The 72,089-nt window shown below is 37.7% G+C and overlaps 1 long non-coding RNA gene and 2 pseudogenes across 1 annotated transcript; 1 reads left to right on the top strand and 2 right to left on the bottom strand.

Moving 5' to 3' along the window:
• Nucleotides 1–39,209: 39,209 nt before the first annotated feature.
• Nucleotides 39,210–44,105, bottom strand: LOC148937164 (uncharacterized). The gene is made up of 3 exons (XR_016138612.1): nt 43,282–44,105; nt 43,156–43,207; nt 39,210–43,057 (listed from the first exon to the last, which is right to left on the bottom strand). It is a non-coding gene; the product is annotated as an uncharacterized LOC148937164 (long non-coding RNA).
• A 123-nt stretch (nt 44,106–44,228) lies between these two features.
• LOC148937163 (uncharacterized) lies at nt 44,229–45,874 on the top strand (annotated as a pseudogene).
• A 24,771-nt stretch (nt 45,875–70,645) lies between these two features.
• The window catches only part of LOC148937162 (uncharacterized), a 2,614-nt pseudogene continuing 1,170 nt past the window's right edge, over nt 70,646–72,089 (bottom strand).

Below are 72,089 nucleotides of genomic sequence, written 5' to 3'. Positions count from 1 at the left end.
TTACGTCCGGGGGACTTCACGAATTCTTCTCTCTCGGGAAGGAAAAATTTAACGGCTGCTAATCCATAAACGGAGCACTTCGAACGATCAAACAAAAATCAACCCGATCAATCAAAAAAAAAAACTCTAAATAAACAAACTTTCTCTCGAGATATGTCTCACTATCAAAAAAAAAACACTTGGTAAACCGGCTTGTCGGCGCCGACAGGTTTATGACTCACCAATAAAAATTAATATTTACAAAAGCAAATCCCTAACGGATAGGAAACGCGTTGGATCGTTCGGGGATGACACTCCCCACATTGGTGGGGAAACACAAAAAGCACCAGTCAAGAAGAACTGATTAGTGGCCGTTGGCGGGCACACCAATGAGCGATTGAGAGTGTGAACTAGCGGAAGAATTTTTATTAATAATTCTATCTATCTATATTAAAACTAATTCTATCATTCGCTGGGAAATCTGGAAATGTAAACACAACCACAATTCACAGAACACCGCTCCCCTCCTTCCTCTATATTCACAGTTTTCCTAAACTATCATTTGACAAGCCAACACGGAAATCCATCACGCCCTCAGATATTCCCACCCCTCCGAAACCCTTTAAAAACCGCGACTTGGAGCGGATCGCTCTCTTCTTCCTGGTTCATCGCTACATTCACAGTCAGCACCATCCGAAATTATTACAGTTAGAATCTGTGCGCAATTTTATTATTTTCGAGTAATTCAACGATCCAGCCTAGCAATTGCATTCCTCGACCCTCACCAGCGGCCGCTACAACAAAAGTAAGTCCAAGTTTATCATTTTTTCCCCGCGGTAACTGGCAGTTTGGTTCGCGACCTCTACTTATTTTTCTCTACTTATTTATCTTAAAACACTCCAACATTCCAAATTGGCAAGCCGCCGATTAACTCGGTGAAGCTGCCTTCCCCGATTTCTTCACACTCCGACTTGGCAAGCCGCCGATTAACTCGGTGAAGCTGCCTCCCCCGATTTCACAACATTCCAACCGGGCAAGCCGCCGATTGATTCGGTGAAGCTGCCTTATCTCGATTCCTCAATTTCTCTCTTATCTGACTCTCATTTATATAGTGAACCAAACAAATGCCATTCGGAACGGACGAACGAAACGGGCATTGCGACACCGTCGAGAGAAAGCGAATAAGCGGATTCGTCGCGAAACCTGTCACGCCGAAGAACTCGCGGAGCGATTAATAGAAGTAGAGCCGGGACTAGCCAACATCTCGCTGCATCAGTACGCCTCCGCCCTCCGCTCCGCGGCCGAATTCGAGAACCAATGTACTCCGGAGAACTTCGACGTGGAGAAGTTTTTTAACCTCGTCCGTCAATTTCCTCGCTCTCCCGCCCATCCACCTCTTGGCACCTTCTTCATCCCAAGAAAATTTAAACCCGACAAGCAATTTTGGGACCAAATCTCCAAACACGAAATAACCGATACTGTCCCTATGTATATTTCCCGTGATCCTCTTCCCTACCTCGTCCCAATCAAGGCTTTCCGCACTGCGCACCCTAATCCCCCTCCACACCTGCAACCCGATCCCATAGACATGCTCGCGATCATCAACTTTTTACCCCAACTAGAGCAATTGGGTATATAAATATAATAATCCAGATTTTCCTTGTCCGCGGTTATTTTTTATATTTTTTATGTATAAGACTTTTCTTTGTAACAAATACCTCAACTCTTTTTTTTTTTATGTACACGAACAGAAAATTGTAACTCTTTTTTTTATTATTTATTATTAAATTAGTTGATCAAAATTCGGTCTTAAATTTTTTTTCTCTCTCCTAAACTTGACCCCACGCCGTTCCCGGCTCCCTGAGGATCGCACTAGGTCCATCCCTGGTCAAAGAGATTCGGTTCTCTGACCTAAATCGGACCACCGATAGCGCGGGCGCAGGCAAGGGTAATAACGTCGCCGACGCTGACCCGATCCCTGCCCCCTTAACGCGCTTTCGACTCGCGGATCGGCATCACGACGTCGTTCCGCGAGAACAGGAGAGGTTCCGTGCGTCCACCCGAGTTCTCCTCCTCCTGACGAGAGATATTATCTTTCGTCCAGAACACGGACGTAACAATATATATATATATATATATATATATATATATATATATATATGTATATATAATATATATGTATATAAATGTGTATATGGAAAGTTATACCTTTTAATCTCGAATATATTCTTCAATATTAAAAAGTCAAGATGTATAGGATACGATACACGATGTAATCGAAAGACGGTACACGAAGTCACCGAAAGACAAATAAAATCGTCGCGCATCGTGAGATAAACAATGGAAAATCGAGATCGTTATTTCTTTCTTATTCGGCGACACAGCGAGCAGCATACTCGATGACGCAATGACAGGTTAGTTACAATTTATTATTATTTAAGAAATATAAATCACATTTTCAATCTAATTTAATATGCTTCATTATCGTATGAGTGTGCGTGTGCCTGCATGTCGTGTGCCTGCGTGTGCCTGTGTGTACGTGTGCCTGCGTGTGCGTGTGCCTGCGTGCGTACGCGTGTACGTGTGTACGCGTGTATTAAAATTTTATCATTATCTGATATCAGTAGTATAATCAGTAGTATAATAATGTTACTATTATATAGTTTATGTATTTTACAGAGCAAAAGAAAAAGTTTGCTGATATGCTGCAACAGCAGCAGAAACAGCATGAGCTGCAAATGCAGCAATTAAGAGATCAGCATGAACTGCAATTGCAACAGCTGCGGGAGCAAATAAACTTGCTGATAAGAAAAAGAACGCTTTTGCTAACAAATATAAAAATTTGAACAGATATTGATATGTAAATAATTTTATTGGATCTTTAAAATGATTATCTGTGAAATCTGTTATATTCAAATCGGTTGCTAGATCAGAAATTTGTGAACATTATTATTATATTTAAGTGTCCTATATAATAATATTGATGGTCCAATAAAATTATTTCCAGATCTGTATCTGGTTAATTTGTAATTTTTAGATTTTTCAACAAAAGTTTTTTTTATACAGAAACAACAACCGCAGCAGCAAGATAGTGTTTTATTTATTGAAATAATTATATGTATATAAATACACACATATATGTCATGTATAATACATATATATGTAAATATATTAATATTTTGACATTTAATTATTTTCAGTGCCTTATAGACGAAATGGTGGTGAGCACTCCCGTGCAAGATGGACCTTGCAACGAGAGGGATTTATGAGGTATAGTTGGAGGGGGGATCGGAGAGGAGAAAGAGGCCCGGAAGGAAATGGAGGAGGAAGAAGCCGGGGAAGAAATATTGAAAAAAATATAATTATAAAAAATGTTGAAAAAAATATAATTATAAAAAAATATTATTTTAAATAAAAAATATAAAAATACAAACATTTTATTATTTAAAATAATTTACAGTTCATTAAACAGTTCATTAAAATCATAAAAACTTAATAAAATAAATTAATTAAAATTTATTTTATTCCACAATACAATTAAAATTTATTGTCCCATATTTATACAATCAAATAAAAATTAAATTTATTCAAAAAGAATTAGATATCTTTAAAATTGATTAAAATCTCTTCTCTAAAAAGTTATTAATAATAATTATTTTACATTAATTATTATATCCTTCCTAACCATTCTAAATTCGAGAATATTTTTATAAATAAAAACATAATTTATTAATCCCTGATACAAAAGATAAAATAAATAAAATTATCTTCCTTACATTAAAACTTTTTCATTTACATTATTTAACTTTATAATTACAAAAAATTATTTCTTCTATTTATTACTATAACTAATTCCCAAATAAATATAATTTTATTTATCAATAAATAATTTACATTTTCCTCAAAATAATTAATTTTTACATTTAGAATTAAAACTAAGTTTTTCTTAAATTTAACAGTATTATTCCAATAAATTCCTTAAATGAAATTTTATTTAAATACATTTTCCAATATATTTACTATGTTACGACTTCTTTCATTCATGTATTAATGAGAATGACGGGCAATTTGTACACATTATAAATCTATTATCAATTAATAAAATTATACTAAATTTAATTAAATTCTTCCTCAATTAATTATTAAAAATTAATATTCGAATAATCTATTAAACTGTAACTCATTTTAAACCCTCTCCAAACTACATTTTGATTTGAATTCAAATTTAATATAAAAAATTTTTTAATTATTAATCTAATAATATAATTTTAAAACAACAATATATAAATTTATAAACAGGTTCATTCTATATTGCTTATCCTATCGTGGGTTATCAATTTACACAACAAGTTCCTCTAATTAATTATATTTAATATATAATATTTAATTTTATATTTTTTTATTGTGAATATATATATATTGTTGCTACAACGATAATATTAGAGATAGTCGGGTTCGTTAAGCCTAAAGAGTTGGGACTCCGAGCAGGATCAAAAGAATGGAAGGAAATCTTCTTGAATTCACTAACACACTTTCTTTATTTTTACTGGTTTATTTAATAAATGCACAATTTCTTGAGTTTAGTATTTCTTATTTTATTTCTTGACACACGATTAAACGTCGGCGGCGTGTATCGCGTTACTCTGGCGGCCGACGACCGAGTATGTCACCTGAGATGCTGATAATGAACTTCGCCGCGCTCTTGTAATATCTTGCGCGATGTTTATTATAATGATTCCGAACGACACGTTATTCTTTATTTTTGACCCTTGATTCTCCCGATTCCGCCTTGTGTAACCGGTTATATAGTCTGATCGATGCCCGATCAGCATTCTGATCGATTGCGTCGATCGATTGCGTGATATTGATTAATCAATATTACGCTCGGTTTGATCATCAAATTTAGAAATTTGCTGATAGGCTTTTTCGCAATGTTCTCGCGTGATGCATTTCTGCGGTCTTTCGAAAGACTGATCGCAATTTCGGCGGTCACACATTTGTGTCGTCTTTCGAAAGACTTTTCGAGATTCATGCGACCTAATTTTGTTGCCATGCGGACTACTTTTATTATTGGTTATTATTTTATTATTGATTGTAGATCTGGCTACAACAATATATATATATATATATTCAAAATTATAAAGAATATATTAATATTATTAAATTTATTTAATAAATATAATTGATAATAGTAAAACTAACAATTGATATGAAAAAGAATATATCAATCGCAAAAATAAATTTAAGTGGACTATGTCAGCACTCTTACCTTTTCATTATTGTTATTTATTGTTAAATGTTTAATGCTTCTTTGATAAATTATTACTAAAAAGAATAATTAATACTTCTTTTAATAAAAATTTATCAAAGAACTATTAAACATTTAAAAACTAATAACAATAATGAAAAGATAAGAGTGTTAACATAATTTGAATTTCTTTTTTGCGATTGATATCAGTTATTAGTTTTATTATTATCTATTTATTAATATCATAAAAGCTATATAGCCTTTTTATATTCAGCAACTCCCTTTTATATAATAATATTTCTATTAGGTGTACTAAAAAGTTCTGAGCTTTTTTTGTAAAATTCAATCTTTATTCAAAAACAAACAAAAAAATATTAATCAACGAAAATTCCCCGTTTGCATCAACGACCTTTTGCCATTTTTCAGATAGCTTGCGAATTCCTTGACGATAGAAGCTCACCGGCTTCGAAGCGATAAAGTCATCAATGCATTTTCGTATCTCTTCAAATCTCACAAAATGTGTATCAGCCAAATGATGCTGCAGCGACCGGAAGTAATCGGAAGGCGCCTGGGGTATACGCCGCGTGCGGGAGAAGTTCCCAGCCTAACACAAAGATATGGTCCTGAGTCGCTTTCTGAGTTCGCAACATGTGATCGAGCATTGTCATGAAGCAAGATCACTTTACGACGTCCTTGGCCAGTAAATGGCTTCTTTTCTTCTAATGCATCGCTCAAATTGGTCAATTGATGTTGGTAGCGGTCTGCCGTGATTGTTTCACCCGGTTGTAACAACTCGTAATACAACACACCTTTCCAATCCCACCAGATACAAAGCAAAACCTTCTTGGCGTGGATATTGGGTTTTGGCGTCGATGTCGAAGATTGACCAGGGTTAACCCATGATTTTCTATGTTTAGGGTTATCATAAAGAATCCACTTTTCATCGCCTGTAATGATTTTGTGCAGAAAATCTTTTTTCCGGAACTTTGAAAGCAAAGTGAGTGCAGTGTCACGCCGATTTTTGTTGTCTTCGGACAATTCATGTGGAACCCATCTGCCTTCCTTCTGAACCTTTCCCATCGTATGTAAATGTACAGAAATGGTTTGCTGCGTAACGTCAAGCTGTTCTGCAAGCTTCTTTTCAGTTTGCGCAGAGTTTATATCCAGCAGTGCTTGCAATTCGTCCGTTTCAACCTTTTGAGGGCATTCAGCATGCGGTTTATCTTCAAGATTGAAATCTCCTTGGCGATATTTTTGATACCATCTTTTACATGTAGTATGACTTACAACGTTCTCTCCATATGCAGCACAAATCATTACAGTGGCTTCAGCAGCATTTTTCTTCAGATGAAACGCGAAGTGGATGGAAAATCGAATATGCTCTTTTGTTATTGCCATCGTGAACACTACTGATTTTTGAGGTTATGTGCATTAAACGCCAAACCGTATGGCATTTTAGAAGGCCAAATGTCAATACTTTAAAACTGCAAAAAGGCGGGAAGATATATAAAATTTAAATTATTATTTCGATTGTATGAAATCTAAAGCTCAGAACTTTTTTGTACACCTAATATATTCTCCCATAATTCCGGAAAAGGGATGAAGAACAAGAAGAAGAAGAAGAGCAGGAAGAAGAAGAAGAGGAGGAAAAGGAGGAGGAGAAGGAGGAACGCGAGGAAGAACGAGAAGCCGAAGTAGAAGAGAAATTAGAGAAACATTTCCTGCTGATATATAATCTTTTTTCTTAATTTCTCAATTTATGTTCGTATTTAATTTTAATTTTAAATTATCGAATTTTTTTAATAAAAACTCCTCTCAGTCCTATTTTTCATGTGAGAAAGAGACGGCGGTTTTAAAAGGCGAGTTATCTCAACGAAAAATATCATGTATGCATGTTTATTAAATTAAATGCGAACATAATATTCGAAGCAATATCGAAGTATTTTCTATAAAGTAAAATTCTAATTTTTGTAACTTTTGTGCAGAAGCGGACATCGAAGAACCGCAATGTGAAGGAGACTGAATATTTCCTGCTCAGGAGAATTCGGAAGAGGAAGAGGAGGAGGATGAGCACGAAACAACTAATGAAGAAAGAGAGGAGGAGGGACAGGAACAAGTGGAAGAGGAGGAGGAGGAGGAGGAAAGGGAATAAGCACGAGATATCTCTGAGAACGAGATCAGAAATTTTAACCATTTATTATTAATCGGGGAAAATTCGCGCCAATTTAGAAATTTCGAGATATTAGAAAGGGAGGCGATATTCCGTTTACGTCCGCTACCTGAAGGAGTTGAACTTTATAATTGGCTTGAAAACGCATTCGCTGAAATTCATGCCTATGCGTTGCATACCTCCGAACCGCATGATTATGTGGGATTTTCATTCCATTCGGAGGATTTAACGCACGGTCCGGCGAGATTATCATTTCGACCGGTACGTGACTTAACTCATGAGGATATTTGGCGTCTTGTGAGTTCAGTAGCGCAAAGCGCCGGTGGTCTCGATATCACGCAGAATTTTAACGCGTTTTCAATGTCACGGCATCCAGAGGTTGCGAGCACGTTTCGAATAAACTTACGTGGGAAGACGTTGCGAAACATTCGATCTTAACAATCTCAAATTCAGATAATTTGTATTTTCCCTTCTCGTAGCCGCGCAAATTTGTCATGAACGCAGAACGTTGCGAGTGGAGAAACTTCACGAGCGATGGAATGCAGTAAGATGTCAGAATTCCTCGCTACAACGCATCTCACACTGGATTTGACGAAGAGAGCTGGCGTTATCATTCCGGAGGGTTGCGGGATTCGGGAAATAGAATGTTTCCAACGCTTTCTCGCCGCATTCGATATCGCGATTGTTGTTTATAATTTTACTACTTTCGGACGCGGAGAGAAACCTTTATTCGCCGGAATCGCGGTACTCGCTTCTCTAACATGAGCCTTTATTCGATTAAATATTATATATTACGAACATTACTATAGTCCTATTTTAAATTTAAAAGCGGCCGTGGGAAGTAGAGGAGGTTATTGCATATCGTGCAATATCGGATATCGAAAGAAAAAGGGTCACCGCTATTCAAATAAATGTTCTCGATGTAACAACGTATCACCGTGTGATCAGCGCGAAATCGTAGAACTTGTTAGGTGTGAGATTTGCAAACGTTCGTTCTTTGGAAACGCATGCTTCGAGCATCATCTTGCGACAAAGTCGTACGGCGGAAAAACTCCGGCGAGTGTCTGTAATACCATTCGATTTTGCGAAGGTTGCGGACGGATTAAAAGCGACAAAAAGACACGAATGTGGCATTTCTTTTTGTAAAATTTGCAGTTCGCAAAAACCGCTAAATCTTTGCTACATGCAAGCTCTCTCTCGTGAAAACAGATCTTCCACTGTTGAGTCCGATGGGGATTCTTTTGTAATTACGAGAGAGAGCGAGCAGAATAACGCAGGTGAATGGGAACTCAAAAAGGGACGAATGGCATTCGTGTTTTATGAATGCCGTTCGTGTTTTGAGATGCGTCAAGATCAATCGCTTGAGGGAACCGATATAAAAATTCATGTCCCGACTCTCTGCGTCGCGCAACAGATTTGCGATTCGTGCACGGAGATAAATAATTTGTCGGTGCGCTGCGACTGGTGTGGAGTACGCGAATTTGTTTTTCGGTAGGATCCTGTAAAACAATTTGTCGAATTTGCAACACGCCCTACGAAACATTTTACTCGGAACATTTGTATAGCGCATAACGCGAAATCGTTCGACGCACAGTTTATCCTCCGGTACATTGTTAAAAATTATTCTTCGGATTAGAACCTCGTATAATTTTGAACGGTACAAAAATTATGGTCTTATCAGCAAATTATACGAAATTTATCAACAGTATTAATTATATGGCGATGCGTTTGTCAGAATTACCAAAGGGGTACCGGATTCTTGTGACAAAGGTATCTTTCTTCACTTATTTAATACTGCCGATAAACATATGTCGGTCCACTACTGGATGTTCGTTATTACGCACCCGAAACAATGCAAACAGAGGAACGCGAACGTTTTCTTGCGACAACTATCGCTTCAACGTGCATGAGAGTTTTTCGGAAAAACTTTTTGCACGAAGGAGAAATAGGAATCATTCCATCGGATGGATACAGATTTAAAGATAACCAATCGCGCAAAGTCGTGCAATGGCTAATTTTGAAGGAACGCGAGATCGTCATCGAATAATTCACGCGGGACGTGGATGCGAATATTGATTAGTGGAAGGCATGCTTGTCAACGGATATTACGAATGCGAGAATGGAGATGAGACGCAACATCATGTCTTACAATTTCACAGATGCTTTTTTCACAGATGTCTTGTTATCCAATAAATCACAATAAAACGCTTGAAAATTTTATGTTTGACGCGCATTATGAACGGTTGTAACGTCTTGGTGATTATGTCAGCAGAAATATATCCTAACGGAAAAATGAGTGCGTTTTTGACGAAGAAATGCACGAGAATCGAGTGACACGAGAATTTCTTGAAAATCACCCTATGATGCAAATCTCACTTCTCGATCCTCGTGACGCACCGGTAATATCGCGACTCGATATGAGGTTTCGGGTACCGAGAAGATACGTTACGTAGACGTATGTTCTCTGTACCTGTACGTACTCAAGACTGAGTTTTTCCAATCAATCATCCAGATATTTATCGGGGCGAGGAATGCAATAGTTTAATTGGAATTGCGCCAAATTTTAATTCCAGTCGAGGGTCTCGTACGTTGCCGAATACTTTTCCCACGTGATCTTTTTCATTCGATACCGTCGTATCGCATACGCGAATATAAATTATTATTTGCTCTTTGCGGCACATGCTGAAATATTTTCTCGCGATGCGTGCACTCACGACGATCATGCGGAGCGTGAGTTCGAGGGCACATGGATGTTCTGTGAATTACGCAAAGCAATCGAAAAAGGATATCTCGTGACGCGGGTAGACAAGATTTAGCAATACAAATCCACGCGATATAATCCCGAAATACGACAGGGAGGGTTGTTTGCCGGATATATCAATACTTTTTTACAACTAAAATAAGAGGCGAGTGGGTGGTCGAGCAAGTGCGAGGACGACGATGTTGCTAAAGAACGTTACCTGAGGGAATATGAAGGTATCATTCTTGATAAAAACAACATTGTACATAATTCCGGCTTACGCTCCGTCGCCAAACTCTGTCTCAATTCGTTTTGGGGGAAATTCGGCCAGCGAAGTAACTTACCGAATACGGAAATAATAAGAATCCCTCAACGTTTCGCCGAATTGTTTTCAAGTCCGGAACATTAGATAGTCGGCATATTGCCCGTCAACGAGAAGGCAATATATGTTTTATGGCGGTTAAAAAGCGAAACGATGATACCTTCATCAATAACTAATGTGGTGACAGCAGCATACACACGATACAGGCGCGTTTAAAGTTATACTAATATTTGGAAAAATTAAACTGTCGCGTATTATATTATGTATTATGATACAGATTCTTGTATATATACGAGTAGCGGTGAGTACGAACCGAGTACAGGTAATTTTTTGGGTGATATGACTAACGAACTCGAGAGTTACGGATGTAATAGCTTCATCGAAGCGTTTGTATCTGGCGAAATTTTGCGTGGTACATACACCAGACGGACGCAAATAATGAAACATGTACGATAAAGGAGATCAAATTTTAAAAACTCGCGGCTATTTAATTTTAACAGTATTTATAATTTATTATTAAATAGAGAAAGAGAGGAGAGAGAAAAAATAAATCTGCGATTTAAAGTAATTCGTCGCATCGCGTTTCACAAGAAATAACGCGAAACGAAACATGTGCTTCAGTTTTATTAAAACGCAGATTTATTGACAATTGCCTTTCTTATCCGTATGGTTTTACGTGATATAATATTTTAAAATTAAGTTAGGCTCAAATTTTCCCCGTCCTCAAATGTAAATATGCCAAATAAATATGTTTATAAAAATTAAGTTTATTTTACTTTTATTAATTATTAAATTTAAGAGAAAAATATAATTCGAAAAATGTTTTATTATTCTTTGAAGTTTCGGTTAGAAAATGATTGTAAAATTATAAATATAAATTTATAATAAATTTTTAATTATTAAGAGAAAATGTAATAAAAATGTTTATTTTTCTAATTGTAAGAAAAAGTATAATAAATTTTTTATTTATAATTTATAATTTAAAATTAAATTTTTAACTTTAACTCCCAATTTTTCCGCACATTGCTATAACTTTCTTTCAAAATTAATTTTTTATACAAAAAAATTTTCGATAGAGAATCGCATTAAAATATTTTGTAAAAGAAAAAGTACAAATTTTTACGTCCGCGAGTAAGTATTCAATTACTTTTTTCTGCAAGCAAGTTTCTTCGGCTTGAATTAACTTTCGAGGAGCATCGTGTACAAGCTCGTTAGCGTCGGTGTTCTTGCAATGGATGCTCGCACGAACATACAACCGAAGCTTGTCGTGATCAAGTATGAGTTCGCTACTCAAAGATGCTGGCGCGAGCACATCCCTGCCGAGGACGGGCCCTTCCATGAATAATCTCGCTCTGAGAAAAAAATCAAGAATCTCAAATGTCCCATCTCATTGTTTATTAAACTAAGTACGATATTCATTGCGCAAGACATTCATTTCGCGAAATGGATATGCGCTGGAAACATCCGTGAACGTCGATCATGTGCGGACCGACGGGATGTGGGAAAACAATCTTTGTAAAGAGATTTCTTCGTCATTTACCCGTTATGTCAGATGTCCCTTTTGACAGAATTTTGTTTTATTACGCCGAGTGACAGGATGCTTGTCAGCAGCTTCAATACTTGAGATTCCGCAATCGAATTTCACGAGGGATTACCACGTCCGGAAGATTATTCTACCGATTCATCCCGTCTGAAATTGATAATAATTGACGATCTTATGAGGGAATCGTCCTCGAGCGAAGATATCGTAGATCTGTTTACTAAGGGAAGTCATAAGAATCTCAACGTAATTCTCATCACAAAATCTCTTTCATCAGGAGGACAACGCAATATATCTCTCAACGTGAATTACTTGTGTGAATGACTTTGTGGTTTTCAAAAATCCACGAGATCGCGCGCAAATTCGTCATCTCGCTCGTCAAGTCTATCCGAATGTTCCTTCAAAGTTCCTCGAGGAAGTATATCATGATTCCATGTCTCAACCTCATGGATATTTATTGCTCGATCTGAAACAATTGACTCCCGAAGAGTATCGTTTTCGCACGTACGTATTTTCCGGTGATACGGCGAATTACGTTTACGTACCGCGCAGATCCTTTTCCGAAAGTTTCATATAAAAATATCGTACTCGCATTCTCTCACGACAGTCGCGCAACTTCCTCGCAGTGAAGAAGAGAACGTCTTCGGTTAATGCGAAAAAAATCGCAGAACATTCGATTGGTAAGAAAAATATGTCTTCTCAAAGCACCGTGTTATTTGAACAAAAATCAGCGCGTCTCTTCCTTACGCCAAGCGGACGAAAAATTCATTCGTTGTATCTGCGAGTGCGTTTTCAATACTCTCAAGGGTAACGTTTCGCTCAAACGCGCTGAAAAAAAAATCACTTAAGCAAATATAAAACAACTTTGCGTAGCGAGAAAAGTCGATAATTGGAAAAGTAAGAAGAGGCTATTATTACAGCGAGGCGAATTTTTACCGTATCTCATCGGACCTATACTATCGTTCCTATTTTTGAAAATTATCGGTGAGTAGTCAAAGAGAGAGAGAGAGAGAGAGAGAGAGAGAGAGAGAGAGAGAGAGAGGAGAGAGAGAGAGAGAGAGAGAGAGAGAGAGAGAGAGAGAGAGAGAGAGAGAGAAAACAGGTAAACCAAGTTATGGAAAGGGCAAAGAAAATAATCTTGATTTCCACGAAAAATCTCGAAAGAATGCAGCACTGCTCCAACAACATTAGCAATGGGTAATAGACACGAGGGAAAATTTCACGCAGCAGAATTCGGAGACGATACATGGAGAAAATTTAAATTCCGTACAAACATCCGGAATGACTTTGTTACAACTCGATTCCGATATGAACAGAATTCTTAATTCATCCACCCTGCGCGATGTAAGTGAGAAATGGAAATTGTATAAAGAAGTACTTTGGCGATATCTCTATTTTGATAAATCACAAAAGGAAAATTTGACGCATAACGCCGGCGATGAGAACAATTCAGATGCGCGGGAGGAAGACGTAACGGAACCAGCGCGCGAATCACAAACGCTAAGCAAACCCTCTCAGCTTGACGAGTATGTAAGTAATACTACGAGTCGACTCTTTGCGTAGGCGCAAACATCGAAGCGTCGAAAAAATATTAGAAAATGTGCCGAAAAGTTTTCGTACCAAGGCGCGTTTACTTTTGAAATATTTAATTGATAAAGCAGTATCCGCAAGAATTACTTGGGACGAAGGAATCGTGACTATCGACGGTAACGTTATAAAAGATTCTAATATCACGGATAAACGATGCGCGAGAGAAAAATTATGAAAGCAATAGGAAGAGATCAGTTTGCGCGATTACTGCGTACGACAAACACCCCGGCTGTACTCATAGGAAATAAGGAATTGTTAGTAATCACATTTGTCAAAATATTATCATCATCACGAGCGAGTTCCACTCCGAAAGTATCGAGAAAACTTTCAACAACAAACGACAATGAGGAGGAGAGTATGACGCACGAGAAAGAGACAAAAACGCAACACCGGTGAAGAAGAGCGAGCAAACTGCACATTATTTCTTTTGCCTCGTTTTCGTAAAGCCGATAACCCTATAACCTTCATGAAAGATTCTCCGCAGGCGAGATAGAGACGCCTACTCGCTTGGAGTAAATTGAAATGATCGGACTTGAAAATTTGTACGATCCTACGCATTATGCGGGGTATTTGGCAACGGATAACTGTCGCGTGCCGCTAAACCGAATTCGTTGGCTCGAATCGCAAGACGTGTACACGCTGCACCATCCGTCGAGACGAAAATTTCCACAATTACGTTACAACATGACGAATATCGATGATCTGTGAGAGATCGATTTGATCAAACTCCGTAATCTCAAAAGTTACAACGATGGATTTTCTTATCTATTCGTGATTATCGACGTACTTAGTAAATTTGTCTGGGAATCATTGCGGAATAGAACGAGTAATTGCGTGACAAAGACCTTCCAAAACATTCTCTCGAGAAGTATCGAGTACCCATGTACTTACAAATCGACAAGAGTAAAGAATTTATCACGCGTCCATTGCAAGATTTTTTGAAAGAAAGAGGCATACGTTATCGAATAGTTCGCGGCCAGATGTTTATAAAAATAAAAAGGATCTTATTTACGTAATTAATAGAGAGTATAGATACGTCGATTCGCATTTTATTTTTGAACTACAAAAAGGCTCTGATGGTAATGTCCTTATAAGCATCGAATGTGATCAAAACTGTACTCTCGTTCATTATATTGTGACAGTCATCTCGCTCGACGCTCGGATCGGCTCGTCGGTGTCCGGGTTCGAGAGGAGGGGAGACTCAAGCTTACGAGAACACAGATTGACGTGAAAAAGATAGTTTATTTAGCGAAAGATAGATACAGTGTGCGGGGCCAAGAGATGTCGCAATATAGTTGGCAGCAGCAGGCGGTGAGATGCAAAGCGGAGACGCAAAGCGGTTGACACAAAGCGGTTGACGCAAAGCGATTGACGCAAAGCGCTAGACAGGTGCGGCGTGCGATCGATGACGGCTTAATCACTACTGCGGTTACAACTAAAGATCGTCGAATTATCGACTTATAACTAGCGGCCTTACTCGCATGCACTTACGAGCTAATGTCAGGCGGGACGTCTAGGTATTGTGGGCAGGGCTGAGTGCCACGTCGAGCCCTGCTTTCGCAACGGAAACCGACAAAACCCGGTGGAGCTGAGCGAAACCTCAGCCCGAGGAGCGGTGACAGGAGTCGGCGAAACCCGACAGAGCCGAGTGAAACCTCAGCCCGAGGAGCGATGACAGGAGTCGACGAAACCCGACAGAGCTGAGTGAAACCTCAGCCCGAAGGTAGAGAAAGCCAGTGAAACCCGGCAGAGCCAAGCGAAACCTTGGCTCCGAGAGGTAGTAGGTACTGGTCAGGTCGGTGTCAGGAGTCGAATCGTAGGATGGGATTTGGTCCCAATGTCTCGGCCGGCCGGACTTATATACCCGACGTGCATGATATCCCTGATAAAACATTTACGTTTGGGATATTTGCGAGCCTTACATAACCAGCGATACGCGAAGTCCTCTTCTTCAAATCATTCCAGTCGAAATATCCGGCTGTAATACACGTACGGGACAAATCTGGTAAAATATTTCCCCACTCTGTAATATACTTCATTGCGTCAAATAAAATTCCGTAAAATTGAAATAGATATAAAAGATCATCATGGAGAAAAAATACCATTCGTATCCGGAACGCTGATAGTGACATTATACTTTAGATGTGTCCGTTAATTAGCATTTGCGGTGAAAAGTCTACGAAGCTTTGAGAAAAAACTAATCTCCCATGGAATACGACGAGTGTTACGAAATATAGAATGGTGGAGGTAGAGGAGGAGGAATTCCTTTCGTCAGTTCAGCTTATTAGCGTAGTCATGGGATCGAAAGTTTCCTCGGATTATTTAGAAGAGTACTTCCTTGTCTAAGCAGAGAATGCGCGCAGTTGAAAAAAAAACTTTACGTGCCGGAATTGACGTTATAGAGGAAACAACATTCCGTTCAAGGAAGCAGTCAAAACGCGGCTCAAGGAATTGGGCGGAAATCTCAAGAGAAAAGCCAAAGAAAATATAAATAACTTGATGAAGGAGTCGAGATATAAAACATCCGTGAAAATACGAGTGGCTTAGTTTCCCTTCGGAAGGCATAACGCATGCACCGGTAAATCCGGGACAAGCTCGGTTCGTAAACACAGACAAATCGAAAAAAAAATCATCGAAAATCGGCGTGAAAAAAATGATTAAAAGAAAAATCATCGAGGAGAAAAGCGGGAAAAAATAAAAACGCAACGAAACATCGACGAAAAAGCGGGAAAAAGCGTATTGTATCCGATATATTCGCTTAACCGACGTGAGTGCGATTCGTAAATTTGAGAGATATGTCTTTTCTTCATACTCACTCGAGCGAGTGTTTAAAGAGCGAGCTCGATCTTTCAGTTTACCTCAGTCTATCTCAAATCAATATCGAGAGTTCACAATGGATTTATTACAAACCGGTAACCTCGCTCGCGGACGACGCACCTATAGAATTCGTCGTACCCAGATACGGAGAAGATTATCTATGTCTCACGCATACCATGTTAAGCCTTCGAACAAGTGGAAAGTTTACCCGGTCCTGGAATATCAGCAGAAGGGGAAATAAAGTAGGCCTTGTAAATTACCTATTACATTCGATGTTCAACCAGATCGACGTGTACTTCAATCAAAAACTCGTATCACTCCCAAATAATGCCTACGCGTACTGCGCATACATTGAAGCATTGTTAAATTATTCTTCACCGGCAAAAATTTCCCATCTGACTTCTTATCTATGGGACACGGACGAACTCGGTTATATGGACGCTAGTAGAATTGGACAACCCAAATCAAGTTCTCGTGAGACGCGTCCGATACATCCAAGGAGAATGTTCGCTAGATCTAATAAGTTATCTTCATTGTGACGTCTTTAATCAGGATAAATTTTTAATTACCTGAATGGAGATTAGAATGAGACTCGTTCGCTCGAGAGATGCGTTTTGTCTCATGGAAGGCAACTCAACGTCGAAAATACTTCGCAAATATTCTAGTTTGCTCATAAAAAGAACAAAAATAAGTCTTGCAGTTTTACTTGTGTTGAGTAAAACAACCGCCAAGTATCCTCTGACGCGAGTCGAAGTTAAAACATTCACGATTCATGCCGGAATGATAGGAGAATCGATCGATAACGCGATACTCGGGCAACTTCCGAAGCGTAATAATCGGATTCGTTGATAACAAAGCGTTTAACGGTGACAGAAAGCTAAATTCATTTCAAAATTATGGTATAAATTTCTTTTCGTTATATGCCGATGGCGTGCAAATTCCGAGCAGACTACTGCAACCAAATTTCTCAAAAGACCAGCCGCTCTACATCGAAGCTTAAAACATCCTTTTTTCGGGAACTGGCATCCATTTTCTAAAGGAGAATTCTATAAGCTATATTATATAAGAGAAGATTATGCCAAAGGTTTCAGGCTCTTCGCTTTCGATCTCACTCCCGATCTATCGGTAAATTGCGCGGGACATTGGAATTTTGTCAGACATGGAAGTTTACGATTAGAGGTGCGATTTGAAAAAGCTATTACCACAACGATTAATTGTATCGTTTACGCAGAGTTCGATAACGTGTTAGAGATCGATTCCTTGTGTCAAATTATCATTGATTTTAGTGGATAAGGTACTCGAATTTCTCCTCTTCTCTCCGTTATATACTTTTCATTTTTATTTCTCCAAAAGCATAACGAATAGTAGCAGTTTTGCTTTAGACGCGAATGTCGTCACTTCGTGCAAAATAGATTGAAAGTGCATTCTACGCATCATAAATACAGTTATCGATATTTCCGCGAGGGGAAGTTTATATCGAAGGAAATGGTGGTTGTCGCCGTTAACGAAACATTCATAAGCTACTGCATTATAATGCCTCCATATCCATTTGTCGAATTACCCGAAAAATACAGACGAGAAAACAACTGGCTCTCTCGAAATTTCCACGGAATCGAGTGATTTGACGGAACAACCAATTCCAAACATTTCATGGCGGAACTACGTGAAATTGCACGGCAAGCGCGTTACATATACATTATTTGCAAAACACTTGCAAGAATCGTATATAATCTAGAAGGAATCACTCCACATTCAAAAACCTGTCGGAAGGCGAGGAGCATGAATTACGCTGCGGTCATCATGGGTTTCATCGAAATTCCGTCAAATTTCATTGCGCGTTACGCAATGCAAATTGAGATACTGGATGTAATCGCAAGAAGGGAACTGCGACATAAGCAGCGATTCTTTTATCGATGAAAGCTCCAATAACAGCGATACGGAAAGCGAGGTTTTTACGACAAAACGAAATTTCCCGAATCTCGTTACGTAGAGAAATAAGAGATTAGAAACAGAACAAGCGAATAAATAAAAGCGGAGAAAGAAGATCTGTCGAAACTCACGCATAAAAAAAAGCTCCTATCATACAATCCTCATAAGAGGATAAAAATATAACGACACTGACGAGCCAGGAAACAACTCAAACATCATTCCTCTCTGCGAAAGATGAATTCGCTCGAAATCTTACAAGCGTTGCATCATCTCAATGTCGGACATGCGGATGTGTATCTTGCCGAATTCCGAGGATGTGGACGAAGTCGATGGCCATCGTTGCGAATACCGATAATCACGATCGTTCTGGACAACACTGGGTTGCTTTCTACATAGACAAGCATGGAGAAGGCACGTATTTCGATAGCTACTGACTATCCTTGGATTCCAGATTCAATGTATGACTCTGACAAAACTCTACTACTCATACATGGAACATCATGAGATTACAAGGCACATTTTCTCAGCCTTGCGAACAATATTGCTGCATATTTCTTTATTATTTGTCTCGCGATTATAAGCTTAAACAATTTCTCAAAATATTCAGCGAAAATTACGAAGATAATGATAGGCTAATCATACAATTATTTCGTAAAATCTTTCTTCATGGAAAAAGGAAATGCGAAAAATCTCATGTAACGTGTTGTCATATACAAATGTGTACTTTTAAAAATAATTAAATATTAAAGAAACACTATTATGAATTGATATAATATATATTATGATATAACAATAACAATAAACATATAATAAAATAAACTTTACAATAAACTTAATTTTTTTGTAACATAAATTCCAGTCTGTTTATCTTTCCCGCCGATCTAAAATCTTAGCTACATAACTAGAAATATTTAATCATTTTTCATTTGTTTGCCATAGAATTAAGAAAAATAACCTCGGTAGTGTATAACTCCAAATGTTAGAAAAATCTAGAGTTTTATCTAGAAAAGCTGTCCATTCATATCCTCCATTTCATTAAATGTCATCGCGAAAATTTAATTCAATAAATCGACTTTTTGCGAACAATATATATTTTCTTCTCATTCCCTCTCCTTACTCTAACGTAAAATATAACTTCATAAAATAATCACACTTTCACAAATTAATTACAGATACGTAATTACTTCAAGCTAGAAATGTCTAGAAAATTTTTTCAGCCCACGTGTTTGTCATAAAATAAAAGCCTCGTATAACTCTAAGTTCGTCATCAAAAACTTCTAGTGCGAACCTGTCCGTTCCTGTTTTCCTCCCCCAAGTATCATATGACTCGGTAAATAACTCTAACGATTATTACATTCCGACAAACCTCTCGTCTTCAAAAAACGTTTATACATTTCCTCCATACAAAAAATGTCAAACGATTAGAGAAATTTATTTAATTTCGCTAAGTATGAGGCGCCGAGAAACCTTTCATCCTAAGAAAACGTGATTTATTAGGTGTACAAAAAAGTTCTGAGCTTTTTTTTGTAAAATTCAATCTTTATTCAAAAACAAACAAAAAAATATTAATCAGCGAAATATTCCTCGTTTGCATCAATGATCTTTTGCCATCTTTCGGGTAGCTTGCAAATTCCTTGACGATAGAAGCTCACCGGCTTCGAAGCGATAAAGTCATCAATGCATTTTCGTATCTCTTCAAATCTCACGAAATGTGTATCAGCCAAATGATGCTGCAGCGACCGGAATAGGTACTAATCGGAAGGCGCTATGTCTGGGCTATACGTCGCGTGCGGGAGAAGTTCCCAGCCTAATGCAAAGATATGGTCCTGAGTCGCTTTCGCAACATGTGGTCGAGCATTGTCATGAAGCAAGATCACTTAACAACGTCCTTGGCCAGTAAATGGCTTCTTTTCTTCTAATGCATCGCTCAAATTAATCAATTGATGTTGGTAGCGGTCTGCCGTGATTGTTTTACCCGATTGTAACTGAGCTTCTATCGTCAAGGAATTTGCAAGCTACCCGAAAGATGGCAAAAGATCATTGATGCAACCATCTTTTACATGTAGTATAATTTACAGCGTTCTCTCCATATGCAGCACAAATCATTGCAGTGGCTTCAGCAGCATTTTTCTTCAGATGAAACGCGAAGTGGATGGAAAATCGAATATGCTCTTTTGTTATTGCCATTGTGAACACTACTGATTTTTGAGATTATGTGCATCAAACGCCAAACCGTATAGCATTTTAGAAGGCCAAATGTCAACGCTTTAAAACCGCAAAAGGGCGGGAAGATATATAAAATTTAAATTGTTATTTTGATTGTATCAAATCTAAAGCTCAGGACTTTTTTGTACACTCAATATCATATCCCATATATATGTAATAAAAACCTGCAAAAAATCAATTTTCTTCTCCTCATTCTATCCCTTATGTCATAAAAATCGCATTCCATTCCCATCAAATATATATTCCTTTCACACACTCGCCATCTTTCTTTTTTGTAGACGCCATTTTGTTTTCGGTCTCGAGCGGTTCCTTTCTCCTCCTTTCCTTACTTCTTCGCATTTTCTTTAGCATTTGGATAATCAATCACACACATGGGGCACTATGGGCAGAGCCAATCACGCGCCGGCTATGGCTTCAGCCAATCACAACGCTCCAATTAATTACCTAATTATCACCTGCCACGCCCACCAATCAGAATGCTCCATTTCTACGTGACTGTCAGTTTTTGACAGCGGGAGGCCGTACTTGGCGCCAGTGGGAAAATGGTGGGGATTTGCTTTGACGGGCTATGGCTATCCACTTACTACTTACATATACATCACTGCGGAAGCTGCAGAATCTTGGACTCAATAGAGATCTTTTATTAATAATCAGCTAATCAGAATTGCGATAAAGAGCAGAGACTGTAATTAAAGATACATATTATAATCTGCCCGCAAATGATTCGCTGAGTCCTACAATAATTTATCGGTTTGATGATCCGCGATAAGATTAATAATTATAAATACGCGCTTATCGAAAGGGACATATTACCAGTAATCTAGAAACATTTAAAAGTGCATGAATTATAATCGCAAATAATTGTAACGAGAAGAATACTCGATCAATTACTCAGCATAATTTATAATTCGAAGCACAACATGTTACGAAATATATGTTTATATAGATATAAAAATCGGTACGAATGAATAATATAATGATGAAGATATAATTTATGCATTTCTTTTTAAATTAGAGAAAGAGAGAAGAAAGATGAAACAAATAAAAAGAATTAGTGTGTTTATTATATTGATATTGCTATATATTGCTATGTGTCCGTTTTAATATGCGCGCATAATTATTACATTATCTTATCGATCCTGCGGATAAATCAGGTCGATAAGTAATCAGGGTCACTGCAGAACTCAGCGAATTATTGAAGGACAGTATATATTGGATCTAACTTGAGTTCAGTAGCCTCTTGTGTCAGAAATTACAACCGCACAAAGGCAACGACGATAAAAATGATGATAATGATGATAATGACGTTTCTTAAAGTAAAAATTTTCAAATCAGACTTTGCGTAGCAATATCTTCGCTCGTAGAGCACGTAGCAGAAAAATAAAAATGCTTTTATTATGCAAATCAAACTCAAGCCTTAAAACTTGATTGGTTCAATCGTTATTGAGATCCGATAATCTCGGGTGCTTGCATATCGTCGGCTCGCGTAAAGTCACACAGTAGTGTTCTCGATTGACTTGACACCCGAGATAATATAGTATCTCCTGATTCTCTTAATAATTATTCTTTTCATATTTTCTTATACACAGTATTTTATTTCTATACATTTTTCACACATCTGATAAATGCAATTTCAATAATAATTCTCTTAATTTATCGTAAAATATCTCTCTAATTTTTTTAATTTTTATCAAATGACTGAATTAATTCCGGCCCAGCTGCTACAGACGTCAAGTTTAATTATATACTAAATATGTTTATACATGTCCATACATATTTTTTTTCCACATATAATTTTTGTACATATGCAGCGTGTTCCTATTTAATTGCCTGGGTAAATATCTCAGGTGAAAAATATGCAAAATACTTACGAAAAAATGTTTCAAACAAAAGTTTTATGACTTCAAAGGGGGAAAAATGATATCAGTTTTATTATAAATGGTGTCATCTTCGATATTTCCTCATGGTGGTCATTTAAATAGCAATAGATTTTTTCTTGAATAAAAGTTGCAGCTGACAATAAATACAACGGTTTTTCATTTTTTTTTAATTGGATCATTTTTTTGAGTTAGGTTACAGCATAGCAAAATATTACAGCAAATTTTTAAAATATAAATATGGCGCGGAGTTATAGAAAAGATCTATTTCCGAAATTATATTTTTTCAGGGTGACTTGGTCGGTTTTTAAATTACTGCGCCAATTCGTTCGCTGTCTTAATATTCTAAAATAGTGAAAGAGTGAAAAAACGAGTGCTCTGTGAAAAATTAAAATTTTTTATCGTGTGAGCGAATATCAACCCGACGATAAACGCATGTGCTTATATTTCATTATTAACAAATAAAGAAGAAACAAATTATATCAAAATTCGTACCGGAGTACTCGAAAATCCTATTGAGCATTATGTTCAGATTAGAGTATTTCGAGAACAAAAGACTTTTGAATATTGTAAAAGAATATATAACCGGTGCGATGGCGGGTGTGGGGGAGGATGATGTTGGCGGACATACCGCTTATTTTACAACGCGTACCGAAAGAGATAACTATTTATTTTTAATGTAATTGAAATTAGAATATACTATAGTATAGTATAATAAGTATAAAAAATTCTAATTTAAATAATTTAAATAAGTAAATAATAGAAGGCGCTTATTAAATTATAAATAAAAGATCAAAAGCATAAAAGTGAAAATCAGTATGTATCAAACCATTCGTATATAATTAGTGAAAATAAATACATAAATTAATATAAGAATCTAATAAACAATATTAATAAATGAATTTAATAAACAAACGTCGTTTCGACCTTATATTAGATCATCCTCAGTGTGATAAAAATTGAAATTGGTCAAAAAATAAGACTTAAAATCATAATAATCCTAACATTACGCGTCAAAAACGAAAAAAAGCTTCGCACATTAATTATCTAACTAGATATATTCCATAGGTGAAAATTATATAAAGCGATATTAAGAAACATGAGTAGTATGGGCTGCTATGGAGCGTCAAAACAAATCCCCACCATCACCTTTTCCATTGGCGCCAGGGGCGTGGCCTCCAGCTGTCAAAATAGGGCCTTCACGTGAAAATAGAGCGTTCTGATTGGCTGAGGAGCGTGGCCGGAGATAATTAGGTAATTAGTTGGACGTTCTGATTGGATTCTCATAGTTGTCTCCGTGCGTGATTGAATGCTCCTAAAGTTGCCCGGAGTGATGGTTGTCATGTGATTGGTTGTCGAAATGCTGGACGAAAAGATAGAAGGAGGGGGTGAAAGTGTCTGGGGCCGTTCGGGGTCCGACAAAATGGCGTATGCAAAGATGGCGGACACCTGAGGAGAATTTGTTCCAGAGTCTGATCGGGGGTGCGATAAAATGGCGATAAGAAGGATGACCGAGGGGGAGGTGTTAAAGGGGGATACCTGACCAGCCAAGAATGAAATGCGATGGGAAAACAGGAACGGACAAGTTCGTTTTAAATGTTTTAACGACCTCGGAGTTATACGAAGCTCTTATCCTATGTCAAACGCATTGTCTGAAAAATGTTTTAGATATTTCTAGCTTGAAGTAATGTAGCTAGGATTAATTTTAGGTTGGAGGGAAAATAAGAGGATTGAAATTTAAGTTACAAAACCATTAAGTTTATTATTATTATGTAATATATCATTGTACATATCATTTCATAATAGTGTTTTTTGATATTTATTTATTCTTAAAAGTACAAGTTTGTATATGACAGCACGTATGAGATTTATCGCATTTACTTTTTCCATGAAGAAAGATTTTACGAAATAATTGTACAATTAATCTATCTTCGTACTCCTCGCTAAATGTTTCGAAAAATTGTTTAAGATTATAACCACGGGACAAATAATAAAGAAATACGCAGCAATATTGTCCACAAATCTGAGAAAATGTGCGCTGTAGACGCATGATGTTCCATTTATGGGTAGTAGAGTTTCGTTGAAATCGTAGATTGAATCTGGAATCCAAGGAAGGTAGTCCATAGCTATCGAAATAAGTGCCTTCTCCATGTTTGTCTATGTAAAAGTCTATGTAAAAGGCTACTCAGTGTTGTCCAGGGCGATCGTGATTATCGGTGTTCACGACGATGGCCGTCGACTTCGTCCACACCATCGATTCTGTCGGCAGGATATAAACCCGCATGTCCGACATTGAGATAATGCAGCGCTCGTAAGAGCGAATTCATCTCTCGCAAAAATGGGAGACGATTCAGTTATTTCCCCCTTCTCTGGTGTCGCTATATTTTTATCTTCTTGCTTAAATTTTACGGTAGAAATCTTCTTTTTTTCATGTGCGAGTTTCGATAGCTCTTCTTTCCCCGCTTTCATTTATTCGCACTCCGCTTGTTCTGTTTCCAATCTCTTACTTCTGCACCTAAGGAGATTTGGAAAATTTCGTTTTATCGTAAAAACTCCGCTTTCTGTATCGGAGTCATTGAAGTTTTCATCGGTAAAAGAATCATCGTTGCTCACAACTGCCTTCTTGTGATTGCATCCAGCACCTCAGTTTGCATGCATTGCGTAACGTGCAACAAAATTTGTTAGAATTTCGATGACACCCATGATAACCGCAGCGTAATTCATATTCCTCCTCTTCCGCTAGGTTTTTAAATACGGGAGAGATTCCTTCTAGATTATATACGTTTCTGCCGAGCGTCTTTTACAAATAACTTCTCACGGCCTCTGCTATATATGTGACGTACCCGTCGTACAATTTCACATAGTTCCACCATGAAATGTTCGGAATCGGCTGTTCCGTCAATCCATTCGATATCGTGGAAGTTTTGCGAGAGCCAGTTGTTTTTTTTTCGATTTTTCGGGTAATTCGGTAAACGGATACGGTGGCATCACAATCCAATGATCTACAAAAATTTCGTTAACCCCGATGAGCGCAACTTCCTTCGGTATAAAGTTTCCCTCGATGTCACTTTGATCCCTCGATGAAACTTTGTATATCTACGATTATATCCATGATGTAAAATATACTTTTTTTCCGAAGCGGTAGTTCATGTGTCGAGTAAAACTGAAGCTGTTTTCTGTTGTAGTTCGAGTAAATATAAGGAGTGACCACAGTGGAGGGAAGGTTTCCCACTATATTGTCTTCATCCGCTAAAATCTACAATGGCTTGACGCGAAGAGTCGATTTCCATCACGTTTTCGAATTCTGCGTAAAGAATACAATTAATCGTTACTGTAATCGTTACTGTATCGCCTTTTCGAATCGTACCTCTAATCGTAACTTCCATGTCTGACAAGATTCCAATGTCCTGCGCAATTTGCCGATAGATCGGGAGTGAGAGCGAAAGTGAAAAGCGTGAATCCATCGGCATAATCTTCTCTGCTTATGGAATTCCTTCGTTTAGAAAATGGATGCCAGTTCCCGAGAAGAGGATGTTATAAGTCTTGATGTAGAGCGGCTCGTTTTTTGAAAAATTTGGTTGCAGCGGTCTGTTCGAAATTTGCACGCCATCGGCATATAACGAGAAGAAATTTATACCGCAATTTTTTAAATTAAATGGATTTAGCTTTCTGTCGTCGTTAAACGTTTTGTTATCGACGAATCCGACTATTACGCGTTTTGGAAGTTGGCCGAGTATCGCGTTATCAATTCGATTCTCCTACCACTCTTGCGTGAATCGTGAACGTTTTAACTTCGACTCGTGTCAGAGGATACTTGGCGATTGTTTTACTCAACATTCTCGCATGATCGAGTAACACTCCAGGGCTTATTTTTGCTCTTCTTATGAGCAAACCAGCATCTAGAATACGTATTTTCGACGTTGAGTTGGCTTCCATGAGACAAAACGCATCTCTCAAGCGAACGAGTCTCATTCTAACCTCTACCCCATTAATTAAAAATTTATCCTGATTAAAGACGTCGCAGTGAAGATGGCCTATTAGATCCAGCGAACGTCCTCCTTGGACGTATCGGGCGCGTCTTACGAGAACTTGATTTGGGGTTCCCGATTCTAATAGCGCGTAACATAGTAAGTCAATTTAAATAAAATGGTTATACTATTATTTTGAGTAAATTGGTTTAGTTTTGTTAAATAAAGGTAGTATGTGAGTAGTATATATATTTAATTGATTAATTTACTTTTAATTTTAATTTTATTTGGTGAAATAATTAATTTAAGTTAATGAAATAAATTTGTTTTAGATATAATTTATTTAATGGAAAATTTGTTGAAAAACTAGGATTAGATACCCTATTATTTAAACTAAAGATTATGGAACTGGTGATTAAATGTATAATCATTAAAATTAATAAATTTGGCGGTATTATAATTAATTAGAGGAACTTGTTGTATAAATTGATAATCCACGATAGGATGAACCTATTTATAAATTTATATATTGTTGTTTTAAAATTATATTAGATTAATAATTAAAAAATTTTGATATAAGATTTTAATTCAAATCAAAATGTAGTTTGGATAGAGCTTAAAATGAGTTACAGTATAGTGTATTTTGCGAATATTAGTTTTTAATAATTAATTGAAGAGGAATTTAATTGTAAATTAATATAATTTTATTAATTGATAAGTGATTTATAATGTGTACAAATTGCCCGTCATTCTCATGAATATATGAGTGAGAGAAGTCGTAACATAGTAAATATATTGGAAAATGTATTTAGATAAAATTTTATTGGAAGAAAGTTATTTGAATGTTGAAAAATTTCAAGAGATTAAATTTTTTATTCTAAATTTAAAAATTAATTATTTTGAGGTTGTGTTTACGAATTGTAAGTAAATAAAATTATATTTTTTGAAGTAAGTTGTAGTAGAAGATGAAGAAGTAATTTTTTTAATTATAAAATTAAGTAATGTAAATAAAAATATTTTAATGTTAATAAAGATAATTTTATTTATTTTACCTTTTGTATCAGGGATTAATAATTTATATTTTTATTATTTATAAAAATATTCTCGAATTTAAAAAAGCTAGAAAAGATATGATAGTTAATGTGAAATAATTATTATTAATAACTTTTTAGAGAAGAGATTTTAGTCAATTTTAAAGTAAGATTTGGGGTTCCCGATTCTATATGATCGGGCTCGTTCGTGTCCTAGAGAGAAAAAGTCAGATGGGAAGTTTTTGCCGGTGAAAAATAATTTAACAATGCTTCGATGTACGCGCGATACGTGTAGGCGTTGTTCGGGGGTGATACGAGTTTTTGATTGAAGTACACATCGATGTGATTGAACATCGAATGTAGTAGATGATTTACAGGACCTACTTTGAGCCTACTTTGTTTCCTCCTGTCGCTGTTCTAGGGCCGGGTAAATTTTTCACTCGTACGCGAAGGCTTAGCATGGTATGCGTGAGATCTAGATAATCTTCTCCGTGTCCGGGACGACGAATTCGTGGTCCCGGACACGGAGAATAGGTGCGTCGTCCGCGAGCGAAGTTATCGGTTTGTAATAAATCCATTGTGAACTCTCGATACTCGTTTAAGTAGGCGATAAACTGAAAAGATCCAGCTTACTCTTTAAACACTCGCTCGAGTGAGAGAAAAGACATATTTCTCAAACTTACGATTCACACTCGCGTCAGTTAAGCGAATATATCGGATACGGTGCGCTTTTTCCCACTATTTCGTCGATGTTTCGCCGGCTTTTTAGTTTTTTTCGCTGCTGCTTTCCTTTTCGATGATTTTTTTATTCATTTTTTTCACGCCGATTTTCGATGATTTCTTTTTTTTACCGACTCGTCTACGTTTACGAACAGAGCTTCTCCCGGATTTACCGGCGCGCGCGTCGTGCCCTCCAAAAGGAAACTGAGCCACGCGCATTTTTGCGGATGTTTTATATCCCGATCCCTTCATTAATTTGCTTATATTTTCTCTGGTTTTTCTCTTGAGATTTCTACCTGATTCCTTGAGTCATGTTTTGAGAGCTTCCTTGAACGGAATATTGTTTTCAACATCCTCTATCACACCAATTCCGGCGCGTAAAGCTTCTTTCTCGAGTGCACGTATTTCCCTGCTTAGATAAGGAAGTGCCTTTCTAAATAATCCGAGGAAACTCCCGATCCCGTTTGATCACGTTGATAGGCTGAACCGACGAAAATTTGAGAAATTCCTCCTCCCGTACCTCCACTGTTTTGCCTTTTGTAATACTCGTCATATTTCCATGGGGTTAGTTTCTCAAAGCTCCGAGACTTTCCACCGCAAATGGTAATTAACGGACACTAAAGTGTAATGTCGCTATCAGCGTTCCGGATTCGAATGGTATTTTTTCTCCACGATTATCTTTTATATCTATTTCAATTTTACGGAATTTCGTTTGACGCAATGGAGTATATTGCAGAGTGGTGTCACGTCCCAGCGAAAGTACCTCTAATCATGTTCAGTGTAAATTTTTCAAAATTTTTAATTATTTATGACTAACTGTGTTAGGAGATAGCACCGTCAAACCTTTCCTATACATTTAATAAAAGAATATACCGCTTAAAATTATTTAAAGATTTATACAAAATGGCCGCTCCTTACCATAACTTTATAGCGCTACTACAGCCTTAATGTTCCTAGTAAATTTTCCCTAGAACTTCACTAACAAAACACAGAACATACCAAAATCACTTCTCCAGACTGTTCAGTAAAATAACAAAGAAAATAGAGCTTAATATCGCATTCTTATCTAAGCATTTCAACATTAACAACAAAATCTTAACAAATTAATATAAAATAGTAATTAATGAATAAAAAACAAATGTAGGAAATATAACCTCGCCCACGTAATGCACGAAAACTATAACAAAACAATTATCGGTACATTGTAATGTAAGGAAGTCACTAAGAAGTCCCTAGGACAACTGATGGATGGCGCCATGAGTACTGTTCAGTAACCAAAAGAGCGCCTCTCGATCGAACACGACACGAGTGAGTGACACTAGGAAAGGACCAATCAGACAAGGGCTGATGCAATCTTTGTTAACTTTGAAATCACGAACGTGCTCCGATGCGCGGAGCAGCGAGCGACGGGGACTCTCTCCTTAGTCGGCGAATGAGACGGACGTGTCATCCGCGAGAGTTCAAGTCGAATAGTCGAAAGTAGTTGTACTGAATATAGTCAAGATATCGTTACAGGCGATATCTATTAAATCGTTGTATTACGTTGTAGACTCAGTGAAAATATAGATAAACCGCATTCTATAAAAGTTGTGGAAAAGTTATTAAGCCTGCTCCATTATTCAATACGTGCCGGTGACCTCTCTCAGTGCGTGTATTAAATCATAGACAATAAATAGAAAACGGACATTAATACCTGACAAAACGGTTACTTTATTTAAATTTAAAAAGTACAAGAATCTTACAGTAATATCTTTATTAACAATTAATAAACAAAATCATATAATTATATAAATAACAAAATACCAACCAATTTCTTTATATCGTCAAATATAACTTCAAAAACTAAGAAACCTTTGTATATCAAACCTTTCACTTTTGTTCCATTTTAATAATAAATATAACAGTTAATAACAAAATTGATAACAATAGAAAAGATATGAATAAGGAATAAAAGTCATAATGACAATATAACAAAATCCATGACAAAACATTTATTCAATAGTTCACCTGAATATCCTTATTTCAAGAATAAATTTTGTTGATGTTCTTATATGGATATATTTTCTCTGTATAAATACATTCTCCATCCAAAATCCTTTCGAAAACATAAATATAGTTTGTGGTTACGATTCTTAATTCTCAAGATATAAACAAAATTAAGGGTATATGAAAGCACACACACACACATACACAGACACATATATATATATATATATATATATATATACGTATATTTCCTTATAAGATAGTTTTCTTTATGAAATTATATAAACAATCCCGATAGAAACATAGTTTATCTCAGAAAAGAAATTCTACGATTTAAATTTCGTTTAATAAAATTTATAAATAAATAAATTATTATATTAACAAATAATTATTTTGAAAGATTTGGACAACACACAGGAAATCCTGCAACTTACCTCATTACACATACCTACCTAACTCGCACCGTTTAGAAGATATTTAAACAATTATAAACTTGCTTACATACACTTACCTCAAAAACTCAAATCAATACAGCAGGCAAATCTCCGTATATAAACCAGTTCAACTTCTAGAAACCTTCATCCTAGACTTATATTTATAATTGTTACTTCCCATTTTTCATTAACACTAATCCTATGGCTATGACAAAAATCTTGAATATTAATATGCATGGAAAACTAACGATTCAACCAATCACAATCAGAGCCATTTTGTACCTGAAAACATTTAATAAATAATGTATTACAAATGTAAAAAGAGTTATACTGATATATTTTAGATATACTAATTATACGATGTAATCATTATTATTATAAAAATTGTAAAGTATATTTAAAACGATATTGCGATGATTAATATTTATTATAAAAGCTTAAATTCAAGCAAACTATATGTTTGTTAATTATAAGAAAGGAATTATTATAACGAAGTATAACTCTTTGAAAACAAAAATAGGTCGACCGAATAGTCATAAGTATGACTCATGGTCAGGTTGTAAGCAAAAATAAGCCAACGTTAAATGTCAAGGGCGCCATAATATTTTAGTACCACGAGTCATCGCTGACTCATAGCAAATGTAGGCTAAGTCGACCAATAGAAAACTATGTCAAGAACAACTAGGAGGTCTTAAACCCGTGAATCATAGCTGACTCATAATGAAAGTAGACTAACATAGGCTTTATTCAGACCTGTAGAATCATAACATTGGAATTTAGGTCACCCCTACTTCCATGTTTTGGCAACATATAAAAACCTCAAGCGACGATACCTTTGCGCATTTCCCATTTCGCACTTACGATTCACACTTACGATTCGCACTCACGTTTCCACGGACACTTACATTTTTGCACTTGTACTTCCAGTCGTACTCGCTAAATAAATATATATATATATATATATATATATATATATATTTATATATATATATTGTGACGGCCACCGCCACTCCGGCCCTGCACCGAGCGCGTCGGCGCGCGCCGCCGCGCTGCCACGCGCTGACATCGTGGGCTCGCGCACGGGAGTGATACACGCTCGCCACGAGATGGCCAGACGTCCGACCGACTACTCGTGCGTGAAAAGCCGAAAGGCCCGCCCGCGCACGAGAGCGATCCGCGCGCTCGCCGCGAGATGGCTACACGGACAATCACCAACTCGTGCGCAGAAGACCATACGGCCGCTATATAAGAGCGGCCGGCACGAGCAACCGACACTATCCCTCAGTGCGCTCTGGGGCCCGTACACGGCTAAGGAGACACTGAGGTCCGACCGCTTGCGGTCAGCTATACGGCTCTTTTTTGCTGGCGTTACCGACCCTACACAGGTCGTACTCTCCCCTCGGTGGCCGTTCACGCCATAGAGGGGCTCCTCACCCTTCGACGCGGCCGTTCACGCCGTGCCTCCTCTCGCCGACCTCTTCTCAGCGGCCGTTCACGCCGTTGAGTGGACTCTAGGCGCTCCTGCCGAGAGGCACCTGAACGAGCCACCACCGCAGACATCGGAGGAGGAGGACCACGCCGCAGAGACGACTCCGGATTCCGCCACCACGTCGCAGCCATCACTACGCAGCCGCCGACCTCGCAGCCGCATCCGCCCGTGCCCCAGCGGCCTGCTGGCCGCCATCTCAGCGGGGAGGACTACCCCCGCCGCCAGCGCAGAGCGGACCACGCGGCTGGGAGGACGACGAGTCGACCAGGCATCGACACCGAGGACACCACACCGACCGGAGCCCGCACCGTCAGCGCAGAGGAACGAACATCGCCAGACGGCCTCCGAGAGAGCCAGCCTAGTCGAGCTCTTCGGCGCCCTCTCGACTTCTTCATCGTCGGCCGACAGTCACACATCCGGCCCAACGTCGAGGACGCCACCGCGGCCACACGCAGCAGCTCCGCGGACTTGTCCGCCCACACCGGGCCGTAGCATCCATCTTCTGGCCCGCAGGGACGCACGCGGTGAACCAGTCACCCCGCAACAGGCGAGGTTTTCACCGCAGATCGCGGCACATCGCCGCCCGTCCGTTCCGAGCTTCTCCGGACTGCAACCAGAACCCACCGTCACTCCGTGGCGCCTTCTGCCCGTCGACTTAGGGAGCATCACGCGGGGAACGCCCCGCCGAGATCACCGGCAGTCTACGTTCCACGCCGCCTCGCAAACCGAGGCCTCAACGCCTATCGACGCCGCTTTGGCCACACGAGCCCGGACACCTCATCACGGCGGAGCCGGTGCCCGTGAGCGACGCACGCGACGCTTCCTAGAGGAGCCTCGCTCCCCGACCAACACCGGCGACTCCTCATATACGCGGGGCACTCAAACGCCCGCACTGCGCCGCTAATGTATACGACGTTTTCTTGCCTTTATTAAATACAAACAAAATGTACGCTTGAGGTTCTTATTTCTGGGAACCAGCACGACAACCTTCCATTCCCCGTCGCCCATTCCGCCTCGTACTCCAACAGCGGACGGCCATTAACGGAGACTCAACGAAGACAACACACATTTTGGGTGGTGGCCAATGACACACTACATTGGTGCACGACCACGCCATAATATATATATATACATACACCTATCATTTATAACAGTGAATAAATTCCTATTCAAATACCATAAGTGTGATATTATATTATTCCTTATTCCCAAAATCGAAAACTCTTTTCTGAAAATAAAAGTCATTTCGACATTCCTGTTACCTACTTCCTTCGCAGTATCTAATCCTGAGGTTTTACCCTTTTAACCGCATGGAAAAGAATCTCATAAATAACGTGTGAGTGTAACTGTCGAGGATCTGTTGATTTCGGCTCCGTCCAATCTACCAGGACCTCCCAGGACGTCACAGTGGGGAAATATTTTACCAGATTCGTCCCGTACGTGTAATTACAGCCGGGTATATCGATTGGAACGATTCGAAGAAGCGGACTTCGATCATAATAAATGTACATTTTATCAGAGATACCGAGTCATAGGCTACAGGATTTTACAGTCCAGGAAGATATAACATGACCTCCACCACCGATAAAACCGAGTTTGAAAAACGGAATTAATTCGTTGGAATTAGGTAACTTGTGATGATAAAAAAGAGTGGCATCATCGATGTCGATTCTCCCCAATATTTGAAAAATATTAGCTGGTAGATTTATATAATGAAGAAACTATAGTTTTCGTCTCATTCGACGCTTATAAGGACATTACTGCCAGAGTTTTTTTGTAAGTCGAAAGTAAAATGCGAATCCACGTATCTACATTCTCTATTAATGCGTGGATAAGCTCCTCTTTAGTTTCATAAACCTGCCCGTAAATGTGCTTCTTTCACCGTAAATTTATCAATTTTTTCTCATCCTTTACGCTCTTCAAATCGGCAAATCTAATCTTATTATCTCTTTAATGTACGTGGAAAAGACTGGAGGGAAATTGAATCTCGCTAAGCGCGACTTCCCATTCTCCGAATAAATGTACACCATGTGAGGTAATTGTGTGGTGAAAGAAAAGGTTGTATTTCCCGGAAAATACTTCTTACTGCTATCGCTCGGAAGAACCGCATGAAAAATTGCTCCTCCTCCATCTTGGAGAAAAGTTAAACTCGAAGCGGGGATCCAACTGTCAAATTTGTTGGGATATCCTCACCAGCTAACTAACAGCTGTTTATTAGCACCACGTCTTCTGCTCTTTATCACACGTCGACGATAAACTCTTCTTTCGCCAAGTTTTTATTGACCCGTGCTAATTCTTGTTCATAAAAAATCCCATCGATGTGTTCACCCGATAAATCGCACAATTCGTACACGAGAGGTTTTCGCCAATGGAGAACTCCTGTGACAAACTCGAAATATCTCCTCGCTCCACCGCGCTTCGTATTCTTTCTCGAAAGTGATTTTCGCTCTACTGACACGTACGAGATTCGTTAACATCGAATTTAGCTTTCGCTCTACTACCGCCGCATTCTTCTCTCCCCTCCTACGTCGTTCCATATTTTCGCGTGCGATGTGGGCATTTTCTCTCGTAACGGCCGCCGGTTGCATCCTGATGGACGAATGACGGGTGTGATTGTAAGCGCGTATGATATCTTGCAACACATCGATGTAACGCCGCGTATTTTTATGCGTAAAATAGCGCCACATTCGCTCCTTCAACGTTTGAAGCGTTCAATGACAGCGGTTTTGATGTCTGGATTGCGAGTTACGTTACGTATGTCTCTTTCTTTCAGAAAATCTTGCAACGGGCGGGCGGTAAATTCTTTGTCGGTTTGTAAATACACGGGCACTCGTCCTCGGGCATCGCTTCTCGAGAGAATGTTTTGGAAGCCCCTTGTCACGCAATTACTCGTTTTATCCCGCAGCTGTTCCACCCAGACGAATTTGCTAAGTACGTCGGTAATCACGAGCAGATAAGAAAATCCGTCGTTATAACTCTTGAGACTACGGAGTTCGATCAAATCGGCCTCCCACAGATTGTCGATATTCGTTGTAACGTAATCGTGGAAATTTTCGCCTCGAGAGGCGGTGCAGTGTGTACGCGTCTGGCGATTCGAGCCAGCGAGCTACTTCTTTACGTGAGATATTCGGTTTAGCTGCACGCGTTAGGTTATTCGTTGTCGAATACCCCGCATAATGTGCAGGATCATAGTACAAATTTTCAAGCTTGGTTATTTCAATTCATTCCAATCGAGTAAGCGTCTCTTTCTCGCTTGTGGAGAATCTTTCGTGAAGGTTATAGGGATATCGGTTTTACGAAAACGCGATGAATAAAACAATGCACAATTCGATCGCTCTTCCTCGCTCTTGTGTTTTGTCCCTTTTCTCATGCGTCGTATCCTCCTCGTCCCCGTCGTCGTCGTCGTCGTTGAAAGTTTTCTTGGTATTTTCGGAGTGGAACTTATTCGTGGTGGAGATAATATCTCGACAAATGTGGTTGCTAATAATTCCTTATTTCCTACGAGTACAGCCGGGGTGCTCGTCGTACGCAGTAATCGTACAAACTTACCTCTTCCTATTGCTTCCTATTGCAGTTTTTCTTTCGCGCATAGCATCATTTATCAGTTCCGTGATTCGAATCTTTTATAACATTACCATCAATAGTCACGATTCCTTCTTCGTTCCAAGTAATTCTCGCGGGTACTGCTTTATCAATCAAATGTTTCAAAAGTAAATGTGCTTTGACACGAAAACTTTTCGGTACATTTTCTAATATTTTTTCGATGCTTTACCGCTCGTGCCTACGCAAAAACTCGGACGTAGTGTATTACTTACATACTCTTCGAGATGAGGAAGTTTGGTGTTTGTTATTCGCACGCCGGTTCCACTACGTCTCCCTCCCGCGCATCTGAATTGTTCTCATCGGCGACGTCACACGTCGAATCTTCCTTTTGCATTTTATCAAAATGAAGATATCGCCAAAGTACTTCCTCATACAATTTCCATTTCTCGCTTACATCGCGCGGAGTGAATTAAGAATCCTGCTCATATCTGAATCGAATCATGATAAAGGCGTACCGGTTGTTTAAATTTTCTCCTTGTATCATCTCCGAATTCTGTCGTATGGCATTTTCCGTCGTGCCTATTACCGGATGTTGTTGGAACTGATGCTGCATTCTTTCGAGATTATCCATAGAAATCAAGACCATCTTCTTTGCCCTTTCCATAACTCGACTTCTTTTCTCTCTACCCTCCGATAATTTTTGAAAATGGGAAGGATAGTATAGGCCCGATAAGATACGGTAAAAATCCGCCTCGTTGTAGTAATAGTTTTTTCTTACTTTTCCAATTACAACGTTTTCTCGCTGTGACGCAAAGTTTTATATCTGCTTAGACGATTTTTTTCACTGCGTTCGAGCGGAACGTTATCCTTGAGAGTATTGAAAACGCACTCACAGATACAGCGAATGAATTTTTCGTCCGCCCGGCGTAAGAAAGAGGCGCGATTTTTGTTCAAATAACACACTTCGAGAAAACAGATATTTTTCTTACCGATCGAACATTCCGCGATTTTTCTCGCATTAATCGATGACGTTCTCTTCCTCATCGAGGAATTTGCGCGACTGCCGCGAGAGAATGCGTGGACGATACTTTTATAGGAAACTTCCGGAAAAGGATCTGCGCGCTACATAAACGTAATTCGCTGTATCATCAGGAAATATGCTCGTGCGAAAACGATACTCGTCCGGAGTCGATTGTTTTAGATCGAGCAATAAATATCCGTGATGTTGGGATGTGGCGTCGTGATACGCTTCCTCGAGAAACTTTAAATCGTTTGGATAAACTTGACGAGCAAGATGACGAATTTGCGCGCGATCCCAGGGATTTTTGAAAACCGTAAAGTAATTCGCGTTCAGAGATATATCGCGTTGTCCACACCCCTGATGAAAGAGATTTTGTGTGATGAGAATTACGCTGAGATTTTTATGATGACTTCCTTTGGTAAACAGATCTACGATCGCTTTACTCGAAGACGATTCCCTCATAAGATCATCAATTATTATTAATTTCGGACGAGTTGGATCGCTAAAATAATCTTCCGGACGCGGTAATCCCTCATGAAATTCGATCGCCGCAACGAAATCTCGAGTTTCGTATTGAAGCTGTTGATAAGCATCCTGCCACTTCGCGTAATAAAGCAAAATTTTTTCGAAACATCGGCCATTTCGGATAAATGACGAAGAAATCTCTTCATAAAGATCGTTTTCCTACATCCTGTGGGACTGATCACACACGATCGACGTCCACGGATGTTTCCACCGTACATCCATTTTACGAAATGCCAGATTCGCGTCTGTGCGCGATTTCATAAAGGCTGATGGTTATGAGAGGGCTGTAAGTTTATCTCTGCGACCGGGGGGGCCCACCGCGGTGAAAATAAGTTCGCGCCAGCGTTCCCCCGCGGGGGCTAGTGAAAAATACCGCGGGGCAGAGGCGAGCTGATTCACCCCCACGGTGTGAGCAAGCTTATCCTCGAAAATGCTCGCGCCAGCAAAACAGCGTTATAAGCTAGCCATAGTTTGCGTTAAAGATAAAATCATTTTTTTTAAATATAAAATATTTTTATATGAAATGAAAAATCTTTTTTAAAACTTGTTCTATATATATATATATATATATATATTCTTACCTTTTCTATAAAAGGTATCGTTTTTATAAAAAATACAGTACGCAAGAGAAGGAAATTAAAGAGATCAAATTTTTCTGTGCATGTGAATACTTTATTTTTTTAAAATAAAGAAGGAAGACGAAAAGGAGTTACGGGAAAAAACATGTTTTAAGAAATATAATTTTTATAAATTTATTTAAAATAAGTCGAAAATCAATTTTATAAAAATAAAACTTTTTAATTTTAAAATTACAATATTTACTTAAGATATAAATTAATATTAGCACATGTACACATTTACATTATTTTTACATCTCGTTCTCTGAAAAATATATTTTACAAAAATTTCTTACAATCTTTGACTAGGGACGGAAAATTCGATTATTTAAGAAAGATTAGAACGAGAAAATTTATTCCGGTGCATAACCATATGGGACCGAATAACGGTTATTAATAAATCTACGTTTCAGCAATACCGGTGCGCATATCTTTGTTTCATCTCGCGTAACAATGTCGTGAAACGCTGTGCGTCGAATTGCACTGAAATGTAGATTTATCGATGGACCGGCTTCGTCTCGTCTTGTTTTTTTCTTTTCTATTAACATATTCTTAATATTGTTAAAACTTATTAATCTGCTATTCGATGAATTTAAAGTAATACCCTTAATTTTACATGTTTCGTGTGTGCACCCTGACGGAGTACGAACAATGTACGCGTAGAATTTCGGACTACCGGAAACGAACGATTCGATAGCTACCGCGGCCGTAGCTCTCGAGCTCGTCTGTCATCGCCCAGGAAATTCCCCATACGCGGTTCATACTCACTTCGGATCGCCGATACTAACATATATACACGAATCCGTGTCGTAATATAAAACCCGTTTATCCAATAATTCTAAGTAACTGTACAATTTTTATCGTACTTGCGCCATTGTGTATGCCGCGATCACAACGTTCGTAAGCGGAGAATGTACAACCGCCTCTTTTCGGAGTCGCCACGAAACATATATTATCTCGTCGTTTACGGGTAATATATCGGTTATCTCGTGTTTAGGACTAAGCAAAGTCATAAATTGGTGATGAGATTTTATAATTTCGGTATTCGGCAAATTGGATCGTTGGCCGAATTTTCCCCAAAATGAATTTTCCCCAAAATAAATCAAGCTTAGCGACCAAACGTAAACCGGGATTGCGTGCGATGTTTCGCTTGTCGAGTGTGATATCCTCGATTTCCTCATATTCCTTAAGGTAACGCTCCTTAGCATCATCGTCAGCATCTTCCCTGCATTCGCTCGGCCAGCCGCTCGCTTCTTGTTTTAATTGCAAAAAGGTATTAATATATTCGGCAAACAGTCCGCCTTGACAAGTATCGCTATCGTATCGCACGACTTTATATTCCCAAATCTCGCTCACATGCGCCCTTCTCGATGGTTTTGCATAATTCACAAGATACCCAGATATCTCCTGATATCCTCGAATTCTCGATCCGCCGGACTCTCGTGAGTACACTCGACTTGTGAGAACGTTTCGCAGCAACTCCGACATAACGCAAACAATAATTTACCTACGCGATACGGTAGTATCGGATGAAAAAGATCACGTGGTGGGAATACTTTACATCGCACGAGATCTTCGACCGAGTTGAAATTATAATTTGGCGATTCGATTAACGAAGAACACTCTTGCCCTACGTAAATTTTAGGATGCCTGATCGGGAAAACACCGTTTTCAATACGAAAGGATACAGAGAACATACGTCGACGTAACGTATTTTTTCCGTACTTGAAACTTTGTATCGCGTGACGATATTTCCCGTGCGTCCACTATAAAATGCTTCGCGAGGATCGAGAGAAGTGTTCTTTATCAACGAATGATCCTTAAGAAAATTCTGCATTTCTCTATTATTCGAAATTTCTCGGTCGAAGGAGCACTCCCATTTCTCCATCACGTAGTAACCGCGTTTACGAAGGTGCCATGACATCGCGAGCGTCCGTTCGTAGCATGCGTCGATCGTATCCCCGCGATTCGCAGACGAAAGTGTACTGTCGCGATTTACTTTAAAACACGAAGGACACCCATGTCAAAAACAACCGTGAAATTGTAGCACCCAGCATCGTGACTCATTTTCCGTAATCGTTTCGTAATATTCATCAATGGGCGTGCCATCAACTTTATATTCGCGGCCTCGCCCCGCATGGAAAATGGGATGTTCGAATTCGCGTTCCACACCAACCACTGCAGAGCTTTGTGCGATTGCCTGTCAACGTTTTTGTAACCGCCTGACGGAATGACTCCTATTTTCTCCTCACGCAAAAAGTTTTTATGAAAAACTCTCATGCATGTGGAAGCGATAGTTGTACATTCCTCAAACAGACACACATTTCCACGTTCTAAAAATATTTTTCTAAAATGCACGCTCGTCGAAGGATATCTATCGTCGTTTCGACAATATCTGATTTCGCGATAATTGAAAGTCAAAAATATAATTTTCACGAACCATTTCCGCGTGCCATGCGTGGAACTTTTCGCGTTCTTTCGACGACATGTGATCGGGAGAATAATATCTAGCATCGGGAATTGATCCTATATACGATTGGTTATCGATAGTATTAAATAAGTGCGGGAAACCTTTATTCGACATATCGCTCAGACCAAAGGCCTTAGGTAAATCGGATAAACGCATCGGCATATAATTAATGCTATCGATAAACTTCGTATGTCCGACCGTCATTACGACGATTTTTGTTCTGTTCAAAATAACGCGCGGTTCATGGGTGCTCTTCGGATTGTTGTACCCCGGATGGGCTACAATGATAATATTAGAGATAGTCGGGTTCGTTAAGTCTAAGGAGTTGGGACTCCGAGCAGGATCAAAAGAATGGAAGGAAATCTTCTTGAATTCACTAACACACTTTCTTTATTTTAATTAGTTTATTTAATACTGCACAAATTCTTGAGTTTAGTATTTCTTATTTTATTACTTTACACACGGTTAAACGTCGACGGGCGGCTCGGCGCGTATCGCGTTACTCTGGCGGCCGACGACCGAATATGTCACCTGAGACGCTGATAATACGGCTCGCGTGAACTTCGTCGCGCTCTTGTAATATCTTGCGCGACAATTATAATAATGATTCCGAACGACACGTTATGCTTGATTCTTGACTCTTGACTCTCCAGCGACTCCGCCTTGTGTAACCGGTTATATAGTCTGATCGATGCCCGATCAGCATTCTGATCGATTGCGTCGATCGGTTGCGTGATATTGATTAATCAATATCACGCTCGGTTTGATTATCAAATTTAAGAATTTGCTGATAGGCTTTTTCGCAATGTTCTCGCGTGGTGCATTTCTGTGGTCTTTCGAAAGACTGGTCGCAATTTCGGCGGTCACACATTTGTGTCGTCTTTCGAAAGACTTCGAGATTCATGCGACCTAATTTTGTTGCCATGCGGACTACTTTTATTATTGGTTGTTATTTTATTATTGGTTGTAGATCTGGCTACAACAGGATTTTCTACTAAATATTTTAAGATAAATTGCGCGTCGAACGCGTTCGCATTATGCGCGATACAAATAATTTGTTTGAAACATTTTGTCATTCGCGTTGCGAAATCGACAAATTGTTTCACGGGGTCGAGACGGAATACGAACTCGCGCATTCCGCACCATCGGCAGCGCACCGTCATGTCGTCTTCTTTGCACATGCTACGCAAATTTGTTGCGCTACGCAAAGAGTCGGTACATGGATTCTCACGTTTTCGGTACCTACGAGCGTCTCGTCTTGCTGCATTTCAAAATCGTAAAATATAAACGCGACACGACTGTTTGTTTGTTCGTTCATCAACGTTATTGTTTTCATACACTTTTTCATACACCTTTTCATACACCTTTTTTTCTGCTCGCATTATCATGGTACTTGTATCCTCGCCGGGGTCACTAGCTTTACGAGCAAGAGGTCGCATGAAATATAAACGATTCGACGGCTGTAACGAACGACATGTTTTACAAAAGACCGTATTTATGTACCATGTTTGCACGTATAAATCGCCCGCAATCGCTACAAATTTTAACGGAATTACATATGCTCGCGCAAGATTTCCCGTTATATGATTTTTCCGCTCGATGACGCTCGATACAAGAATTACCGAAAAACGTACGATTACACGCTTCGCACCTAATTATTTCTCTATCATGATTTACGCACGGGGATGAGGCGCGACAATGAGGGCATTTTTTTGCGCAATGTCCCTTATCGTTTCGAAAGCCCTTGTTGCACGTTTCACAGTAATCGCCACGCGAACCGACTGCAGCTCTTAAATTTAATATAGGGTTATAATGACGCGAATCCTCGTAATACATTATATTTAATGTATACGAAGGTTCACGTCCGAGGGAGGCGAGTAATGCGCGATCATCATATCTCGGTTTTTCTACTTCGGCCAAAACTACTAAAATTATAAATTATTATAGCGATATTTTCCGCGGCGAGAAACCGTTGAAAACGCTCGATTTCATTATATCCGCAACTTTCCTCGGGAATCGCGATACCCACGCTCCTCGTTAACTCAATCGCCAACTCACGCTGTAACGAAGAACTCGCGTATCTTACGTTTTTTCCACCGCTCGTACAACTCTCCCGTGCGCAGAGTATTACGTTCGCAGTAATACGTTCGCCGCTACGAGGGAGCGAGGAAGGCACAGATTGTCGGAATTTTTTATTTGTAAAATCGAGCGTTTCGTGACGCTTTCTCGCGTTAATTTATTTGATCTCCCTCGCCCCAAAGGTACCGCTACGTTAAAAACACGTATGGTGAAATCCATCGCAATATCGAAACCCCTGGCGCTTTGCGTTACCAAACTCACGAGTTTCCATATGTCCTCGTGAGTCAAGTTTCGCGCCGGACGAAACGAAAGACCTGCCAGGCTATGCGATAAATTTGTCGAATCGAAGGATAATCACGTAATCGCCCGGTCCGCTCAAACGTCTCGCATACATGTGGATTTCGCGAAACGCGTTTTCTAAATAATTCACGATATCGCTAGCACCTTCCACGAGAGGACGTATCGCGAATGTCGCTTCCCTACCTAAATTTTTGACATTTTCAAATTTTTGACATTTCAAATTTTTGACATTTTCGAGAGTTTTTCGCCCGTAATTCAAAATATCAAGTGAAATTTTCACTGACCGTGTCGTCGACCGCGGCATCCTTGTCGGTTAACCGGTGCTGCTGCTGCTGCTGCTACTGCTGCTGTTAAAGATCCATCGAATGGTTCTGAAGCCTGTGTGAATAATGATCTTCTTGTTCTTCTTCGTGTGAAACGTCTCCTCTTGTTTGTACTGAAAATAGAAACAAAAAATATTAATGATAAATATTTTAATTATACTCGATTTTTATGTTATCGAATAGATTCCAGCATACCGAAGATATCTCTTACCTTGAGCAGCTTTCCTCTTCGCTTTTACAGAGCTTTTATAGAGCGTATTAATCTAGCAAAAAATATTTAATTATAAATTTATCGGAAAGAATAAATTATCTTAAAATTTAAAAACATTAAAGTTACCTTCATTATTTTCCGGAGAATAGCCCGTCCATGTTTCGCACTGATGGAAAACCTCGATCTCTTCTTTTAAAAGCTCATCGCACATTTGCTCAAAGGCTCTTCTCCTGTTTTCATTTTGTTCAGCTTCGTCATCGACTTCTTTTTCGTCATCGTCATCGTCATCTTCTTCTTCTCCTTCTCTATCTTCTTGTTTTTTTTTTGTCAACTTCTTCTCCTTGTTCATCTACATCTTCTTCTTGTTCTTCTTCGTTTTCCCTCTCATTTTCTTCTTCCCTATATTCGAATTTATCCAGGTCGTTTGCTTGTACTAAAAAAGAAACGTTGTTATTATTATTATTATCTTTTTTTCAAGAATTAGCTGATACGAGTTTTATAACTTTTATTATTTTAAATAATTACTCACGCAGTGTAAATGTCGATGTCGGCTTCGCTCACAATCGGCTTTTCATCGATATTTTCTTGCATCTGAAACAAAATTAAGCTTTTATTAACTGAATTCGATTCAGTGAGCTAATTTTCAAAGCAATATTTGCTATTTTCTTATCTGAAACTAGATCAACCGTTAGGATACTCTCCTCCTCAGGCTGCATGTCTATCCGCATTCGCACTTGTCCTAAAAATTCGATATTTTAATTTAAAAATCTGAAAATTTAGAAATCTAGATTTTTAATTATATCAATTTTCTATTATTTTATTCACGTTTTATTCCTTCCGTCTCGTCTTCGGCGGGGCGTCTCAATCCTCGTAGTTGGTACGGATGTACAACCGCGATGTTATCTTTCGCTTAAAAAATATTTAAATTACAATTTTTTATACCTACATATTCTAATTTCAATTACTTTAAAAATAAATATTTACCTTCTCCAGTGCACATTGTAAAATAAGCGATATGTCCGCCAGCATCATCCTTCCCCACACCAGCCATCGCACCGGTTATATATTCTTTTACAATATTCAAAAGTCTTTTGTCCACGAAATACCCTAATCTGAACATAATGCTCAATACGGTTTTCGAGCACTCCGGTATGAATTTTGCGAATGTGATGTAATTTGTTTCTTCTTCATTTGTTAATAATGAAATATAAGCACTCGCGTTTATCGTCGGGTTGATATTCGCGCACACGATAAAAAATCTTCTTAATTTTTCACAGAGTGCCATTTTTTCACTCTTTCACTATTTTAGAATTAAGACAGCGAACGAATCGGCGCAGTAATGTAAAAATCGGCCAAGTCACCCCGAGAAAGTATAATCTCGAAAATAGACTTTTCTATAACCGCGCGGTATTTATACTTTGAAAATCTTACCTGCACACTCTGAAAAGAGGGTGGCACGCAAAAAATGCAGCGCCATTGGACAGGCCAAAATTTTCCTTAATACAGGTTACACCTTTTCTATTCTCTCATAGACTCTCTAAAACAGTTAAAAGAAAACGAGCTCACCACTCAAGAAACATCTCTAATTCCCTTCTTTTTTATTTTGTAGTTTCTAGGTTTATTAAAAAATATTTTGCGAAGAAGTTTTAAAAGTCTAGAAAATCTCAAGTTTAAAAGATTTTATAATTTTACAATTAAAAATTTTTAAATTTTAAAATCTTTTAAAATTTTTTATTTAAAAAAATTTTTTTAATTTTATAATTTTTCATTTGTCCATCTGCGCGTGCAGTTCTTTTTTCTTAGTAGATAAGTCAATGAGCTCGATGAATTCGTCAGCTCTCGGTTCATTCGAGTATCATCCTTCGAGGTTTCAACTTCGTAAATCCGAAGTAGTCTCTCATTTCGACGCTTGTGATTATTAGTTACATTTGAGAAGAAAACAGGAACAATGGCGAAGCAAAAAGCTGTTCCCGATATCGAGAAGCGTACTCCGAAACCGAGCAATGCCCCCGATTCCTAGAGGCGCAAGTACATCTACGATATTCCGAAGAGAAATTGTAACGAGGAACGAAACGACAAGTTCCATATGATGCTCTCGACAACATATGGACTCAACATCTCTCACACGAAAAGGATACACGTTGGATTGCAAACGATAAACGAAGGAATTTTTGTGCCAATGGTTAAATTAACCGGTAATTATGCAGAAGGAATTTATTTCGACGCCTGGCAACAATTCCTAAACAACATGGGGCTTATCGACGAGTATTTAAACGTTAACAATAAATCGAGACCGGATCCTATCATTGTCAAAAATGTTGTGATCAACTTTACCTCCTCTTATGGATCACGGTCCCTATTACTGGCGTATAAAGAAAATGAAGAGGCCATTATGGAAAATATCAAAATTCAACATTGAGGAACGTCTACGGATTCGCAGCCACCGACGAAAAGGCGTAAAACCTATGCTGTCACAATTGTGATGCAGAAGAGTACTTTTCACGATTTGAAAAATATTGTGAAATGTGTCGACGCGCACTTAAAACATTTACAAAACGTGACTGATAATGTTAACAAATGGGCGCAAAATCTTATAAAAGAAATAGAATTAAACCTTCCAAAAAGTTACATAGATAGCGATATTGTAAAATTTAGTTTGAAAGGAAATTATCACGAAATGTACGTACGCAATGTATGCGCAATGTACGTATGCAAATAAACAATTTAACATTTCTATATTTCGATATAATATTTGTATATATGTATTTCGATATAATATTTGTGGAATTAACTTCTCTGAGATTTAATGAAATTCTTCGTATTATTTTCTCAAATCATAATTTGTAACTTTTATTTATGAATTGATATAATGTACAACAATATTATTTATGAATTGATATAATGTACAACAAAATAACAATAAACTTAATGATTTTGTAACTTAAATTCCTGTCTTTTCCCCTCTTATTTTCTTTTCACTCCAACCTAAAAATTAATGCGCTACGTTGCTTCGAACTAGAAATATCTAAAAAATTTTTCAGACATTGCGTTTGTTATAGAATAAGAGCTTCATATAGCTCCTAGTTCGTTAGAAAAACATTGAGTGCGAACTTGTTCGTTCCTGTTTTCCTATCGCTTTCCATTCTCGTCAGGTCAAGTATATTCTCTTCAGACTTCCCTCATCTTTCTTGTCGCAGATATCGCCTTATTGAATCCTGAGCGGTCTCGAAACAAATTTTTAAGTTTCACTAGCTATTAGGCGTCAAGAAACATTTCGTCTTAAGAAAAACTCGATTTACATCCCATATATACAAAGTAACAAATTCCCATATATACAAAGTAAATTCCTACTTTCGGGACGTTCTGCGTATCGTACCGCAAAAAATCTTTTTCCATTAGCGCCGGGATCAAGCATATTCCATTCAGACGTTCGTCATCCTTTTTATCGTTGGCGCCATTTTGTCGGACCTCACGAGCGACCCCGGAAAAAAAACCTTCTGGCTTAAGAAAAAACATGATTTGTATCTCATATGAGAGTAGTCTGAAAAGTTTTGAGCCTAACATAGAAACAAGTATTTTTTCGGTCAAATATAGTTTTATTTTTCAACATAATCTCCTTTTAAGTCGATACACTTTTTCCATCGATACTCTAATCTCTTTAACCCCTCCAAATAGTAATTGGCGTTCTCCGCAAAATAGGAGACGTTTACGTATACGATGATCTCCTCGTTCGATGAAAATCTGTCCTCCAAGCGAAACTTCAAGCTTAGAAAACGTCGCTGGGGTCACCAGATCTGGTGAATACGGTGGGTAGTCAACCAATTCGAAGTGCAATTCGTGAATTTTGGCCATGGTGACCGCCGAAGTGTGAGCAGGTGCGTTGTCTTGATGGAACAGCATTTTCTTCTTCTTCAAATGCGATCATTTTTTTGCAATTTCTGCCTTTAGCTTATCAAGTAATGATGCGTAATACGCATATATACGCATATATACGCTATTATTGTTTTACTTTTTTCAAGATAGTCGATACACACAATTCCGTGACTATCCCAAAAAACAGTCGCCATTACCTTCCCAGCTGATGAAACCGTCTTCATCTTTTTCGAAGCAGGTTCACTCTTTGCAGTCCACTGTTTTGACTGTTCTTTTGTCTCTGGAGTGTAGTGGTGGATCCAAGTTTCATCTACAGTTATAAATCGACGCAAAAAATCTGACTCGTTTCGCTTGAACTGTTCCAACAGGGCCTTGGAAATGTTCATTCGAATTCGTTTTTGGTCCAAAGTGAATAGAATAGAGAATGTTGAAAACAATACTCCATTCAAGGAAGCTCTCTAAACGCTCTCAAACGACTCAAGGAATCGAGTAAAAATCTCAAGAAAAATATAAGCGAATTAATGAAGGAGTCGGGATATAAAACATACGCAAAAATGCGCGTGACTCAGTTTCTCTTTAGAGAGCACGATGCATGCACCGGTAAATCCGGGAGAAACTCTGTTCGTAAACATAAACAAGTCGGTAAAAAAAAGAAATCGAAAATCGGCGTGAAAAAAACGAATAAAAAAATCATCGAAAAAAAAGCAGCGGCGAAAAAAACTAAAAAGCCGGCGAAACATCGACAAAATAAAGGGAAAAAGTGCACCGTATCTGATATATTCACTTAACTGACGCGAATGTGAATAGTAAATTTGAGAAATATGTTCTTTCTACTCACTCGAGCAAATGTTTAAAAAGCAAGCTCGATCTTTTCAGTTTACCGCCTATTCAAGGTATCGAGAGTTCACAATGGATTTATTACAAACCGGTAACCTCGCTCGTGGATGACGCACCTATAGAATTCGTCGTCCCCGGACGGAAAAGATTATCTAGATCTCACGCATACCATGCTAAGCCTTCGCGTACGAGTGAAAAGTTCCGGTCCTGGAACAGCGGCCAGAGGAAACAAAGTAGGCCCTGTAAATCATCTACTACATTCGATGTTCAACCAGATCGATGTGTACTTCAATCAAAAACTCATATCACCCCCGAACAATGCCTGTGCATACCACGCGTACATCGAAGCATTGTTAAATTACTCTTCACCGGCAAAAACTTCCCATCTGAACTGAAACTTCTTCTCTCTGGGACATGGACGAGCCCGGTCATATGGACGCGGTATTATCGGGAACCCCAAATCAAGCTCTCGTAAGACGCGCCCGATATGTTCAAGGAGAACGTTCGCTGGATCTTCATTGCGACGTCTTTAATTAGGATAAATTTTTAATTAACGGGGTAGAGGTTAGAATGAAACTCGTTCACTCGAGAGATGCGTTTTGTCTCTGGAAACCAACTCAACGTCAAAAATATGTATTCTAGATGTTAGTTTGCTCGTAAGAAGAACAAAAATAAGCTCCGGAATGTTACTCGATCATGTGAGAATGTTGAGTAAAACAACCGCCAAGTATTCTCTGACATGAGTCGAATTTAAAACATTCAGATTCACGCAGGAGTGGTAGGAGAATCGATTGATAACGCGATACTCGGCCAACTTCCGAAACGCGTAATAGTCGGATTCGTCGATAACAAAGCGTTTAACGGCGAAAGCTAAATCCATTTAATTTCAAAAATTACGGTATAAATTTCTTCTCGTTATATGTCAATGGCGTGCAAATTCCGAGCAGATCGCTGCAATCAAATTTTTCAACAGATGAGCCGCTCTACATCGAGGCTTACAACCCTCTTCTCGAGAACCGGCATCCATTTTCTAAACGAGGAGAATTCCATAAGCAGAGAAGATTATACTGATGGATTCACGCTTTTCGCTTTCGATCTCATTCCCGATCTATCGGCAAATTGCGCAGGACATTGGAATCTTGTCAGACATAGAAGTTACGATTAGAGGTACGATTCGAAAAGGCGATTACAGCAACGATTAATTGTATTCTTTATGCAGAGTTCGAAAACGTGATGGAAATCGACTCTTCGCGTCAAGTCATTGTAGATTTTAGCGAATGAAGACAATGGTGGAAAACCTTCCCCTCACTATGATCACTCCTTTTATTTACTCGAACTACAACGGAAAACAGCTTCAGTTTTACTCGACACACGAACTACGCCGCTTCGGAAAAAATCTTCGGAAATATTCTACATTCATTTCACTATTCATGGATATAATCGTCGATATACAAGATTTCCGTGACATCGAGGGAAAGTTTATACCGAAGGAAGTTGTGCTCGTCGGGATTAACGAGGTTTTCGTAGATCATTGGATTGTGATGCCGTATCCGTTCACCGAATTATCCGAAAAATTGAAAAAAGAAAACAATTGACTCTCGCAAAACTTCCACGGAATCGAATGGATTGACGGAACAGCCGATTCCGAACATTTCATGGTGGAATTACGTAAAATTGTACGACGGGTGCGTTACATATATAGCAGAGGCCGCGAGAAAGTACTTTATTTGCAAAAGGCGCTTGGCAGAAACATATATAATCTAAAAGGAATCTCTCTCGCATTCAAAAACTTAGTGGAAGGCGAGGAGCATGAATTACGCTGCGGTCATCATGGGTTTCATCGAAATTCTAACAAATTTCGTTGCACGTTACGCAATGCGTGCTGAGATACTGGATGCAATCGCAAGAAGGCAGCTGTGACTCGAGCAACGATTATTCTTTTACCGATGAAAGCTTCAATGATTCCGATACAGAAAGCGAAGTTTTTACGATAAAACGAAATTTTCCGAATCTCTTTGGAGAAGTAAGAAATTGGAAACAGAACAAGCGGAGTGCGAACAAATGAAAGCGGAAAAAGAAGAGCTATCGAAACTCGCACATGAAAAAAAGGAGGCTTCTATCATAAAATCCAAGCAAGAGGATAAAAATATAACGACACCAGAGAGGAAGGAAATAACTGAAACGTCTCCTCTTACTGTGAGAGATGAATTCGCTCGAAATCTTATGGCGCTTCATCATCTCAGTATCGGATATGCGGGTGTGTATCCTGCCGACAGAATCTCGATGGTGTGGACGAAGTCGACGGCCACCGTCGTTGCGAACATCGGTAATCACGATCGCTCTGGACAACATTGGGTTGCCTTCTACATAGACAAGCATGGAGAAGGCACCTATTTCGATAGCTACAGACTACCTCCCTTGGATTCCAAATTCAATTTACGACTTCGACGAAACTTTATTACTCATAGATGGAACATCATGTGATTACAGGGCACATTTTCTCAGACTTGCGAACAATATTGCTGCATATTTCTTTATTATTTGTCCCGTGGTTATAATCTTAAACAATTTCTCGAAACATTTAGTGAGGAGTACGAAGATAGATTAATTGTACAATTATTTCGTAAAATCTTTCTTCATGGAAAAAGTAAATGCGATAAATCTCATACGTGCTGTCATATATAAACTTGTACTTTTAAGAATAATTAAATATTAAAAAACACTATTATGAAATGATGTGTACAATGATATATTACATAACAATAAACTTAATGATTTTGTAACTTAAATTCCAGTCCTCTTATTTTCCCTCCAACCTAAAATTAATCCTAGCTACATTACTTCAAGCTAGAAATATCTAAAACATTTTGCAGACATTGCGTTTGTCATAAGATAAGAGCTTCGTATAACTCCGAGGTTGTTAAAACATCTAAAGTGAACTTGTCTGTTCCTGTTTTCCCGCATTCCATTCTCCGCTGGTCATATCCCCTTTCAACACTCCGTCATCCTTCTTGTCGCCATTTTATCACAGGCCCCGGAACAAATTCTCCTCCAGGTGTCCGCCATCTTTGCATACGCCATTTTGTCGGACCCCGAACGGCTCCAGACATTTTCACCCCCTCCCCCTACCTTTTCGTCTAACATTTCAACAACCAATCACACCCCGGTCAGCTTTGGGAGCATCCAATCACGAGCCTGGACAACTAAAGAAGTATCCAATCAGAACGCCCCACTAATTACCTAATTATTTCCGGTCACGTCCCTCAGCCAATCAGAACGCTCCATTTCCATGTGGCCCAATCTTGACAACTGGAGGCCACACTCCTGGCGCCAGTGGGAAAGTGGAGGGGATTTGTTTTGACGCCCCATAGCAGCCCACATACTAATCTACATGGTTTGTCGATGATCTGTTTCTAAAAAATCATCCTTTTTGCGCTGTTTTACGTGATTTCTATATTCGATGCATTGCTTCAATGTTAGATTGTCAAAGTTATCAAGATTTTATCAAAATATTTTCACTTACATGTATTGTTGCCGATTTTGATTATGATTAGCATGAACTTCAGATGAATAATTATTTTATCTAATTATAAGATCTTTATTTTTTAAGTCATTCTTGCACTAATTTTTGTTTGCTTCTAAGACTTATAACTTATTATTTTAATATTAATTGAATCTAAATTTATGAAATATTTATGAAATATAACACAGTACTTATCTGTTTCAGTCAAACGTTTTTTCACAATGTAATTGGACTCGTAAAAGTAATCGTCCTTTCCGATGCATCCAACAAGAGTTCTATTCTCCAATTCCTGCTAAGATGAATTTGACTTTATTTTCTGAAGAATGATGCACATGTTAGCGCATCGATGATTAATGGCGGTTATCTTAGATTTTAATTACTCCGCTTAATTTTAATTATTTGGTAAAGATTTAATTCGTTTAACATATTTACTTAGCTGTATACATATATATTCTATACATCTTATTTAGTCTGAAAAATTAATAGCACTCTTTTTCTATATCAATTTTACTTAAAATTTACTTAAAATATAAAATTTCTTTTGTTAACTCAATTTAGCTATATTATACACAATATTATAGAATAATTAATAAAATAGTTTTATAAACTTTTTTCTTAAATAATCAGTTAAATTAGTTAATGAATTAAATCAATTAAATATTTTATACTTTGTTTATTGTGTTACGTCGTGACGACTGCACGATTCTTCTCTTTCGGGTATCAGTTATTAGAATTTAATTAAGCGGCTAAATGGGTGACACATGTTCTGTTACTCTGTTAGATCGCGACGGTTACGCAACTGATCTCTTCCGGGAGTCGGTTACTAGAATTTGGCTAAGCGAATAATCCTTATTCTAATCGCAGAAGAACAACATGTGTACAGATGTTTTTCTCAACGAAATCATATATATATAATGTCCTTAAAGGCACTTTAAGCACTGCTATTTCTTTTTTTTACGCGGTCAGAACAGTTTCAGTCCGTCAGTTTATCAATAATTCAATCAGTCGGTGTCAGTCGAAATATATTTTTTCACAAGTAACCAAATTTCCTGGCGACACCACTTCTACCTTCATCATCTCGCAGGTCTCAAGTCTCCGACATTCCAGAACAACAGTAAGTTTGTCTACACTAAATACTAAAATTCTCTAATAATAATTTTTTATCTCTTCTCCTTATATTTTCTCATTTCTCTCTTATTCTTTCTATCCTCTGCCGTTCTCATTACACTTCTACTCCCTTTTTCTTTTTCTTTTTTTTCTTTCTTTCTTTTTTTTTGTCTTCTCTTTGCTTGGGCTGTTGGACCTCTCGGGCTCCCTATGCGTTGCGGAGCACTCAGCAGGTTCATGGCCGCCAAATAATTCGGCAAAATTTGCTTCTTCTCTATTTGCTTCGGCCATCGAATCTCTCTGACCCCCTATGCGTTCTGGAGCACTCAACAGGTTTATGACCATCGAATAATTCGGAAAATCTATTCTTTTTTTTCTCTCTTACAATTTTCTCTTTCCCTTCTTCATTTCTCTCCTCCGTCGGATCTCTCTGTTTCCTGAAATATTTCAGAGATAGCCTTAAGGTTTACGGCCAATGACATTTCCTTCTTATTCCAACTAATCCATTTCTTCTAGTGAGAGCTACATTATCCTCTCTTTCTGACGCTCAGAGACGGAGGCGAGCCTTGAAGAGGCTCCGTTATCGTCGCAATAAGCGAGCTCGTCGATCAGCCAACTACCTCTCGCCAAGGACATTCGAGGTTTCTACGCTGAAGAAATCACGAGTTGTTCCAACACCAGACCCTATTCACTGTGCATGTCTCCTCCGTCCTATTCCCCGATTAGACCATCCGAATCTGGGTCACCCCCAGATATCAGCGCACTCTTCCCAGAGCGCCATGATACAAATTTCCAATATCCAGATTTCTTCACTAAGGAATCCTTGGACGAGTTCTGCGAACTCCGGACTCCTTCTCCTCCTCCCCTAGACCTCACTACCAGAAATCCGACCTTCTCTCCGAAACAACCACACACGGATATCAAAATATAAATTTAAATATATTAAACAACGTAAGATAAGAATAATTAGAATGTAGACAAACATACAAATATAATCGAATTTGTACACGAAAATTAAATAATGCATCCGTAAATTTTCTAAAACATTCAATGTATATTATATGAATTTCCGTATGTATAAATCTCCGTTCCTTTATCTCGAACATAAAAAAAAACATTTGTAACACCTTTCTTTTTTTTTATCAAATGTAAATATACCTTAGCAAATGTACTTCAACACAAGAAATAATGACACAGATCTTGTAGTTAAACTTGTAATCATTTTAAAATTATCAATTATATGTAAAATTCAAATTATTTATCGTTTAGTTATTTCCTCCCTCTTTCATTCCCCGCTATCCCAAGATTCGCATATGGTCCTATCCCTGGCAAAAGAGATTAAATTCTCTTGCCTAAATTACGGACCGACGGACGCACGTCACGCAGTCGAAGTCATAGCGTCTTTTTCAAGACATTGACTCGCACTCGTGGATCTGCACAGTGCGTCCGACTCGTAGGAACGTCTCAGCGCGCTCACCTGCGAGAGGGTATTTGGAGCGTCCTTCCTAGCCCATCCATTTTCTCTTTAAAAAAAAAAAATATAATTATCTCGGGCTGGACGTAACAATTATAAATTATTGATTTTTAATTCTTAATATAGATTCATTGGCGTTATTTTTAGTAGAGACTTTAACCTTCGGTAATTTGTAGCGAGAACAATAGACTATTTCGACTCGCACTTAAGGCTTAGATTAATTGTCTTTGACTTATTAGTTTTACTATGTGAGTGAGAGAGTAGATTATGAATACAGATCGGATACCGAATCGTATCTGTTTCTATGCAATGTGCTTCCATTGTTGCTATTGTTGACAATTATTGTTTTGTTAAAATAAATAAGTCCATGCTGGTGCATCGATATCCTTATTGCTTAATACTCTAATCTATAACTTATTTTTTGATACATTCGAGCTGTAATATCTGTGAATTGAATCGCTATTTGTTCTGTTTTACTATAACACTTTTACCATATATTTTGATATTTTGTCAAACTGTTAAGAGACTTGTTTAATGTGTATACGATGCACTAGTAGCTTTAGGTTTATCTTAACAATCTTCATAACATTACCAGATTTTTCTAATTGTTACTTATGATACTTATGATACGGATGGTTATTTATGTCACCATTTTATTTTATTCTTTCTATTTTATTTCATTTTTCATAATTTTTTGCACTATCTATCATGATCCTATTATTAATGCTGCTTATTACTTATTTATCTTCTACTGCGATTATTTATCTTTGTTCGCGGGTGGTTAGTTCCACCTTATATGAAGGAGCCGTGTATCAAGGCGGGAAAGTATGGATCAAACAATTCCGTTATTTTAAAGAAAAATGATTTATTCACCACTCATACAATGAATGGTCGAAGAGAGCGGTATGGCTGTCGCTAACTTCAACAGTCGAAATACAAAGCGGTTCGCGCACATCGGAAATCTTCTCGCGTTCAATCAACGCAGATCTTCGAGAACACGGCAACAAAAGAATTGGAAATCTTCTTACGAGATCGCTTCAAGTTATGCTTCTTGATTGGCCTTCGTGTACACTTTTCATGAGGTTCACTCCACGTCTCACGGCAACTGTGGCGACGATCACTAATTTTGTTTCGAATATGAGACGACGGTAAAAGCATTAATGCAAAGCGGAATAGAAAACGCTATCGAATTATGTTTAGCGATAGGGAGCGATAGGAAGAAGCGAACGCGAGTCGTGCGCGACGAACAATGTTCATTCGTCCTAATTTCGAGAATCGTAGAGGTGCTCTATGTCGCGAATTCCACGGAGCATGTGTTTATCGCGTGTACCCCATGCCAGGTACGTATGATGTACACTTAGCTCGAATGTGTAACGAATGATCCGCGAAATAAATATAAGAAATCTACGGCAATTTCGATTTGAACTATTCTATTCCTAAACAATCTTTTACTATCGATTAATTGAATTTATTTCCCTTTCACATATGAAACGACCATTCGAATCATTACAAACATTTTAATTTTAGTTACTTGATTTTATTCTGATGTTTATTATTATACATGTGCGTATATATTTGATTTAATTTGTTTCTTATGCACTCCTATGTCTCTTACCATGTTTTTCATTATGCACCGTATTCTTTCATTGCACTTACGGGTGGGAATAAGAGTTTCACTCTGTCGCGTTTCCAAGTTCCTCGTAAACTAGTTAAATAATACACTACCGTGAATTTGCTACTCGGAATCATATCAATCCTCGGTCGCGTATCACAGATTACAATCTGTGAGTTTTGCTTTGCTTTGCTATTTTCAATAAGTGATATGACAATTTGTCCTTTGATGAGTTTTGCCCTCTCTTTCGGGTTACTCCTTGTTCGTGAATGCGGATTACAATCCCTTATAGGATTATCTTCGCGGTGATTATTAACTTGTCAATCTAAATGCTCCGACCCTTATATAATACTTAATTTAATGGAGAATACGGATTTAATCGTTAGAAAATGTATGCTTTCAATCTCTTCTCATCTTGCGCTGTTTTCTGGGTATGGATTGTGGTCTGGCCTTGTCGACTATATATACAACGCGCGTGTAGCCACTCAATTTAGCTATACTACATAATATTACAGAATAATTAATAAAATAATTTTATAATCTTCTTTCTTAAATAATCAGTTAGTTAATGAATCAATTAAATATTTGATACTTTATTTATTGATTTTTAATTCTTAGATTCATCAGGGTTATTTTTAGTAGAAACTTTAAGTTCCGGTAATTGTTAGCAAACTATGGACTATTTCGACTCGCACTTAAGGTTTAGATTAATTGTTGTTACAATTTTTATTCACTTGATCGATCGACTGTGATTTACACACTCTACCTTGTGCGTTAATATTACGCCGTCTTCCGTTTTCGATCGGTTCGAGTGGAATCTCTCGTCATATGAACATGACCGGTTAAATATTTTACGCTTCATATGTCGATATAACTTACGAGATATCTATCACCTCCCTATACTAAGTTTTTGTTTTTATGTAGTTCACGGGTTGGCGATTGAGACTCTTCGTTTTATCAAAAAAATTCTACTTTTCTAGAGCGCTGACCACCACGCTGCAGATCTTTTCTGCTAGGATCTTCCTTTCTCATGGATCACACATACTCCGTTTCCGTCTCGCTGGATTTTTCGGTTTCCGTATCGGGTCGAGAATATTCACCTCTTCACAGTGTATATGTTTTTACTGGAGGAATTCTCTCAACGATTTATTAGTTGACCGTTGAGTTCTGAGAGCTGGGATTCTCATCGGAGACGTCCTTTCGTTGCGCTGCGTTGGAGTAACGGAGGAAATTCCCGCTACCGCGTCGAACCGGCCCCGTCCTCAAAGTTCTTCGTGTCGATTCTTTTCTCTTTACTCTATTTTGTTTATTCTATTCATTTTTCGCTAGTTTTTGCGTAGCGCTATTCTATGATATATAATATAATTATACTTGGCTAGAAGAGTTGGATATTGAATAGTATTGTATGAATATAGAATTGATCCAGCCTAATTTTAATCCCTTACTCGGGAAGATAATAGCTCAACCTTGACCATGTATCTGTTATGTCTTTTATTATTACTATGATCGTTCCATTAGTATACTCTTGTTACATAAATTACAAATCATATAGTTAGTTTTACGTAATTATCTAGATTGTTTCACCTTTACTTAGATATTATCAGGTTCAGATATTATCATAGTCTACGTAGCTCTCTTTACTTATCCATCTTTGCACTCTGATAGTATGCCTTTAAACGGCTCTCATTGTAATTTCTTATTTACAAATTATCTTTTTATATGTCTTAAATAATACTCGCTGATATCATTATAATCGCTGTTATTGTTCTATATATTTCTACTTTAATCCATAATTAATACAACATACATTATAATGATTGGGTGATCTTCGGCAGATCTTTATATATCTGGTTAATCGTACAATCATGTCAACAATACTATTGAATCGTTTTAACGGAATTGATCTGTCACCTGCTTATCGAGATAACTGTAAAACTTAGCACTACAGTAGCTACTCTTGAGGTGACTGATTTCGAAGCGTCGACTGAGTTACATATCTCTTATATTATGCACAGCTTAATTGATTGACTGCTAATATAAGGTCCATCCATCCGTGTGTACTTCATATTACTCACTTTATTTATGATTTATAACAAAGCGCCGTAGAAGATTTCACTATCAGAATGATTATAAATTTTTTTTTACTTCACTATGCTGATGTATCTCTCTTTCATATTATACTCACTTATTTATATTTTTTATTTAAACTTAAAAATATTTTCTCCTGCTACTTTTTTAATATTATCTATGTAAATCTTATTTTAATAGTTAATAGATAATTGTGTAATTTCTTTGCTCCGTTTTTACTATAGGTTTTATCTGTGGATATCACTCCTGTCGCGGTGACTGTTGTACCCTCTTTATACTACACCTCTATATATTTCATTACCATCAGATTATCTGTATAAATTGTACTTTAACGGATAATAAATACTCGTATAACTTTTGTTCCGATCTTATAGTGAGTTCTACCTGTGGATACCATTCTTGCCACAGCGTATGTGATTGTTAGCATTCAAGATCTACTCGCGATCATTGCGGACGATCCACATATCGACAATCGTATCTCCTCTTGCCGCAATTCTAATAATAATATCGATTCTACCTTATTTTATGTTAAAATACCTCTTCTTGTATATCACGTCTATCTTACAGTTATTTATTCTTAGTTTTAGACACTTTTAGATATTAATTCTTAACGTTTCGCATCGATCAATAACAGAATTACTTAAATTTTTGTTTCGTTTTTCACCATTTTGAGATTTAATTACTCGGCATGATGCCATGCTTGGGAATAACAGATTGCAACAGGCTTGTAAATAACAGAACATCTCTTCTTATAATGATAAGCAATCGTTATATACAATCCTTAATTCGCAAGATGTTTTTTCAAGCTGACGACCGCTCGCCTATTTTTTTTTCGTATAATCGGACTGATTTACCGTTGACGAATGCACCTTTCCACCTCGATGCATAATGGCTAGGAGAGGATTACTTCCGTTAATCAAACCAACCAACATCAATATGGATGGTAACACAGAACAGTTTCTCCCTCTAAGTCTCGGATGCTGGAGGGCTAGAAGGTCGGATGTATCCCTACATCTGATAGGCCGTCAGTATACAAGAGCTTTCTCGATGTATGCGGGAGAGTCGTGAGCCCAAAGGTATTGTTGCTGCCTCTGATAATTCAACGTTAAGCAGCGTAGGGCAAAATATATCTTTTAAATCAGGCGAGATGCCTCCGAGTTTTCGAATTAGTCCTTCAGATGAAATTGTTAGATTTCCTTGACCCAGAGTTAATGAACGTATCTCTTCGTCCCGAAGGCATGGACCTTTTGTTTAACAGACAAACTTGTTCGACGAGTACGAAAAAGGAAATGGATAGGAATTTAGCACGTGGTACTTCTACGGAGACAATTAGAGAATCTATTAGCTTGTTAGACTCGGACGAGGACGGGTATCTTTCTCATCCAGTTCAAACATTAGAAGCGGTTACCGCAAGCATCAAGGGTGTATCGAGTGTAACTCCCAAAAAAGAGGTAAAAAATGTAGAATGGTCTCCTCTTCCAATGTGAAGTGAATCGTCTCACTCCGATTCAGAAGGTCGAGAGAGATCTATTAATTTGAGGCACATGAGAACCTCCGAGGCGGGAGCACAAATCCTGAGCTAACTCACCGAGGTAGAGTGTCGCAGGAAATCAAGCGCCATTCAGGTCGATTAGCAGATCTATTAAAAAAAAATTAATCTTTGGACTGCCAGGCATGGTGTGGAGGGGCTTGTGGATACGGCTCTCGAAGATACTCACTCGAGAGAATACGAAGAACTCAAACGCAAACTGGAAAAACTGAAAGAGGAAAATAATTCATTCCGGAATTCGGTAAAAACTCTGATTACGGAGCTTAGAAATCGTATTATATCTTATATTATAACGAACAAGCTATTGTACCCTATTACCGTAACAAAGAATCGATCTTTAGTTTCTAACAATAATTATGACTATGAACGAGCGGTCTCTGCGATCTTCACTTTCCGTTCGGTGATGAAAAAGTGTGGACGCAAGAGCCAACTGCCGAGAACGACGGAGATAAGAATCGAAGCAGAGGATCGAGAGAGGATTGCCGTCTGATGAGACGAACTGCATAGAATCTATTGTAAAGTCATTGTTATGTTCGGTGGACTTCACGATTCTTCTCTCTTTTCGGAGCAAACGGGCGAGCTCCGATACAGCATAAAAAATCATTCTGTAAACTAAGATAATTTTTACGAGCTCCGTGGACTCCGAACACGTGAACATCAGACTGTTGAGGCTCGCTTTTCGAACTAACAAATAAACTATAAAAATCCGATTGAATTGCAACTAACAAGGGCACCAGGTGACTGATCGGAATATTTTGATGCGCTTTATACGGGCTGTTCTTGAGCGAAAAAAAAACAATACGTGTCAATACGTGTCCGGCCGTTCTTGTCAATGGCTCATAGTTTCGAAGAAATTGATTTTTAAAAAATGAGTTTAGTCGGCTGATATACGAGCGGGACGCTTTATATGTTTAATCATCGCTATTGAGCAAGAGCAGCGGTAGCACAGGCAGTGAAGCGTTGGCTTTGTACGACGTAGATCGTGTGTTCAAATCCTGTCGCGTATATATATATTTTTTTTTATTAAAAATTAGTTCGTATTTGTAATTATTTATTATTTGTAATTATTTTGTTACTGTAGATGTTTTAAAAAAATTATTTATTTAATTATATCTGTATATTTTTTTATAAATAAAGTTTTTAGGTAGTTATTGTAATAATTTGAAAAATTTTTAAAGAAATATTAATGTCTTTATAAGTTTAATTTTAATTTAATTTAATTTAATTTAATTTTATTTTATTTTATTGTATTTTATTTTATTAAATTTAATTTAATTTATTAATTTTAATTATTTTTTGATTGTAATAAAATTTCCAAATAAATTGTAATAAATTTACAAATAAATAATTAAATACTCCTGTATGAAATAATTATTCCTAATCATCAATTTCATCAGAAATTATAACAGTCTTTATTACATTCTTATTTATGCGTCCATGAATGACGATGATGATGACAATGATGGTAATAATAGTAATTATTTCATACAGGAATATTTAATTATTTATTTGTAAATTTATGAAATTTTATTATAATCAGAAAGTAATTAAAATTAATAACATTAAATTAAAATTAAACTTATAAAGATATTAATATTTCTTTATAGAGATTTTTCAAATTATTATAAGAACGTCAATTCTCGCTAAAATAACCGCAGATTTAGTTATTAAAACTTTAGTATCGGGACATGTAAATTAAAATAAATCAGTAACTTCTTTTAATCTTCATTTTATTAAATTCGACCGGGAGTGTTTCTTTTGTGCGCCCGTGCTTTTTCCTACTCTGCTGTGAAATCCCAGAAGCACCCTGTGGAAAACCGCTGGCCGCTGGTCCTGACCCCCGCTTGCCTCTAGCCGATCAACCTGCAACGACATTTCTTTATAATCATCGCAGTAGTAAGTCGCATGGATTAATATGATCTACCCATCACCACTTAAACATCGATTGTTCCCCCTTGCTCCCCTGTCCCTTACTTACCTTTCTAAGCCTACCGTGCTTAAGGTTTAACACTTTTACACTTACATAATTATTTGTTTAAATTATTCTATTTTTTTTGTTCATTTAGTTATATTGTAAAAACCGGGCATGGCCCTAAATATTTTAACGTAGAGCCTTATCCCGAACTGCCATGCCCTGCGATGACCTCCGCACTTTTGTAACACCCGCGTGCTACATTTACGTGCAATTTTCCACTCTCATGCACCCATTCGAAAGGATGTTAACCGTTATTATTATCTACCGAGTAATCACTATGCGTATCATTTCTCCTTTAATTAAGTACTTTGCGTTTTAATTTTGTATTTTGTATTTTGTTCGTTTCACTTTAATTAATTAAATGATTACTTTAACGATAAATCAATTCATTATTCATTAATAATTTAATCCTCTCGTCACGTTCATTCTCGCCCGCTCTCGGGGATCGCATATCCCAGACAAAAGAGATTAAATTCTCTTGCCTAAATTAACAGACCGACGGACGTACGTCATGCAGTCGGAGTCACAGCGTCTTTTTCAAGACATTGACCCGTATCAGCTGACCTGTACGACGTTCGACTCGCAGGCACGCTCCAGAACGGCCACCTGCGAGAGGATATTCGGTGCGTTCTTTCATGCCCCATCCCTTCGACTTTTAACTAATCGCGAAAATAATTCCGGAGTCTGGACGTAACATATCCAGAGATAGAAAATTGGAGGCTCGTCCGGGATGAAAATTGCGATTTTTACAAATGGGAATGAGTACAACGAGATCTAAATCGGACTAAACGGAAGTAACTGAACAATATAAATATGCTATAGAATCGCAGAACAAATCAAAATCTAATTTAAAAGGCTCAACTCTTCTCCCTACCTTAACTCCCGTCGGGACTTTGAAAACCACACCCCGACACGTGCATTTTTCTGACGACAGTATAATTACTGAAGAAAAATATAGAAACTGTTTTAGAACCGGAATCTGATTCCAACGGTGTCGAAGATGTAACGCCAAGTAAATCGGAAATTAACGGTAAATTGGCCATGTCACAACAAAATCCATTCGTTACTTTGAAATATGCTGTCGAAGCCTTATTTCGACGGATCTAATATACCATTATCTTATTTTATCGAAGGATGCGAGGAGACAAAGTCCATGCTACCGAAGGAAGCCGAATTGCAATTCGCGAAAATAATTAGAACGCGAGTTGTAGGCGAAGCGCGTCGTACTATACAAGATCAAAATTTCAACACCGTTTCACAATTAACAAAATATTTAAAACAGGTTTATGGGCCTACGAAAAACGTTTATCAACTACAGAGGGAATTAGGCTGTATTTATCAGAAGAGGATGTAGTAACATATGCTAATTGAGTAAAACTTTTGGGGAAACAAATTTTTGAAACATATAAAAATCAAGAAAGTGCTCTCTCCGATAGAGATATTCAATTATCTTTAGAGAAAGACATGTGCAAATGTTTTATTAGAGGACTAAAACCTGAAATTGAGCAAAGAATAAGAAATTTAGACATAGCGGGAACGGTATCCGACGCATTAAGAATAGAGAGAGAGCTCCGAGCAATGATAGATTTAGGCAAGGGTTAGGCGCGAAGTCGGGTCAAAACTCATTATTTGAGAAAAGTTTAAGGGACTTGTCAAATATGTTACAAAGAAGGACATTCTGTGATTAATTGCAAAAAATTATCCTTGATTCCTCAATCTACGCGTAGTTGAAGAACGGAAATTTTGATTTGTCAAATTTGTAAAAAGCGTGGACATGGCGCAGATAAATGTCGTCTTCGTGATCCTTAGTCTCGTCGACCTGTGAATATATTACGAGAAAAACCGATTTTTTTGTCAATTATGTTCAAAAGCAGGTCACTATGCCAAGGCTTGCTCAATGGACGGCAGGATAAATCCTCAAGTTAATAAAAATACCGTTGTTTGTCAGTGATGCGATAGATCCGGACATACCGAGTAATTGTTGGAAGAAGCAGAGCAAATAACGTGGCTCAGAAAATAAAAATAGAATTATAGTAAGTATACTAGGCCGGTTCTAACTCAGGAATTCCGAGCGGGGTGCGGGTGTGCGGGATAACTCAGTGACGCGGGGTAAAGAAGAGGGGATAACTAGTAGGCACGGGGAAGAGGGAATGCTTTATCGATGGTCCTTTGGAATGTATTTTTGAGGGGGGAGGGGTCTTTTTTTGTCTGATAGAGTTGATAGAAAAGATATTTTTTGTAGAAATTGACATAGGAAAAAAAAGGAAAAAAATAATATTCTGGCTGCTATGTACCTAAACAAATTACGATTTGGAAGATTTATAATGATGTCCCGATTTAGAAAAAATATTGACGACTGTCACGTACGTGTCGCAGCATGTTAAGAGAAGCGCCAATAATCCGGCTGCTATAAACAAATGTACATGTTGCAACGAGTTAATTTCGAACAATCTCGAAAAATCCGTTATTGAACAAAAATAATGTATTTAAACAAATTGTGATTCGGAAGATTTATAATAATGTCCCGATTTAGAAAAAATATCATTGACGACTGTATGTATCGCAGCATGGTAAGAGAAGCGCCAATAATCCGGCTGCTATAAACAAATGTATATGTTGCAACGATTTAATTTCAAACAATCTCGAAAAATTCGTTATTCAATAAAAATAATGTATTAATCGATAAATGGATCCTTTTCCTCTCTTTTGTGATGAATTTGTGAAAAAACGAGGAAACTTGGACTGCAATAAAAAATCAAAATTGCGACTCGGAAAACCTATGACTATGCTTCGAGTTCGACAAAGGGACATCGAAATTACAGACGATATATATAATAGATCCTTGGACACGCGAAATCACAGTAAATCTCGGAAGTCTCGAAACGAATATCGATCGCGATACTGTGTGAAATATAAACGAATATCGATCGCGATACTGTGTGAAATATAAACGAATATCGATCGCGATACTGTGTGAAATATAAACGAATATCGATCGCGATACTGTGTGAAAAATAGTTGATGATGCGAATATTGAATGTGATAAATATGGACATGGAAGACATCGTGAATATAATGAACGTGTGGAGAGACGAAGAAGAAGAAATGGAGAATGTTTGAAATATTGATATCGAAGATGAAGATGATGAACACGCGTTATCTGACGATAGTGATTATATAAGTGATCAGAGTGAGGAGCTAACAGATTATGCAGAGAAAATTGTTACGCGTTCGGAACTCCTTGTACTAAATAATAATAGAAAACATTGCACAATTCAATTTTATTATTCGACGGGTGGTGCTCTAATTATATGTGCCGAATGCATAATGCGTCTGACAGATACTGACATTGGAATAATGTATGCCATTAGGAAGCATGAGATAAATACTCTTGATGCGTTAAACGGTCGATTTTGCTCCAATTGCAGTCAGTCCGTATATATAACAATGTCATGTAACATGTGCCCAATTTGCACCGCGTAAGAAAGATGATATTGTGGACAAATCACGTGCAAGTGCAAGTGCTCCGTGAGACGTAGTATAAAAAAAGGAACATCTCGAGCGAGTGGAACGCGAGCTGCTAGAACAGTGCAGCCAGGTCGCTACTTTGGTGAAGTGTTTCGCTGCAACGATGCGACGAGTGCATCGAACATCTGACATCTGACCGTCTAGGTTTCAATAGATTTCTTTATTGAAACCTATTGAAACCTAGATGAATATAGCGATCTACATTTGAAGACCGATGTTTTGTTATTGACCGACATTTTAGAAAATTTCCGTGAAAGTTGTATTAAAAGTTACAGTCTCGATCCCGCTCATTATTACACATTGTCAGGTTTTACGTGGGAAGCCATGCTATACGCGTGTAAAATTTGACTTGCTCACCAACATCGATATGATTATGTTTATCGAGTGCGGTATACGTGGCGGCCTCAGTCAATGTTCCAGCAGATACACGCAGGCCAATAACAAGTACATGCGTTCGTACGACCCGTCGAAACCGTCGTCGTATTTGAAGTACTACGACGTGAACAATTTATACGGATGGGCGATGTGTCAACCGCTGCCCTATGCCAAATTTCGATGGGTTAAAGACATCGCGAACTTTGACGCGAGCGCGATCACTCCGAATTCGCCTACGGGTTATATTTTCAAGGTCGATCTCGAGTATCCGCATCATCTGCACGACCGACACACTGACTTACCTTTCTGTCCGATGCGCGATAAACTACCCGTCACGCGGCAGAATAAACTTTTCGCGACGCTATATGACAAAAAGCGATATGTCATCCACTATCGTAATCTGCAGCAATGTACGCGCCACGATCTTCGTATCACAAAGATACACTGCGTACTACAATTCGCTCAATCCACCTGCCTCCGCAATTACATCGAACTTAATACACAGCTTATAATGTGCGCGAAAAACAATTTCGACAAAAATTTGTACAAATTAATGAACAACGCAGTATTCGGTAAAACAATGGAAAATGTTCGGAATCACGTGGATGTAAAATTGATAATGAAATGGGACGGACGATACGATGCGGAGGCAATGATCACGAAACCAAATTTCCACAGTCGCAGCGTCTTTGCGGAAAATTTAATCACCGCCGAACTCCGTAAACTCGAGGTGAAATTCAACAAGCTGATTTATGTGAGTATTTGTATACTCGATATATCAAAAATCTGCTTGTACGAATTTCACCACGAATATATGTCACCGCTGTATCGTGACAAATGTAAGATCATGTACACCGACATAGACAGTCTTGTATATCACATCGAGTGCGACGATGTGTACGAGACGATGAAACGCGATATCGCTAAATTCGAGCGATTATCCGACGGACAACGTATGGTATGTCTCTCGTGAATAAAAAAATACCCAGCCTAATGAAGGACGAAAATAACGGTGCGATTATGACGGAATTTGTCGGACTCAGAGCGAAAATGTATGCGATGAGAGTGGATGGTAAAAAGGACACCAAAAAGGCAAAAGGTGTAAAGAATAACGTCGTAGCGTGAATAATAACGTTCGATGATTATACACGGTGTTTGAATGAAGAGATCGAAATGACTCGTCGCCAGTCACGTAAGATCCAAGTTACACTAAGTATATACAGTATCTGAGTTAAAAATTGCTCTGAGTCCATACGATGACAAACGATACATCATACCGGATTCGACGGAAACGTTACCATGGGGACATTGGCGAATACCTTTGTAATATACATGTATTTTTTTATATATAGTTTTATATATAGTTTTATACATATATATGTACATATGCACGTATTTCTTATGTATATATATAGTTTACGTATATACGTATGTACATATGTATATATATATATAGTTTATATATATACGTATGTACATATGTACAGTATGTAATGTACGTACGTATATATGTACGTATGTATTTATGTACGCGTGTACGTATGTATATATATACTTGTAGTTTATGTACATATGTACGTATGCATATACTTATGTATGTATTTCTTATAGTTTATATGTACTTGTAGTTTATATGTACATATGTACGTATGTCCCGTAGTTTTATACATTTTATATATTATCTTAAGTTCATCATAGTTAGTCCATCTGTATAGTTTCTTTACGAAGATGTAATGGAAGAAAAAATAAGACTTATTGTATATATATTTTTATATAAATATTTTTTTATTTGTTTTTACAATAAAATCAATGAATTTAAAATTTTTTATATAAATATTTTTATATTTGTTTACAATAAATGAATTAAACCACATTATTTTTGTGTATCCAAGAATTATGTGACCCATCAAATCCCAGCCACTTGATGTAAATCTTATCTCTTTTCCAACGCAGTATTTTCTCCACGAGATACACGTCCGGATGAGTCGTGCGATGCAACTCGTGCTCATAGAACGCTCCAGTGACGAATTCTCCGCGATAGTCTTCGAGTAGATAGGTTACGGGATTAGTACGCTGTACTTTAATGATCTTAAACATCTCGGTAGACCAATTTGGCGTATAACCTTTTTTGAAAGCTGTCTTATATTTGTTCACGCGTACCGAATCACCTACTTTAAATTTTGCCAGACCTGTGATCTTTATCGCGCTGTACCGTGCCCAAGAGTTTTTTAGCGATCGCGGGAGTTACGTCAATGAGTCGCATGCCAATAGTGCGATGTTTGCGCGCGTTGTAATCTAACACGAGACGCGGCAGCACGTCGACTCACTTGTAAGTACCATTAAGTGTAAACATCTTCCACATGTCATTTTTAAGTGTGCGATTGAACCGTTCCACGATCGATGCCTTCAATATCGAATACGTGGAATAATGATTAACGCTATGTTTTTTCAAGAGTTTCTGCACATCGGCGTTGTAAAACTCCTTCCCCATGTCCGTTTGCAAATTTCTCGAGCATCTTCCGCTCTCTCGAATTATCTTGGCGATAGCGTTAGCCGTCTCGCTTCCGACCTTGCTCTTGAGCGGTATGGCCCAGGCATATTTGCTCAACGCATTGATAACAGTGAGTATGTAATGATGACCTCTGTTGAAACTCGAATATGGGCGCATCTCGACGATATCAGCTTGCCACAGATCGTCGTATCCCCGAATTATGACAGTAGCTATATAAGGCCGGTTTTAACTCGGGAGCTCCGAGGGGGGGGGTAGAGGGGCAGAGGAGTTCCGCGACCGCGGGGCACTTCATAAGCGATGGATGTGGGATCCGCGGGGCAAGGGAGGAGGGAAGTGCGTCACTAGGCGCGGGGTCCGCGGGGCGAGGGGTCAGCGGGGTCCGCCGCCGCCGCCGCCGCCGCCGCTGTCATCATGTTCTCTCTCTTATCATTTTTTCTTCTCTCTTCCTTTCTCTTCTCTTTTCCTTCCTCTTTTCTTAAGTTTTCTCTCTTTCCACCAAGGTATTTCGTTTTGTCTTGATATCTTTTGTAATTGTAATTTTTTAAATTAATTATTTTATTTAAAATTAATTATTTATTTAAAATTAATTATTTTTTTAAAGATTTTTTTAAATATTACTTAGTAATTTATTATTATTATTATGAGTGATATTATTATTCGCGACAAGGTGCGTCGGCACACGACTCGTTATCGCAGCGCAACCTAAAACCGCTGAATTGAAAGGAAGAATGGAGAATAAACCGAGTAATATTTATCATAATATACATTTATTGGTCATGTAATGCATAGTGTACAATATTATCTATCGCGTACGCTAATAATTTATCATCTATAATCGAAGTTTTGTTCTTAATTTTATGATTGATATTATTTTTTTATCTACTTTATATATCATTTGATACACTCCGAAATTAGATATCACATGCGAAAATATTCCACATAGGTCGACGGTATGAAATATATATCTTTAAAACAGTAAGATCATTTTATCAGACACGTGTTAAAAATTACAACCTTACAATTTTACGTAGGTCAATGAAATATATTTTATTAAACATAAATAATGAAACATAACGAAATATAAAAAAACATTAATTTAAGAATGTAATATGATGGAATACAACATATACAATATGTTAGAAAATAAATTCTAAAATACTGAAATTTTAAAATATAACATATAAAATATAAAATGTAAAAAATATTATAAAATATTATTTAGTAACTTAAATTTAATTTTCTTCGTCTTGTAATATATCTATCTCATCTACCAATAATATTTTTCATTATTAATTATAAACTCTTTAATACACTCGCGACAATCTGAAGCTATTATTATATTCTATTAAAAGTTTATGACAAATAAAACATTTTCTTTTTAATTCATAATTTTCTGGCACTACTTTACATAATGTGTGCTAGTTTGTTATTGCTACTCGAACACGATTAAAGTCTTGCATTTCTGCATGAAAGCAGTTTTCGCATATCCTTCGAAAAGGAGCGTCATTTTCTCTATAGATGACATTGGCAGAATTTATAGCTTTTACGCATATTCCCAGCAGAAGTGGTTCGTAAGTTTCCGGATACTCCTCCGGGATGACTCCGTCTACTGCTTTCACGCTTTCTTGGCTCGTTGGCGGTTTCATCTTTTGATTTTATTTCACAATTAATATTATATTTTATTTAACTCACTTAAATTTTTTTCTTTTATAATATTTACCTTATAAGTTACTCGCACGCACTTAGCATTCAGTCAGTAGAACTTGCACTTAATACTTGATGAATCGAGTCTGAACGTCTACTGATGGTAAAGATTCCTTCGTCTTGCCGCTGATACATGATACGCTTTGCATCTTTCTTATCTTTTAGAAATACGGGTTGATCGCGAGATTTATGTTAATGTCTTCTTTTTTCACTGACTATAACAAATAAAAACAAAGAAGTTATTTAAAAAATTATTGTAAATTTAAAATAAATATTCATACGTACCTTTATAATTTATATGTAGCATTTATGTGCTCTATAGTTTTAATTTACACATATAGAACACATATCACACAACATTATTTGATATAGCGGAGTTCTACACTCAGTACAAAATAGTCCTTCCATTGTGTCAAAAGAGTCAATTTCGTGTGTACGAAGAACATTAATGTGCAAATACAAGTCTTTAATTCTCACAAAACATTCTGTACAAAATCTCGAACTAGAATTTCCTGCTGAATAGTAAAATGTAACGCGGCACATTCTTCTTAGTTCATTTACTGCATTAATTTCACGTTGATTCAAGAGTTTATGTTTGAAACTCATATTAAAGTCAGTATCATCACTGTCATAATCAAAGCTTCGAGCACTTCTTCATCAATATTCATTGCATCATCGTCGTCATCACTATCATCATCAATGTCATCAACAACATTATCATCATCACCGTTATTTTCATCTTCAATGTCCATAACTTCATCCTCAATATTATCTTCATCTACCAAATCAATCACTTCAATTTCTTCTTGATTTGCTACTATTACTTCTTCATTCACTAAATCTATCACTTCGATTTCGTTTTGATTATTTGCCATTACTTCTTCATCGTTAATTATTATAACATTATTATCAGCTATAATATCTTTAATTTCTAACAATAGATTCAGAAGTCTCGTTCTCTCTTCCGTTTATATATCTCAATAATTGACAAAAGTCTCGGTCTCTTTCGTTTATATATCTCAATTTCATATGTTATATATCTCAATTTCATATGTTATATATGTGTATGTACTATCATTTGTGTCAAGCTAGCAGTATTTGTATTTATACTTATATTTAGCATCTAAACTACAATATATACATGGATATGGTAAAGGAACAACACATTAATGTTTTTTATTTTTAAAATATTTTTTATTTTTAAAATTTTTCTTTCTGGCGTTGTAACCACCAGTTAAATATTTTAAATACATTTTGTAACGTGCAATGTTTCGAATGTTTTACACATCGAAAAGTATTGTTAACATCTAGATTATTCAATGATTCTAAATCTTTATAAATCTTTATAATCAATATCCAAGGTTTCGATGATGACATCATCCCTCGCATCGCTATCGAGCATATTTGTCAACCATTCTTTCTTCTGACATCCTTTAACGTATATGAGAGCTTCATCTTCTATGTCAATCACAACTGTTGTAATCAAACGTTCCGCCATGCTATATGGAATCATTCCGTTTTCCCATCGCAAGCCATGATGATTTGCAACCAGGAAGCGCAAGATTTGTCGGATTTTATAAGGAGATGCCATGGTATAGGACTTGCAAAAATATAATGAGAGAGAATTGTCCCCTTTCTCAACACAGCCACTTCCTTCATGACAAATCTCCTTCCAACGACGAATCCTTGCAGATCCGCAAACGTTGGAACGATCATGACGAAAAAACAATTCCTTTGAGATCCTATGCTCCATCGACAAATACATCGGATTTTTATTTCTTTCTTATATTAAAAATATAGGGATATTTGCAAACGTTGCAATTTACATAATCTTGCGTATTGCCCATTTACTACATTGAATAATGGGCAATACTCAATAACGCGATTATGCAAGATGAGATAATAAGCGATATTCGGCGGTACATTTTCTTTACAATCAAATTCTATTCGTACATATACAGTAGCGCTCTTGATGGACTCGTTTTGTCGCGAGCAGTCAATGACCACAATAGGTCCTTTTGTCAAAAATTCCTACGATGAAAAATTTCGTAACAATCGTATCCATAATATGATTTACAAAAACGTGCATACATGTCAAAGAGGATGGTATCTATTTTTGTTAAAATCTAGATTTAAGTCGTCGTACGGATAAAATTCGGAATTTAAATAAAGTTTCACATTAGTCAATTTACAGTCATCGATTATCGTAACATCTTCAGACATGTTATTCTTTCGGCCCGCCTGCAGAGCAAAGATAACATACCGCGGTTTCTCTAGCTGAGTCAACGTTTTTACAGCCCACGAATGTTTAGTTGTACTTTGTAATAAAGGATACTCGTATAAATCCCACGAGCGAAAATTCATGCTCAGATATCGCTCACTTTCCAAAGCTCACAACAAAGATAGTTTATTGATTTCATTCAACATTACATGAGGCATTCGCCACTATACTTTGAATAATTCTATTTCCGATTCCATCGTCGAAACTCCCACCATACAGTTGTTGTCGCTGCGCGCTCGTATCAGTATCAATTCGTGACGAGCGTTAACAACCACACGTTTGTAATCTTCGCAAAAACCAAACAACAGATTGAGTGGTACGCAAAAATTAAAGTATCCTTCCGATATGGTCGATGAAATGTCCCATCCTGCGTTTCGCAAAATTAGCGCCTTGTCATACGTTAGCGATACATAATTCTTGATTGTACTGGTTATTCCGACGTTTCTGTTGCGATCAATCTCCACACCATTGAGTTCGTATCGAATTTCATCAAACA

Source organism: Pogonomyrmex barbatus, unplaced genomic scaffold, assembly GCF_055798465.1.
Source record: "Pogonomyrmex barbatus isolate J1 unplaced genomic scaffold, ASM5579846v1 scaffold16, whole genome shotgun sequence".
In the NCBI taxonomy this organism is placed as follows: Eukaryota; Metazoa; Arthropoda; class Insecta; order Hymenoptera; family Formicidae; genus Pogonomyrmex; species Pogonomyrmex barbatus.
This window is presented reverse-complemented; position numbering and strand designations above follow the sequence as displayed.